Source organism: Miscanthus floridulus, chromosome 5, assembly GCF_019320115.1.
Source record: "Miscanthus floridulus cultivar M001 chromosome 5, ASM1932011v1, whole genome shotgun sequence".
Lineage (NCBI taxonomy): Eukaryota > Viridiplantae > Streptophyta > Magnoliopsida > Poales > Poaceae > Miscanthus > Miscanthus floridulus.
The window spans coordinates 36,070,962-36,138,828 of NC_089584.1; the positions used below are offsets into that span (position 1 = coordinate 36,070,962).

Here is a 67,867-nt window from a genome sequence, read left to right on the forward strand (position 1 = left end):
CTTTACAAGAAATCAAGTATGGGAGTTGGTAGAAAGACCAAAGGGGCACAATGTGATTGGAACCAAATGGGTCTTTAGAAATAAGCAAGATCAAGATGGGATAGTAGTAAGGAACAAAGCAAGATTGGTAGCACAAGGCTATACACAAGTTGAAGGTCTTGACTTTGGAGAAACATATGTCCCGGTTGCTAGATTGGAAACAATAAGAATCTTGCTAGCCTATGCTTGTGCCCACAACATCAAGCTCTATCAAATGGATGTTAAGAGTGCATTTCTCAATGGCTACATCAATGAAGAAGTATATGTTGAGCAACCTCTCGGTTTTGAAGATGATAAGAAGCCCAACCATGTGTATAAGTTGAAGAAGGCATTGTATGGCTTGAAGCAAGCACCTAGAGCATGGTATGAGAGATTAAGAGATTTCCTCCTCTCTAAAGGGTTCACAATGGGCAAGGTTGACACCACTCTTTTCATCAAGAAGATTGGAAAAGATCTATTTGTATTGCAAATCTATGTTGATGACATCATATTTGGATCAACAAATCAAGAATTTTGTGATGAGTTTGGAAAGATGATGGCTAATGAGTTTGAGATATCCATGATTGGAGAATTGAGTTACTTCCTTGGTCTTCAAATCAAATAATTAAAGAATGGTACATTTGTGAGTCAATGTAAGTATATCAAGGACATGATCAAGAAGTTTGGCATGATTGATAGCAAAGTCATTAGCACACCAATGGGAACCAATAGCAACTTGGATAGTGATGCAAGTGGAAACATGGTGGATCAAAAGTTGTATCGGTCTATGATTGGAAGCCTACTCTATGTGACCGCATCAAGGCCGGATGTCATGTTTAGTGTATGCATGTGTGCAAGATTTCAAGCCTCACCAAGAGAAAGTCATTTGAAGGCTACAAAGAGGATATTGAGGTACTTGAAGCATACACCAAATGTTGGTTTGTGGTATCCCAAAGGAGCAAAGTTTGAGCTAGTTGGTTACTCTGACTCGTACTATGCGGGATGCAAGGTTGAAAGGAAGAGCACCTCGGGCACATGTCAATTGTTGGGAAGATCACTTGTTTCATGGTCATCAAAGAAGCAAAATAGTGTTGCATTATCAACCGCCGAAGCCGAATACATATCTGCTGGTAGTTGTTGTGCACAAATACTTTGGATGAAGGCCACTTTGAGTGACTTTGGAATCAAGTTCAAGAAAGTGCCATTGCTATATGACAATGAGAGTGCAATCAAGCTAACCAACAATCCGGTTCAACATGCAAGAACAAAGCACATTGATGTCCGCCACCATTTCATAAGAGATCACCAACAAAAAGGGGACATTTGCATTGAGAGTGTAGGCACCGAAGATCAACTTGCTGACATATTCATCAAGCCATTGGATGAGAAAAGGTTTTGCAAGCTAAGGAATGAGTTGAACATATTGGATTTCTCAAATATATGTTGATGCACTCCCCACTCATATGACATGCCTCTCCTTCGAGTAATCCAAGGTAAAAGATGATTGGCATGGCATACATCCTTGCTAAGGACATGTTTAGTGCATCTAGTCATATTTTCAATCTTATTAGGACCTTTCAAGTGGTTCTATTTTATTAGGCTCATTCATAAAAATCAAATGATTTTGATATCCATATGATATCACTATTGCTTCTATACTTGACTTGATCTAGTGATGACATATGACATGTTTATGGGCTAGTAAACCTAGTGTTTAATCTAGAAAATAAGCTATAAGTGTTTAACTCAACATGGTACAAGATAACCCTTATTTGGAGGTGTGAAGAAGCTTGTCCTTGGATCAAACCGAGTTAAATATCTTTAGTAAATGATCTAGACTAGACCAAATTTGGGAAAATGATCCTCACCCCATTGATTGACATTGAAAATCTCGACCCTACAAATAATACTATCTACATTTAGAACCTTTGTGGTCATTAATGACAAAGAGGGAGAGAAACAAAGATAATAGTGAAAAAGGGAGAGAAATATCATAAAGGGAGAGAAACATAAAGATATCTTGATATATGACATAGAGGGAGACATGAGACAAAGGAAAGAGATCAACTAAAATTTTGAGCACACAAGTAGGGGGAGCAAGCTCATGAACATGTATGGTGCATTTGTATGTGCATTTCATATGGTTGCTTGCATGGCAGATGTGACAAAGGAATGAGATCAACTAAAATTTTGAGCACACAAGTAGGGGGAGCAAGCTCATGAACTTGTATGGTGCATTTGTATGTGCATTTCATATGGTTGCTTGCATGGCACAAGTATTAAAAGTTAAACATCCATGCTTGTGTGATGAATGTTAGTTGTAAGATTGAATGATGAAATGAAATCACTAGATAACTTTCATTTCCAAGTAAGTCTTTACAAGTGGTATCTTTCTAAAGTATGTTTCCAAGTGGTATTGAGCTAACCATGGTGCTAAGGATGGTATATTGGTGCACTCCGATTGGTATCATGCTTCAAAGGTCCATCTCTTATACCTTAGCATCATTTGGTAGACATTGACTCCTATATTTCCTATCTAAGCATATGTGCAAGCTTCAATCTAAACTCTTAGCACATATGTAGGGGGAGCAAATTGCTATCATTTGGGGTTCATGAAACTTGTCCATATCCTTTTACACATGGTAAATATGCTTGGGCAAGCAACATGGATTCAATTGAATTTCAATTCATATCTTTGTATAAGGGTTGTCATCAATTACCAAAAAGGGGGAGATTGAAAGCTCTAGTTTGGTTTTGGTGAATTAATGAAACCCTAAGTGCTAACCTAGTTTATCAAGTGATCATGAGATAGGTAGCACACTTCAAGTGGAGAAGCTAATGAAGATCATAACATGACAATGGTGATGGCATGGCATTGATCAAGGGCTTAAACTTGAAAAGAAGACAGAGAAAAATAAAAGGCTCAAGGCAGAGGTATAATTTGTAGGAGCTATTTTGTTTTGGTGATCAAGACACTTAGAGAGTGTGATCACATTTAGGTTTGATAGCCATACTATTAAGAGGAGTGAAACTCATGTCGGAATGTGGTTATCAAAGTGCCACTAGATGCTCTAACTCATTGCATATGCATTTAGGATCTAGTGGAGTGCTAATATCCTTGAAAATGTTTGTGAAAATATGCTAACACATGTGCACAAGGAGATACACTTGGTGGTTAGCACATTTGAGCAAGGGTGAAGAGAACGGAGGAGATGCCAGCGTCGGTCAAGTGACCAGATGCTAGATCCAATTGCACCGGACGCTGACTGCCTGCGTCCGGTCACGCTGACTTGGTAGTACAGTGGCTAGGGTTTACCACCGGACGCTGGGCTATGTCCGGTCGAGGTGGACCGAACGCGTCCGGTCAAGGAAAACCTGTTTTGGACCCTTACTGTACTCGATCGGACGCTGAGGCTCCAGCGTCTGGTCCGTTTTGCCGGAGCGTCCAGTCAGCTTCGTAGCCGTTGAAATCTGATGAACAACGTTTGAAGCTGGTGACACATGGCGTCCATCGAGCGACCAGACGCTGGGGGCTGGCGTCCGGTCAGTTGGACCGGAGCGTCCGATCAGAGCACAGTGTGCCCAGTGAAGGGGTACAATGGCTCTATTTCATGGGGGCTTCTATTTAAGCCCCATGGCCGGCTATGGCTCACATCTTTGGCTATTTTCATTGACATAGCAACCTTGTGAGCCTAGCCAAAGTCCTCCCACTCATCTCCATCATTGATTCATCATCATAGTGAGATTAGGAGTAAATCTAAGTGCATTGCTTGAGTGATTGTATCTAGAGGCACTTGGTGTTCATGTTTCGCTGCGGATTTCGCTTGTTACTCTTAGTGGTTGCCGCCACCTAGACGGCTTGGAGCAGCGAGGATCGTTGAGCGGAGGGTGGTGATTATCTCCGGCTCCGATCGTGGTGATTGTGAGGGGTTCTTGACCTTTCCCCGGCGGAGCGCCAAAAGGTATTTTAGTGAATTGCTCGTGGCTTGTGTGATCCTCATCTTGTGTTGGTTGTATGGCACCCTATTGAGGGTTTGGCATGTGAAGCCAATTAGCGCGTGAACCCCCAAGTGAGTGAATCGCCACAATGAGTAGCTTACCGGCAAGCAAGTGAACCTCGGTAAAAATCATTGTGTTCATCCTTTGATTCCGAGGTGATTGGTCTTCATTGTTATTCATCCTTGTGATTGATTGGTTCACTCCTCTACATGGCGGTATAACTATCTTGATCACTCTCTTTACATTATCACAAACTAGTTGACAAGCTCTTTAGTGTAACTAGTTGTGAGAGCTTGCTTGCTTGGTTGGTGTGGCTCTTTAGTTAGCCTTTGAGAGCACACTAACATAGGGTAGTGTCATACCTCTTGTATGAATCGACACTATCTAAACTAGAATTGCGGTAGGTGGCTTGCATTTTTTAGTAGGCTAGCGCAACACTTGCTTCGCCTCATAATTGTCTAACTATTTTGTTAAGTGTTGTTGTAGAAATTTTATTAGGCAATTCACCCCCCTCTAGCCATTAGGACCTTTCAACGTTCGGGTCAACCATGGCTTCAAGGACCATACCCTACGCCCCGGCAGGAAAGGTACTGCCAGGGAACGATGGGACGGGTGCTTTAGACCCTTCCGGGCGTAGCAGAGCCTGAAAAGTATTACACGTGCGTGCTCTTTGCCCTATAGAGTTGTAGGCGCCGCCTTCAGCTCTAGGACACAGAACCCGATGAAGATATACGACAACCACTATGCTCTAGAAAAGAATTTGCGATCTCCACAAATGACGGATATGCCGTCACCATGTTATGGTCCCAAGGGAGCAGCGCCCGCTTCTCGCCCCCTCGGGTTCACCGAATCAGAGCACACGCTTCAGCCTTCGGACGCCCTCTCCGATCGAAAGACCTTGCCCACAGCGCTATTCCGGACCCCGACCCCGCGTCCCTCCGACAAAGATTTATAGGAACTAGAAGGCGTGCGGAGCAAGACTAGGCAAGGCTCATAAGTCAAAGCACTGTACTATAGTCCATACCCTACGAGGGGTAGTGCTCTGTAACCATCCTGACATTCTATAGAGGCATCGACAGTATTGTAGGCGCTTATCATCCTTATGCACCCATCAGGATGGGAAACCAGGCTGGGTAGACGTGAGCCACAAGGCAAGGTAGAGTACGCATCCTAGCCCTTACACTTGTAAACTCATCCCCTTCATCTATAAAAGGGGATGCGCTTCCTCCAACAGGGGGACCGACTTTTGACGGCACAACACACAACACACATAGTTAAGCTGCTACCAAGCTCTTGGCCTCCTTCCGACCCTTCCATAAGAGACTTGGGACCAGTCCCTCTCTCGATCGTTTGTACCCCTACTATGAACCATTTTTGGTGCTAATAACACGAGCAGCAACAAACTAGACGTAGGGACATTCAGCCCGAACCAGTATAAATCTTGTGTCCTTTAGCGCACCATCCAAGCCTAACGCGCATCACTATAAATTTACTTGCCGGTGCTTGTACGAAACACCGACAATTGGCGCGCCAGGTAGGGGCCTCTGCGCGTTCCAAATCAGGCCTCGGATGGCCACCCACACAATCAGCTGGGTCTCGAGCGCAAACATGCGTTTCGGTGACCTAGATTTTATCGTTACACTAGAAGGAGAGCTGGCGTTGGCCCACATGGCCATGCAGTCTCTCCCTTCCATCAGCCTCAGACACTAGAGGCTTGAGGGCTAGTCAGGCGACTCCTGTGGACTCCAGTTAGCCAGGGAGGACCCGCGCTGCATCACCCTATCCCCAAAAGACCCCGTACGGAGTGCCCAACAGTGTTTCTGTTCGGTCTCCGCAACGCTGTGGCGACCACTGGCCACCTTCTGGCACTACATATGGTTCAGCTGCCCACGGACATCGAGTTCATGGGGGCGATTGAATAGGATATGGAGACTCTCCATAGGCTCCTCATGGAGGAGCCAGGATCGTTCTCCAGCTTGGACTCCAGCAGGGGGAGCCACCACCCTTCCCGAGAATGCTTCATGGCGCAGACCCTCGAGGGGCATGCCGAAAGTGTCTCCAGGGAAGAGGCCACCTCGACAAGCAACCCTGGTGGCAGGTCCGGGGAGGAGACAGTGGCCCCATCTCGCCTAAGGATGGAGCAGCTGAGGGCCTACAAGCTGGAGATCGATGAGGCCAGGCAAGGGCTCGTCCGAGAGTATGCGGACATCAATCACGAGATTGAACGCCGCATAGACGGGGCACACGCGTGCACCACGGCCCGCACCGTACACCAAAGGATCCTCACTGATGACGGGACCCTTCCTCACTTCGCTCGGGTGAGCCAAAACATCACCGCAGCAACCGCCTTGCTTCACGACCTACCGGAGGCCGCGACATCCGAGGATCACCGCGCCCACCGAGAAATTCGCACATTGCTCGAGCATACGGCGGCGCAGCAGGCAGAAAGTTCGTTGTCCCGACGACACGAGCCCGACGCCGGCCAGCGTACGCCCTCGGTGTGCCCCACCAAGGACGCGTCCATTCACTAGACACCGCCAAGTGGCAGGCAGCCCTCCGCCGTCCCGGTGCATCAACGTCTCGGCCACGACCGCGACGTGTGCAGCACCATCGACGCCCGTAGGCGTGCCCATGGCGATGCAGGAGAGGCAACCCGCCGCGGCTACCATCCCCGACGTGGCGGACGCTACGACAGCGGCGAGGACCAAAGCCTGAGCCCTGGCCTACCAGGCCCTCAGGCCTTCGGCCGACACATCCTCAACGCTGTGTTCCCACTAAGGTACCAACCGCCTACCAACATCCCTAAATATTCTGGGGAAACAAATCCTAGGCTTTGGCTCGAAGACTATCGGCTTGCATGTCAGGCCGGTGGTGCGAGTGATGACGATTTCATTATTCGCAATCTCCCATTTTTCTTGGCCGATTCAGTGCGAGCATGGTTGGAGCACCTACCGTCCAACGCTATTCAAAGTTGGGTGGATCTGACGAAGATCTTCATGGGGAACTTCCAGGGCACATACAAACACCCCAGAAACCCATGAGACCTCAAGAACTACCGCCAGAAGGCCGATGAAACCCTCCATGAGTACATCTAGTGCTTCTCTCAACAGTGCAACGAGCTCCCTAACGTCGTCGATGCTGACGTAATAGGAGCCTTCCTATCCAGGACAACCTGCGAATCCCTAGTCCATAAGCTGGGATGTAGGGGCCCATGAACTACCAAGGAACTCCTGGACATCGCCACCAGTCACACCTCAGAAGATGAGGTGGTCGGAGCCATCTTTGACCGCTTCGATGGCAAGGCGAGGTGGGACGAGGACGCCAACGAGGGCGCCTCCAACCGTCCCGCCAAAAGAAAGAATAAGAAGCAACGACGCGACAACTCGCTCGTGGCCGCTGCCGACTGCAAAGGTGGCCGGAAGCCCGCGGATGGCACTCCGAACCACTTTGAAAAAATTCTCGAGGGGCCATGCCCAAACCATGCCTTCCTGGCCAAGCACCTATACAAGGATTGCGGCCTCATGCGCAAATACTTGTCTGGGGGCCTCAACAAAGGGGAGCAGGGGAAGGAACCTGTCCCCACCACAGACAATGTAGAGGAGAAGGATGACGTCTTCTCGACTCTGAACAGCGCTCTCATGGTCTTCGGAGGATCAGCGGCCTATGATTCCAAACGCCGCCAGAAGGTCGCGCACCGCAAGGTCTATACGGTTAGACCGGCCATGCCTACCTTCCTCCGGTGGTCAGAATCTGCTATAACCTTCGATCGGACCGACCATCCGGATGTCGTCCCACACCTAGGAAGGTACCCGCTTGTTGTCAATCCGATTGTTGGCCCGAAGCGGCTCACGAAAGTACTGATGGACGGGGGCAGCGGCCTCAACATCATGTACACCAAGACACTCAACGAGATGGGCATCGATCGAACGAACCTCTGCCCCATTCGAGTGCCTTTCCATGGCATCGTGCCTAGTAGGCAGGCCGTGCCACTAGGGCAAATCGATCTGCCCATCACTTTTAGGGATCGGTCTAATTACAGGACTGAGACCCTCACCTTCAACGTAGTGGGGTTCCCAAGAACTTTCCACGCCATCTTGGGATGACCATGCTATGCAAAGTTCATGGTCATCCCCAACTATACGTACCTTAAGTTAAAGATGCCATGCCCCTGCAGGGTCATCACCATTGTCGACGAAATATGGTCGGCAGTCTACCTAGGGGTATGCCCAAGGTAGTAGATTATCGGCAGACAGATGCGCAAGCCCCAAACAAGACGATGACGCAAGACAGACACGAGGTTTTATCCAGGTTTGGCCGCCAAGAAGGCGTAATACCTACGTCCTGCGTCTGATTTGTATTGCTGTATGTCAATGAGAGATGTTTTTTAGAGGGGTCCCCTGCCCGCCTTATATAGTCCGGGGGGCAGGGTTACAGATCTGGAAACTAATCCTAGTCAGTTACAATTGCCATATGTGGCCGGATAAGGATTCCTATTCTAACCGACCAGGATCCTGCTTGGTCGCCAAATCCGTCTTGATTCCTTGTGCGGGACTCCGATCAGGTTAACTGGGCCGCATGTCGCCTTTCGGGTGGACTGAACCCATCGATCCGGGCCAGCCCAAGCTTAGCCGTAAGGGTATAGGGGTTAATACCCCCACAGCTAGTCCTCGAGCATCATGTATTATGCTGCGACATGCCATTTTAACCTTCTCTGACAAACGAGGCTTGAATCCTTGATGCCTCCGACCACCGTCATCACCGGAGAAGTAGGTTGTCCGAAGAATGTATGGTGCTCTTTAAGAAAAAAGAAAAAGATTTCTGTCCTGAGAAGTGTGCCCACTTGTATTTCTGATAAGAAATGTAAGTGGTCTTGAAGCATAACGTCCTTGAACATCAGAAGCGTAGGGGTCAAAAAACAAACACATTCACCGCAAGGTGAAGTGTGCCCACTTAGTCCCCGAGCCTGGTAGTAGGTGACTTAGGCACGTGGTGCCAGGGTCTAAAAAGAATTCCCAGTTAAATTGAGAACCCAATCGTCGTACATGCGATACGAGATGCACCGACAAGTGCATCGTACCGATGTAGTCCCCGAGCTTGCTGGAAGGCGAGGTATGAGCCTTGTAGCAAGGTCCAAAGAAATGTCTCTTAACTGTATGTGAGTATAAATCACATGTAGCCAAGGAGAACCATTATTCAAGCAGTGGTCAGGGCAGTCCCCGAGCATATTAATAATCCTTATAATAATTCAAAGCACAGGGGTCGATTTAAACAAACACATTCACCGCAAGGTGAAGTGTGCCCACTTAGTCCCCGAGCTTGCTGGAAGGTGAAGTATAAGCCTTGTAGCAAGGTCTAAATAAATGTCTCTCAACTGTATGTGAGTATAAATCACATGTAGCTGAGGAGAGCAAAACTATAAGAAGTGGTCGGGAGAGTCCCCGAGCACGGCGGTGGTCATAGTAGTTCCCGAGCACGGCCGTGGTCGGAGCAGTCCCCAAGCACAAAAGTGGTCTGGGAAGTATCCAAGCACAGTAGTGGTCTAGGCAAATCCACAATCACTTGCGCTGCTTGTACTATTATTTGGTGTACTTATTTTTCTATTCTTTGCCAAGTCCAGTCTGACACGTCTGGTCAAAAAAGTAAATAGGTATAGTACTTTATTCTGTCTCTTTTTTTTTTGCAAACAGTCGGTTGACACCTGTATTGAGGTGTGTCAGTGTGGGCCCTCTCACACCATCAACGAAGAGGCGCGTACACTGTTAACGAAGGAGCGCGTTTATTGGCGTAGATTTCGAGGTTGTGCGAACAACCGTCTGCGGCGCGTGCGCACGACTCCCAATATTCTCGGGCGGATAAAACGACGGTGCTCTTTGTTTTATATAACGTAGATCTGGCAAGTTACTCACACCGTTCCCCATTGCCATCCGTCGCCACAACCTTCTTCTTCCTCCTGCCGAAACCCTATTCCCCCAAAAATCATCGCCAATCCCCTCGGTCTCCCGCATCCACCCACCTAGTAAGGACGGACTAATGGCGAAGAGAGACGCCCAGAAGAAAGGTGGGATCATGGCGAAGGAATGGTGGAAGTCGCGGAGCAACGAGCAGACCATCGAGGACCTCGTCGCCATGGGAGTGCTCCACAACAAGGCACTTGCGGGATAGCGTGCGCCGGAAGGAGAAAGCTTCCCCGATCCATAACCAGGTGAGATTGTGGTTTGAAGACTTCTTCAAACGGGGTTTTGGGATTCCAGTGCACCCTTTCCTTCAGGGTCTCTGCTTGTACTACGAGATTGGGATTTGCAATCTGCATCCCAACTCGATTCTTCTTGTCTCTACCTTCATCCATCTCTGCGAGGCTTATGGTGGCTTCCAGCCCTATTTCGACCTCTTTCGCCACCTGTTCTGTCTTCAGAAGAAAGGAAGCGGTGGCTCAAAGATCGCTGGAGGCGTCTACCTGAACCTGCGTGACGGCATGAAGGCTCAATACCTGCACTGCCCCTGGAACACCTCATTGGACGAGTGGTACAAGAAATGGTTCTACATCCGTGAAGAGCCGAACACCATCACTCTGTGCGATGTGGGGCTGATTCCAGAGAAGAAAAGTAGCTGGTCGGAGAAGCCCGAAAACTTGGAGCAGATTGCCGAACTGCTCGGGATGATCCCATGGGGAAGGCTTGATGGCCCGAGCATGGTCAACAACTTCATCAGCCGAAGAATTCAACCCTGCCAGAAAAGGATTCATCCTGGCTTCGAGTACCAAGGAGGCGCTGATCCAACGAGGACCAGGAAGGAGCCGCTCGACAAGATGGAGATCAAGGCCAGGATTGGAGAGCTGTTCAACCTGGCCGATCCCAATTATGTTGCACTGAATGCCATCGAGCACGCCTTCAAGCTGGCTCGTCCTCCCCCAAAGGTAAATGACGCCTCCTTTTAACTGTAGAGTCATGTTGTATCAAGAAAATAACTGTCTTTTCCTTCATTTTGTGTCTCAGTGTAATGGCCGCGACCGAGCAGAAGTGTTCGTGTCGCCTCCCCCCGGTGTAGAATGGCCGCAAGCTACCGGCCCAGCCGCCCAGACCAGCGCCAGGACCAACGACGTTCACTGGGTGGTTCTCGAGACCGTAGAGGACGCCTCGACCAGAGCCGCTGGCAAGCGTCCGGCTGCCAGCAAACGACGTCAAGCCATCTTCCCCCTGTCGGATGACGAAGCAGAGGATGCGAACATCTTCGGGCTCGTCCCCCGAAAGAGGAGAAGGCAGGTGGGACCGTCGGAGCAGGGTGGCTCCTCTGGGCCAGCAGTGGTCACAGCACCGACCACTGCGACACAGAGGACAGATGAAGGAAACATGCCACATCATACTCCGACGCCCGTACCGGAGGTTGAACAAGTCCCGGTGGAAACTGCCGAGCAAGCGGAGCAGGGGCGGTCGAGGAGACGTTCCTTCGCCACATCCTTCCGCAAGTCGAAACTATAAGTATCTATATTTTTTATGTAAGCTTTGTATTTTGCATTGGATGCTATTATCTTCTGAATTTGTCTCTGAATTCATCAGATCGGCTTCCACCGAAAGCCCCGCCCAGCTAACTGGGTGCGGAACGTCCTCACCAACAATAGCGGGACAAACTGCTCAGCCACCAGCCGTGGAGGAGCCCATGGCAGGGACTCCGCCTAAGCCTCAGCAGGCTGACGACCAGACACCAGTCCCTGAGCAGCTGGTCGGGAAGACAATCGAGCAGAATACAAGTGCTCCAAGCACGAAACCTGCTGAGGCGGATACCACGGCGCCAAGGAAGCTGGATCTAGCCAAGGGGAAACAGCCAGGAGTTGCCCAGAACATGGTTGCCGACGCGTCGGCCCGTGGGAAAGCCCTGGTGGTCGTGGAGTCTGAGAACTCCAGACCAGTGCCGCCTCCCGAACAGGAGGCTGAAGAGGAAGAAGTGGAAGAAGTCCTGGGCCGTCCCCAAGATAGACGACAACATATATATGTGTCGCGCTATCGGAACGACGAATGGGTCATGCACGAGGAGATCCCAGAGGTCGAAGAGACCTTAAGAGTCGAACGGGTGGCCAAGCGTCTGGTGACGGAAGTCCAGGTATTTTTGGCTTGAGTCCTTTGACCCTATTGTGTAGTCGAACTATCTGACGTAGCTTGTCTGAATGCAGGACTTGATGAAAACTGCCAAATACCGAAAAAGGTGCTTCGACCAGATAGAAGGAATCACGACGGCCAATAAGGAGCTGACGGCTGAAGTGGAACGCCTACGGCACCAACTTGAAGCCGCCGACCAGGAGAGGACAGTCTGAGAAGCACAGAACCAAAACCTGGTCGGCCAGCTCAAAAACAAAGAGCAGGAGAAAACAGGTAAGTGTTCACCGTATCATAACAAGTGCGGGACTTGTGTTATTTTGTTCTTGACAGTAATAGCTGTAATGCAGGTTTAGAAGCTGAAGTGACCCGCCTCCAGGGGGAGAACAGTCGTGCGCTTGCGGAATGTGGTCGCCTGAAGGAGGACAACGAGAAATTGGCACGCCGCCAGTCGAAACTCCAAGACCACACTAACAGAATGAAGGACGACCTGAAAAGTAAGCACTCCAGACCACCTTTCTCATTCAATTGCCCACATTGCCTTATCGTGTCATCATGTTTGATGTCTTGTACTGTTTTCAGTTTTGAAAGTCAATGCCAAGAGGCACCTTGAGGCCGTGATCAAGGAGCGTGACGACTGGAAAGCACAATGCCTTAAGGCCTCCGAGGAGCGGGACACGTGGAGCAAGCGGTGCCAAGAAATGGCAACTGGCATTGTGCTCGTCCTCGACCTTATCGACCCGGCGCTCACAGAGGAAGAGCTAAGGATGCCTCAGCTCGGACTGGTCGAGAGATGCAAGCAAGCATGGGGGTGGTTCCAAGACTTCGTGAAGGAGGCAGGTGAGTACACAGGTGCCCATGTGCTAAGCATGGTGCGTGCTCACTACCCCCTGATCGATCTCAAATGCTTGGAGGCTGGGTACCCGAAGGAGATAGACCCAGACAAGGCCGAAGAGCTTCGGACGGCCCAGTTGGACTTGTCGTCAAAGATAATTGGCGATATTAACCTGTGCGGAGGTGGGACAGCACCTGTGCAGGGTATGCCATCGACAAGCCAGCTGGAAATGCCACCAGCTGCAAGCCAACCAACGAAGCCTGCGGTCTCGACCAGCCAGGCACCGGTGGGGCCATCCCCTTCAGCTTGACTAGCTCTAGAGTCCTCGAGACTCGAGTATCGTATCAGAGGCGGCGAGCAGTAAATGCCATGCGCCCCGACCAGCCAATGTAATAGGCTTAGAGCTGTAGAAGGAGGACATAGTTGTGTTATTGTAAACTTGAGCCTTTTCAGGCAAGCTTGTAATAACGTAACTGTATATCATTATAAGCTTGTTTGTTTTATACAAAACGCACTTTAAGCTTGAAATTTTTTGTTGGTGTAACTAAGTGGGAACGTGTTAACGTTCTGTTTAGTTGTACCGTTTTGCTCGACACGTCATCCTGAAAAGTTTGTGCGGCCCTAGTCTGGCATGTGGTCGGAGTATGAGGTACTATGACCTGTACACACGTGGACACAGACAAGTCAAACCAGGGGGGACCTGCTGATCACCCGCAACGTAGAGAGCGGATCCCGTGCACGTGTTGGGAGGAACCGGAGACAGGGCCTGCTCCGAAAACCGTAGAAGGAGTGGTGGTCGGCTTGTACTGGCTTAAGTTAGAATAACCATAAAATTCGAAGTGACACATTAGAGTGGTCAGAGAAATCATAGTTGCTTTAGTAAAGTAAATCGAAAATACAAGTAGAGTACATATCTCAGTAGTTAAGCATAGAAGCGTCTAAGCTTGTCGATGTGCCATGAGTTCGGTACGTCCGTGCCGTTTAGGTGAGCTAACCTGTAAGACGTTGGACGTGTGACTTCCTTGATCATGAAGGGTCCCTCCCATGGGGTTGCGAGTTTGTGGACACCGGCCTGGTTCGTCTTCCACTTCAGGACTAAGTCCCCGACCACAAAGAAACGCTCTTTAACGTTCTTGTTGTAGTACCTGCGCAAAACAGCAAGGTATTTTGCCGTGCGTACGCAAGAATCAAGCCTTTTCTCTTCTACGCTGTTAACTTCTAGCTCCCGTACTTCGTTGACCTTGCCTTCGTCGAAGTTCTCTACCCGTGCTGATCTGAAAGCTATATCTAGTGGGAGGACTACCTCAGCGCCGTAAACCATAAAGTATGGTGAGACGCCGGTGTTACGACTAGGCTGAGTTCGGAGGCCCCAGACAACGGCTGGTAACTCCTTGAGCCATCTTCCAGGAGCTTTATCGTTTTCTCTGTACATCCTTTTCTTCAATGCGTCCAAGATCATGCCATTTGCCCGCTCGACTTGTCCGTTAGCTCTAGGATGCGCCACCGAGACGTATTTTACAACTATGCTCCTTTCATCGTAGAAGTCCCAAAAAGCGTTCCCAGTGAACTGAGTTCCCAGATCAGTAATGATGCTGTTGGGCACGCCGAAACGGTGGATGACCTGGTCGAGGAATGTGACAGCTTTCTCTGAAGATGCCTATACCAGAGGCATGTATTCTATCCACTTAGAAAACTTATCAATTAACACGAAGACGCATGTAAATTTCCCAGGAGCTGGTTTGAAAGGCCCGATCATGTCCAGTCCCCAGCATGCGAAGGGCCAAGAGGCTGGAATCGTCTGGATCTCATGTGCTGGTACATGGATTCTCTTGGAGAAGAACTGACAACCCTCACAGCAGCGGACTAGCTTCTCTGCGTCAGCCACTGCTGACGGCCAATAGAAACCTGCTCGGAAAGCCTTACCGACCAGTGTTCTTGAGGCCGCGTGGTTACCGCAGGAGCCAGAGTGGATTTGGTCTAGGAGATGCTCGCCCTCCTCCTGGGTTATACACTTCATCAAGATTTCCTCCTTAGCGTTTTTGCACCATAACTTGCCATCGACGAGCAGATACTGCTTACTACGACGCATCAGGCGCTCATTTTCTGTTCGATCGACATAACCGCTACCATCTGTCAAGTACTTGATGAAAGGCGTTCTCCAGTCCGGCTCATGAGTGGTCGGAAGCGGCTCGGTTGTGGTCGGCACCAGAACCATAGCCACTAATTGCTGGTCTGGAACTTTGTCGGTCGTTGAATCTTCATCTTCAATGGAAGGCGTGAGTAGGTCTTGGACGAATACGCCATGTGGGATTTTGGCTCGGGATGATCCTAACTTTGACAATGCATCCGTTGCTTGGTTCTTGTCCCGGACCACATGTATGTACTCGATGCCATAGAACCTGCCTTCCAGCTTTCTTATCGATTTGCAATATGCATCCATCTTTTCACTGGTCGTGTCCCAGTCCTTGTTGAGTTGGTTGATGACCAGAGCCGAATCTCCGTGGACATAGAGACGTTTAACTCCAAGCTCAACCGCAATGCGTAGACCATGCAGGCATGCTTCATACTCGGCGGCATTATTAGATGCTGGGAAATAAATCCTGAGGACGTACCGGAGCTGCTCCTTGGATGGTGATACGAAAAGAACTCCTGCTCCCGCACCGTCAATGTTGAGAGAACCGTCGAAGTACATCGTCCAATATTCGTCGGATCCCGGAGAGGCAGGCGTGCTTAAATCTGTCCACTCGATGATGAAATCGACGAGTGCCTGAGACTTGATTGTAGTACGGCTTGCAAATTCCAAGGAAAAGGGGCACAGCTCCATTACCCATTTGACGATGCGCCCGTTCGCATCCTTATTGCGAATGATGTCCCCCAAAGGATACTCGGTCATGAACACCACACGATATCCGTCGAAGTAATGTCTCAACTTTCGAGATGTTATCAGTATGGCGTAGAGCAGTTTCTGAATCTGTGGGTACCTAGTCTTGGATTCGTTGAGTACCTCACTAATGAAATAAATTGGCCGCTGTACCTTGTAGGCGTGGCCCGGCTCGTCGCGCTCGACCACCATTGTAGTGGAAACCACCCGATCGGTTGCCGCAATGTAAAGTAGGAGAGTCTCGTCTTCTCTGGGAGTAGTAAGTACCGGAGGTGACGTGAGGTATTGTTTCAGCTGCGTGAAGGCAGCGTCTGCTTCCTCCGACCACTCAAACTTCTCGGACGATTTGAGCAGTTTGAAGAACGGTAGTCCTTTTTCTCCTAATCTTGATATAAAACGGCTTAGAGCAGCCATGCAGCCGGTGAGCTTCTGGACATCCTTCACCTTTTTTGGGGGCTTCATGTCTAAGACAGCTTTGACTTTCTCCGGGTTAGGGCGTATGCCGTCGTAACTGACGACGTTGCCGAGCAATATGCCAGAAGGGACACCAAAGATGCACTTCTTTGGGTTTAATTTCCATTGGAACGTATTAAGGGCTGCGAAGGTGCGTTCTAGATTGTCAACAAGGGTATGTGCTTCCTTGGTTTTGACAACTACATCATCGACGTAAGCCTTGACGAGGCCGTCTTTTATCTCGTCGTTGAGGCAGGCCTGTATAGCGCGTTGGTAGGTAGCACCGGCGTTTTTGAGCCTGAACGACATAGTCGTGTAGCAGTAGGCGCCAAAAGGCATGATGAAAGATGTCTTGATCTGGTCGTCCTTTTTGAGAGCAATCTGGTGATAACCAGAGTAGCAATCGAGAAAGGAAAGCAGCTCGCAACCGGCGGTTGAATCTATGACCTCGTCTATGCGAGGTAAGCCAAAGGGGTCCTTAGGGCAGTGTTTGTTGAGATCAGTGTAATCAATGCACATTCTCCATTCATTATTCTTTTTGCGTATAAGAACCGGGTTGGCTAACCATTCCGGATGATACACTTCTTTGATAAATCCGGCTGCCAAAAGCCGTGTAACTTCTACCCTAATCGCCTCCTTTTTGTTGCGAGCGAAACGTCATAGCTTCTGCTTGATTGGTTTGGCTTTGCTATTGACATTTAAGGAGTGCTCAATCAAGTCCCGAGGTACACCGGGCATGTCGGAAGGTTTCCATGCAAACACATCCACGTTGCCCCTCAAGAACCTGACGAGCGCGTCTCCCTATTTGGGATCCAGGTCGGCCCCGATGAGGGCCGTTTTGCTGGGATCGCCCTCGACCAGCTAGATCATCTTGTGCTCCTTGGATCTGATGTTCTTGCGTGGAGCCTCGAGCTCTGGGATCTTCAAGTGGTCGGCCGGGGTCTTCTTAGCGTTGAGCATGGTCTCGACCATGCGAATAGAGAGGTCATGGGCCTCTGCTATTTTGAAGCTGTCGTCCTCATAGGTATAAGCTGCGTATACGTTGCCCCTGAGGGTTAAAACTCCTTTCTCAGTAGGCATCTTGAGCACCAGATACCTGTAATGAGGTATGGCCATGAACTTGGTGAGCGACGGTCGACCAAGAATAGCATGGTAGGTGCCATCGAAATCAGCGACCACGAAGTTGACGTAGTCGGTGCGGAAGTGGTCCGGAGTCCCAAACTGCACAGGTAGCATGATCTGCCCGAGAGGTGTGGAGCTCTGTCCGGGGAGAACGCCCTAGAACTGTGCCTCGTACGGCTTCAGGTTCGCCTGGGCTATTTTCAGAGTGGGCAGGCTGTTCTTGAACAGTATATCAATGGAGCTGCCGCCGTCGATCAGTACCCTATCGAATTGAACCTTGTTGATACAAGGATCGAGGACCAGGGGAAAACGCCCTGGCTCAGGTATGGCGGCCCATTGGTCCTTCCTGCTGAAGCAGATTTCATGGTGAGACCACGGAGGAAGCCGTGGATCGGTGAGAAGGTTGTCGGTCTTTGCCACGTTCAGGCAAGCGCGGGCGAGCAGATTTCACGGTGAGACCACGGAGGAAGCCGTGGATCGGTGAGAAGGTTGATGGTGTGCATGCGATCAGTCGGCTTGACGTATTTATGACAAGGATCTGCATCGTCGTCGTCGTTGTCCTCGTTGCGCTGTTCCCCCGCGTCGTTAGGCTTGTCGGACATATCCGGAGCCTGTTGACGCGTGTAGATAGTCTTGAGGACGCGGCAATTCTCCATGGTGTGGTTCGACTTGGGATGGAGCTGGCAGGGTCCCTTCAATGCTTTGGCGTAGTCATCCTCGTAGTTTCGATGTCCGCTGCCCTTTTTCACGGTATTGACCTCGCCGTCGTCTTCCCGAGCGCGCTTGCTTCTGTAATCGTCATGGTGGTTGCGCCGCTGATTACGTTGATCACGGTGGTCGCGGGAGTCGTTGCGCTGGTTGCGGCGGTCAAAATTGTCGTTCCGACCACGATTGCTGCGGTAATCGTCGCGGTGTGGAGGGTGGTCAGAGCGTGGAACCCTTGCTGCTTCTTCAACGATTATCTTTTTAGCGTCGTCAGCGTCTGCATATTTCTTAGCGGTGGCCAAAAGCGCTGTGACTGATTCGGGTCTCTTCCGGAGGAGCTTGTCTCTTAGAGCGTCGTGGAAGCGGAGGCCGGTGACGAAAGCCTCGATTGCTTCGTTGTCGGAGATTGATGGGACCTTGATGCGCATCTCCGAGAAACACCGAACGTATTCGCGCAGTGGTTCATCCTTCCGATCTTGGATCCGCTGCAGATCGTACTTATTGCCGGGTTGTTCACAAGTAGCGATGAAATTGTCGATGAAGGCCTGCCTGAGCTCCTGCCAAGAGTCAAAATAGTTCGCTGGCAAGCTAACCAGCCATTGGTGACCTGCATGACCAACAGCGACTGGGAAGTAGTTAGACATGACGTGCTCGTCAGCCATGGCTGAGCGGCACGCAGTTTCATAGAGCATGACCCATAATTCGGGGTTTTCCTTGCCGTCGTACTTCTGAAGCTTCTCGAGCTTGAAATTCTTGGGCCATATGACTTGGCGCAGGTGTGGAGTGAACTGCTTCAGACCTGGTGGACCGTGGACGGTGTCATACTCCATACGGCGATAGCTTTCATGGGATGCACGATCGTCGGCTCTCTGGTTGATGCGAGCACGCAGATCACATCCAACGAGGTAATGGCGGAGATCGTTATTGCCATCGCGGCGATCTCGATTGCCATCTGGATTAGCCCTGCGACCGTGGTTATCACGGTGATTGTCGCGGTTATCTCGGCGGTTGTCGCCTCGAACGTCGTGGCGGTTATCCTCCCGGCGGCGGTTGTCGTCCCGACCACCATCATGACCACCATTTCCGCCTTGACGGTTGTCTGATGGGTCGTTATTGCGCGAGCCACGTTGGTTGAGTGGCTGTGAGCGACTCGAGTATTGGCGGCTGTGGCTTGATTCGACAGAGACGGATGGAGCCCGGGCTTGATTCATCTCTGCGGTCTGAGCCATAGCAGCTGTCAGATAAGCTTGTATGTCATCACGGACTGCTTAGGTCTCGGGAGTGTTGGGCAACCACTGCATTGTCGCCATGGCGACGGCTACATTGGCGCTTGGGGTCTTGAAGACTTGTTTGTCCCCCACCCTGTCGAAAGCATTGTTGAGGTCACGAGGTCGGAGCCTTATGCGTCGTGCCTCTTGGTCTGCTTCAGCTTCGATTTGCCGGCGATTAAACCGGTCAATATTGCGTGCTTCGCGTGCAGCCTTTTCTTGTTCTGTTTCGCCAACTGCTGGCGGCTCGTCGTTGCTGACAACATGGATCAAATCCCCTCGTCTTGGCGGGAAAGACGGAAATTGGGGGAAACCCGGGGCGTGGTCTGGTAGATCCAGATCGTATTTGATGCCTTCATCTTCGTGACGCTGAAGCTCGGTGTGGACAGATGCGTTGGATGCGACGCCGGATGAGGAGCTGGAGTCACCCTCTTGAACTGTGTGGATGGATCCTTCTTGATAATCTTCAATCCGGACCATGTTGATGATGTTGCATGGCTTTTGCCGAGATCGGTGGATAGGACATAGGTCCGAGCGGCGTCGTGGGTTGTACGCGTAGCTGGAGGCAGCGTTTCGCAGGCCGTAGGGCTAGACCTGGTGGTTCTCCATCGGGACTTCGTACTCACAGAGTCGGAGACCCGTCGCGAAGGCTGGCTGGCGACGAGCGGAGCGCCCCTCAGGAGTAGATACGACCACAAGATCTGTTCCAAACCGTGCAGGACGACTGGCCCGAGCTGGTCGGATAGATCTGTTGTGGGGAGCTGTTACCTGCTCATTAGGTTGGCTTTGAATTGTACTTACCAGAGCTAGGGTTTCAGCGAGTTTGATGCCGACCCGATCGATGGAGTCGTGCAGGTTGGTGTCATCGATCTGCTTTCCTTTGTAGTGGGGAAGCGGATGACGGGTTGTCGGCGTGGCTGTAGGCGTGGTCGGAGCCAGATACACCGCGGTCGGAGCCAGATCCATCGTGGTCGGAGCCGTGTTCGTCGTGGTCAGAGCCGTGTTCACCGTGGTCGGAGCCGTGTTTACCGTGGTCGGAGCCGTAGCCGATGCAGGTGAAGTAGTCGTCGACGCGGGTTGAATCCACGCCTCCTCCGCGGTCATGGCGATGGAGACGCCAGGGCCGGTGGTCCAAGTGATCTGGCCGACGGTGAACGTGAGGCCGTTGGGCGTAGCCATGGAGCCAGAGATGATGACCATCTTGTTTACTTGGAGAGCAGTACGCACACCCCCTACCTGGCGCGCCACTGTCGACGAAATATGGTCGGCAGTCTACCTAGGGGTATGCCCAAGGTAGTAGATTATCGGCAGACAGATGCGCAAGCCCCAAACAAGACGGTGACGCAAGACAGACACGAGGTTTTATCCAGGTTCGGCCGCTAAGAAGGCGTAATACCTACGTCCTGCATCTGATTTGTATTGCTGTATGTCAATGAGAGATGTTTTTTAGAGGGGTCCCCTGCCCGCCTTATATAGTCCGGGGGGCAGGGTTACAGATCTAGAAACTAATCCTAGTCAGTTACAATTGCCATATGTGGCCGGATAAGGATTCCTATTCTAACCGACCAGGATCCTGCTTGGTCGCCAAATCCGTCTTGATTCCTTGTGCGGGACTCCGATCAGGTTAACTGGGCCGCACGTCGCCTTTCGGGTGGACTGAACCCATCGATCCGGGCTAGCCCAAGCTTAGCCGTAAGGGTATAGGGGTTAATACCCCCACAACCATTGACACCTCCTTCTAGTGTGCTTATGAGTGTGAAGTCGAGTGTTGCGGTCATGCCTCTGTAGTCGTCGCCTCCAAGGAACTCGCCACCCTCAGGGAGGAGGTTGCTGAGAAAACGTCCGACGCCAAGAAATCAACCGAGTCGTTCGAATCGGCAGAAGGCTCCAAGGAGGTCCTCGTGGACCCCAGTGGCTCAGAGGCTAAAAAGGTACGCATTGGTACTGCGCTCTCCTCCGAATAGGAAAGCACGCTCGTTGACTTCCTCTACGATAACAAAGACATCTTTGCATGGAAACCCTTGGATATGCTAGGCATTCCGAGGGAAGTCGCCGTGCATACCTTGAAAATCCACCCAGGCTCTAAGCCGATGAAGCAACGCCTGTGCCGCTTCGACGAGGAAAAGCGCAGGGCCATCGGTGAAGAGATAACAAAGCTATTGGCTACTGGGTTCATTAGGGAAGTATACCACCCAGAGTGGCTAGCAAATCCTGTTCTTGTACGAAAGAAGAGCGGGAAATGGAGGATGTGTGTCGACTACACAGGCCTCAATAAGGTGTGCCCAAAGGACCCGTTTCCTTTGCCATGCATTGACCAAATAGTTGATTCCACCTCAGGATGCGAAACCCTCTGCTTCCTTGACGCATACTTCGGCTACCACCAGATCATGATGAAAAAGTCCGAACAGCTTGCGACGTCTTTTATCACCCCCTTTGGATCATTCTGCTACATTTTAATGTCGTTTGATCTGAAGAACGCTAGGGCAACTTACCAGCGTTGTATGCTCAATTGCTTCGGGGACCTCATCAGACGGACCGTGGAGGCCTACGTCGAGGACATTGTAGTCAAGTCCAAGCGAGCTGACCACCTTGTCGCTGACCTTGAACAAACCTTTGCGAAACTCCGGGCAAACGGCATCAAACTCAATCCCAAAAAATGTGTTTTTGGGGTTCCGAGGGACATGCTACTCGGCTTCATTGTCTCCAAGCGCGGCATCGAAGCCAACCCAGAGAAGATATCAGCCATCACAAAGATGGGCCCAATCCAAAACATAAAGGGGGTTCAGCGGATCATAGGGTGCCTTGCCGCCCTTAGCCAATTCATTTCGCACCTCGGTGAACGAGGACTCCCCCTTTATCGACTCCTCAAGAAGTCTGACCGCTTTGAGTGGACAGCCAAGGCTCAGGAGGCGCTTGACATGGTTACGCAATTTCTAACTAAACCCCTGGTTTTGGTCCCTCCAAGCAACGGAGAATCCCTCCTCCTATATATAGCGGCCACCACGCAAGTGGTTAGCATCGCCTTGGTAGTTGAGTGGGAAGAAGAGGGGCACGCCTTCAAGGTACAGCGCCCTATATATTTCATCAGTGAGGTATTATCCAACTCCAAAACCCGCTACTCCCAAATCCAGAAACTCCTCTACACCATCCTCATCACCAAGAGGAAGCTATGCCACTACTTCGAGTCACACCCTATGATAGTCGTGACGTCATTCCCCCTCTACGAGGTCATCCATAGCCAAGACGCTATAGGAAGAACCGCAAAGTGGGCACTCGAGCTGATGGATTAGGGCATTACTTATGCCCCCCAAACAGCGATCAAATCCTAGGTGCTAGCTGACTTCATCGTGGAGTGGACCGAGGTCCAGATGCCACCAGTAGTCGTCGATCAAGAGTATTGGATGATGTACTTCGATAGATTGCTGATGAAGAAGGGCGCCGGCATGGGACTAGTCTTCATATCTCCCCTCGGGGTCCGCATGAGGTACATGGTTTGGCTCCATTTCCCCTCATCAAACAATATTGTAGAATACGAAGCACTCATCAATGGCCTATGAATCGCCATCGACCTGGGCATCCGACGCCTCGATGTCAGGGGCGACTCCCAACTAGTCATCAATCATGTCATGAAGGAGTCAAACTGCCACAATGCCAAGATAGAGGCATACTACCAAGAAGTTCGATGGCTGGAGGACAGATTCGACGGCCTCGAACTCAATCACATCCCAAGGCGTCTCAACGAAGCAGCCGACATGCTCGCGAAAGCAGCATCTGGTCGAGAGCTAGTCTCGGTAGGTGTCTTCACCAGTGACCAACATAAACCTTCGGTATGCTACATAGGGTTGGAACAGGCCAATGATGGCCCTTCTAGTCTGACCCTAGGGGCCGATCCGATAGCTGCTCCGCCCGACCCTGAGGTCATGGAGCTTCAAGAGGACCCAGCAGCAGAGTCCGACCCTCTCGACGACTAGAGAATGCTTTACCTTGACTACCTCCTCCATGACACACTACTAGTAGATAAGACGGAAGCCCGATGGCTCGCACATCGTGCCAAGTCCTTCATTCTTTTAGAAGGTGAACTCTACAAACGGAGCCATACGGGGATCCTACAGCTCTGTATCCCTGGTGAACAGGGAAAACTTTTGCTAAGCGATATCCACGGTGGGGTCTACAGTTACCATGCCACACCAAGGACCTTGGTTGGGAACGTATTCCGATAGGGCTTCTACTAGCCCACCATAGTAGCCGACGTCGAGCAAATTGTATGCACCTACGAAGGGTGTCAGTACTACGCTCGGTAGATTCACCTTCTAGCCCAGGCGCTCCAGATGATCCCCATCACATGGCCCTTCACAGTCTGGGGGCTCGAACTGGTTGGGCCACTCAAAAAGGCGCCCAGGGGCTTCACCCACCTACTTGTCACCATAGACAAGTTTACAAAATGGATTGAAGCTCGACCGATCTCCACGATCAAATTCGAGCAAGCTGTGCTATTCTTCCTCGATATCATCCATCGCTTCAGAGTACCGAACTCCATCATCATAGACAATGGCACGCAGTTCACCGGTAGGAAATTCATTCGATTCTACGATGAACAACACATCCGGATCGATTGGACAGCCATCGCGCACCCCCGGACAAACAGGCAGGTTGAGCGCGCAAACAGCATGCTCCTTCAAGGCCTTAAGCCTAGAATTTTCAACCGGTTGAACAAGTTCGGCGCGTGCTGGCTCGCTGAGCTTCCGACCATACTCTAGAGCATAAGGACAACTCCTAGCCGGGCCAACGGCTACACACCCTTCTTCATGGTCTACGGCTCCGAGGTTGTTCTCCCAACGGACCTTGACTATGGAGCACCAAGAATCAGAGCGTATGACGAACAGGGGGCCGAGGCATCTCATCAAGATGCCATGGACCAGCTAGATGAAGCCCATGACATTGCCCTCCTCCATTCAGCTAAGTACCAGCAGGCGTTGCGATGGTACCACAGCCAATGGGTGTGGGGTCAAGCCTTCAACGTCGGGGACCTGGTCCTCCGCCTTGTGTAGAGCAACAAGGACCGCCACAAAACTCTCCCCGCCCTAGGAGGGACCCTACGTCGTCACGGAAGTACATCACCCGGGCGCCTATAGGTTGAAAACCATCAATGGTGAGGTCTTCACCAACGCCTGTAACATTGAGCAGCTACGTCATTTTTACCCTTAAATAAATGCATGTTTCTTCTTATCAGTCTTTGTCTTTACAAAACCCCGATCTTTAGTGACATCCGACCCCTGCAAAATTGTGAGGGGCCAGACCTCACTCGGGGGCTGATACAAGTACAAGTACGTTTATCTTGCAAACACTTCCTCTATTATCTTTGAAAACTTTATCTAAGTTTTCCGATCTTCTCGTAAACAAGTCCTAAGGACTAAGATTTTGGGAACAAATTCTGAGTACAACTAGTAGGACAGCGGGAGACCCATGCCCCAGCGGCTACAACCTCTTTGCTCACCAGTGTGATTAGAATTAATTCACCCACACTCCTAGTTTCTTACAACTTGGGCCATGGGAAGGGTTGGAGGGCACCGAAACCTCTTCTACAAGAAGAGAAAACTGAAAAGCTATTTGCCATAACAAAAGATGAAAATTTGTTAATTTTTGCACAAATTAACCACTTACAAAATGATTTCATCACGCAAAAGACTAGTGTACTCCTAAAAATCCAAAGGACTATTCACTCGGGGGCTCCCCCAAACTTATTCAATTACATTCTCTGCTTAGCTTTACTACGAGTACTATTGCGGCCGTCGCGCCGAGCTCTCCATCGGCAATGTCTGGGCATGTACATGGGCTAGTTCATCTACTGTGGCTGCCGCACCATGCCCTCCTTCGGCAACATCCCACTGTGTCATGGGATCTTCAAAGGCACCGTCATCTACAACGTCGAGCACCGCGCCGGCGAATATGGTGCCCCTCCGTCAGGACGTTATCCCACCACGTCGCGGGACCTTCGAAGGCACTGTCATCTGCAACGTCGAGCACCACACTGGTGAATACGGTGCCCCTCCGCTAGGACATTCAGGGACTACGCCATCATCATCAGCCCCAACCCCGACAACGATGTTGGGGCAGAAAGCGCCTCTCGCTGAAGGAAGGTCGCGACCAGCGGTGGTGAAAGGTCCTAGTATGGCTAGAGGGGGGTGAATAGCCTATTTAAAAATCTATAAATCAACTAGAGCAATTTGATTAGTATGACAAATAGTGTAATGCAAACTTGATCTAGCTCTACAAGGGTTGCAAGCCACCTATCCAACAATTCTAGTTGCAAAGATTACTTAGGCACACAAACTTGCTACTCTAAAGAGCTCAACTAGATGAATGTAAATAATCAAGCAAGCTCTCAATTCTAGTTACACTAAAGAGCTTGTATCAACTAGTTTGCAAGAATGTAATCAAGTAAGTAGGGTGATTATACCACCGTGTAGGGGATGAACCAATCACAAGATGAAGATTAAACCAATCACCGGGAGAATGCAAATGACAAGAGACAATCGATTTTCTACTGAGGTTCACGTGCTTGCCAACACACTACGTTCCCGTTGTGTTGACCAACACTTGGTGGTTCGGCGGCTAAGAGGTGTTTCACAAACCTTGTCCACATGATAGGACACTGCAAGAACCGACCCACAAGTGAGGTAACTCAATGACACGAGCAATTTACTAGAGTTACCTTTCGATACTCCGATGGGGAAGGTACAACTCCCCTCACAATCACCGAAGGTGGCCACGAATAATCACCAACTCATGCCGATCCTCCACTACTGCTCCAACCATCTAGGTGGTGGCAACCACCAAGAGAAACAAGCGAAATCCGCAGCGCAACACGAATACCAAGTGCCACTAGATGTAATCACTCAAGCAATGCACTTGGATTCTCTCCCAATCTCACAATGATGATGGATCAATGATGGAGATGAGTGGGAGGGCTTTGGCTAAGCTCACAAGGTTGCTATATCAATAAAAATGTGCAAAAAGTTATCCCTTGAGCCGGCCATGGGGCTATAAATAGAGCCCCCATCAAATAGAGCTGTTATACCCCTTCACTGGGCAAATTGTAGACCGACCAGACGCTGCAGTCCAACTGACCAGACGCAGCACCGGACGCTTCGGTCATGAATACCGGACATGTCCGGTCGGCATACCGGACGTGTTCGGTAGCCCCAGACTGCCACGTGTCTAGTTCAAATCATCATAGCTGTTGCCGCGCATACTGTCGATGACCGGACGCTCACACCGGATGTAGACACTCAATTGACCGGATGCTCCACCGTCGAGTCCGGTCGAGTCCAGTAAGCCACCAGGGCCGACCGGACGCGTCTGGTAGAGACTGACCGGACACTGACCCTCAGCATCCGATCGAGTACAATAAGCACCCATGGATGACCGGACGTGTCCGGTCACACCGGACCGGACGCTGCCAGTGTCCGATCGACTTCACTGCGGAACACTGTTTTTCTGAGTCATACCGGACGTGTCCGATGTGGCGACCGGACGCGTCCGGTCGCTGAGTCTACCGCCGAATACCGGACGTGTCCGGTCATCATACCGGATGCGTTCGGTCACTCTGTAACCAGAGCGACTACCTCCTCTTTGACTCTATCTTCTTCACCCTTGCTCAAATGTGCCAACCACCAAGTGTATCACCATGTGCGCATGTGTTAGCATATTTTCACAAACATTTTCAAGGGTGTTAGCACTCTACTAGATCCTAAATGCATATGCAATGAATTAGAGCCCCTAGTGGCACTTTGATAATCGAATTTCGATACGAGTATTACTCTTAATAGTACAGCTATCTATCCTAAATGTGATCACACTCACTAAGTGTCTTGATCACTAAAACAAAATGGCTCCTACTTTTTATACCTTTGCCTTGAGCCTTTTGTTTTTCTCTTTCTTCTTTTCCAAGTTTAAGCATTTGACCATCACCATGCCATCACCATTGTCATGATCTTCACCATTGCTTCATCACTTGGAGTAGTGCTACCTATCTCATAATCATCTTGATAAACTAGGTTAGCACTTAGGGTTTCATCAATTAACCAAAACCAAACTAGAGCTTTCAATCTCCCCCTTTTTGGTAATTGATGACAACCCTTATACAAAGATATGAATAAAAGTTCATTTGAATCCATGTTGCTTGCCCAAGCATATTTACCATGTGTAAAGAATATGAACAAGTTTCATGAACTCCAAATGGTAGCAATTGCTCCCCCTACATATGTGCTAAGAGTTTGGATTGTAGCTTTGCACATATGATTAGATAGGAAATATAGGAGTCAATTTCTACCAAATGATGCTAAGGTATAAGAGATGGACTTTTGAAGTGTGATACCAATCGGAATGCACCAATATACCATCCTTAGCACCATTAGTAACTAGACATATACAAAAACTAGAATACCTCGTGAGATCAACATTACATGCAAGGGTCTAGTTTCTATAGAAAGAACATAAGTCTAGTTACTTAGCCTATGTATGCTAGTTTTTCATTTCAACATTCAAACTTACAACTAGCATACACCACACAAGCATGGATATTTGAAATTAAAACTTATGCCATGCAAGCAAACATATGTAATGCTCATTCAAATGCACTATACAAGTTTATGAGCTTGCTCCCCCTACTTGTGTGCTCAAAATTTTAATTGATCCCTTTCCTTTAGCATATCTCTCCCCTAATGTCCAATACTCCCCTATCACTCATATCTTTGTTTCTTCCAATACTCCCCTATCACTCATATCTTTGTTTCTCTCTCCCTTTGTCAACAATTAGCACAAAAGGTGAGCTCAAATTTGGATAGGTTGGGATGAAACCATGTGAAATGAGGATCATTTTCCCAATTTGGTTCAATCTAGATTACTTGCACAAGATATGTAACTCGGTTTGATCCAAGGACAAGCTTCTTCACACCTTCAAATAAGGGTTATCTTGTACCATGTTGAGTTAAACACTTATAGCTCATTTTCTAAATCAAACACTAGGTTTACAAGCCTACAAACATGTCATATGCTACCACTAGATCATTTCAAACATACAAGCAATAGTGGTACCATACAAGCATCAAATTCATTTGATTTTCATGAATGAGCCTAGGACATGATGAGAATGACTAGATGCACTAAACACGTCCTTAGTAATGAATGGATGACATGTCAATCAACTTTACCTTGCTTTGCTCGAAGGAGAGGCATGCCATATAGTGGGGGTGCATCAACTCATATTGGAGAAGTCAAGTATGTTCAATTCATTCCTTAGCTTGCAAAACCTCTTCTCATCAAGTGGCTTGGTCAATATGTCGGCAAGTTGATCTTCGGTGCCCACACTCTCTATGCAAATATCCCCTTTTTATTGGTGATCTCTTATGAAGTGATGACGGACATCTATATGCTTTGTTCTTGAGTGTTGAACTGGGTTGTTGGTGAGCTTTATGGCACTTTCATTGTCACATAGCAATGGCACTTGCTTGAACTTGATTCCAAAGTCACTCAAGGTAGCCTTCATCCAAAGTAATTGAGCACAACAACTACCAGCCGAAATGTACTCCGCTTCGGCGGTTGAAAGTGCTACACTATTTTGCTTCTTTGATGACCAAGACACAAGTGATCTTCCCAATAGTTGACATGTGCCCGATGTGCTATTTCTCTCAACTTTGCATCCTGCATAATCAGAGTCCGAATATCCAATCAACTCAAATCTCCTTTGGGATACCATAATCCAACATGTTGTGTATGCTTCAAGTACCTCAATATTCTCTTAGTTGCCTTCAAATGACTTTCTCTTGGTGAGGCTTGAAATCTAGCACACATACATACACTAAACATCACATCCGGCCTTGATGCGGTCACATAGAGTAGACTTCCAATCATGGACTGATACATCTTTTGATCCACCATGTTGCCACTTGCATCACTATCCAAGCTTCCACTTGTCCCCATTGGTGTACTAATAGATTTACTCTCATCCATTTCAAACTTCTTGAGCATGTCCTTGATATACTTGCCTTGACTCACAAATGTGCCATTCTTCGTTTGCTTGATTTGAAGACCAAGGAAGTAACTAAGTTCTCCAATCATAGACATCTCAAACTCACTTGCCATCATCTTGCCAAACTCCTCACAAAATTCTTGATTTGTTGATCCAAAGATAATATCATCAACATAGATTTGCATTACAAACAAGTCATTTCCAAGCTTCTTGGTGAAGAGAGTGGTGTCAACCTTTCCCATCTTGAATCCCTTAGAGAGTAGGAAATCCCTCAATCTCTCATACCATGCTCTAGGTGCTTGTTTCAATCCATACAAAGCCTTTCTCAACTTGTAGACATGGTTTGGTTTCTTCTCATCTTCAAAACTGGGAGGTTGCTCAACATACACAAGCTCATTGATGTACCCATTTAGAAATGCACTTTTCACATCCATTTGGTACAACTTGATGTTGTGGGCACAAGCATAAGCTAGCAAGATCCTAATTGCTTCCAATCTTGCAACCAGGGCATATGTTTCTCTAAAGTCAAGGCCTTCAACTTGAGTGTAACCTTGAGCCACTAATCTTGCTTTGTTCCTTATTACTATCCCATCTTGATCTTGCTTGTTCCAAAAGACCCACTTAGTTCCAATCACATTATGATCCTTAGGCCTCTCAACTAAATCCCATACATGATTTCTTGTGAAGTTGTTTAGCTCTTCATGCATAGCATTGATCCAATTAACATCCCTCAAGGCTTCATCTATCTTCTTAGGTTCAATAGATGACACAAATAAGAAATGCTCACAAAATGAAGCCAATCTTGATCTTATTTGCACACCTCTTGAAATATCACCAATGATAGTGTCCAATGGATGATCTCTTGCAACATTGTTTGGTTGAAGTACTTGCACTTGATTGCTAGCATTTGATTGATCATTTGGTTGAGATGATGAACTAGCCATTTATTGATCTTGCATATTGCTATCACTAGTGCTTGCTTGAATTTGATCATGAGAACCATTAGCTTGCACATTTGAGTTAGAGAGCACTTGATTCTTGTCATCTTCAACATCAATCACCTCTCTAGTCCTTAACTCACCAATGTCCATGTTCTTCATTGTATTGACCAATTGAGTGCCTCTTACATCATCTAGATTCTCATCTTCCTCTTGGGAACCATTTGTTTCATCAAACTCCACATCATGAACCTCCTCAAGAGTGCCACTAGCCAAATTCCAAACTCTATAAGCCTTGCTAGTAGTGGAGTAACCAAGCAAGAACCCTTCATCACATTTCTTTTCAAACTTGCTCAATCTAGTGCCTTTCTTCAATATATAGCATTTACAACAAAAAACCCGAAAGTATGCTATGTTGGGCTTTCTTCCATTCAATAGCTCATAAGGTGTCTTCTCCATCATGGGGTGACAATAGAGTTGGTTGCTATAGTAGCAAGCCATGTTGATTGCTTCGGCCCAAAATGAATGACTCATATTGTACTCACTCAACATTGATCTTGCCATATCAATGAAGGTTCTTTTCTTTCTTTCAACTAGCCCATTTGATTGAGGAGTATACTTGGCCGAGAATTGATGTCTAACTTCAAATTCATCACATAACTCATCAACTCTAGTATTCTTGAATTCACTACCATTGTCACTTCTAACTTTCTTGATTGTTGTTTCAAACTCATTGTGAATGCCTTTGACAAATGATTTGAATGTAGCAAACACATCACTCTTATCAACAAGAAAGAACACCCATGTGTATCTAGTGAGATCATCCACAATCACAGATCCATATTTGTTTCCACCAATGCTAGTGTATGTGGTTGGTCCAAACAAGTCCATGTGCATCAACTCAAATGCCTTAGATGTGCTCATCATGCTCTTTTAGGATGTGTATTACCAACTTGTTTTCCAGCTTGACATGCACTACATAACTTATCCTTCTCAAATGTGACATCTTTCAAGCCTCTAACTAAGTCATGCTTAATCAATTTGTTCAATTATTTCATTCCAATATGACCAAGCCTTCTATGCCATAACCAACCCATGCTAGACTTAGTGATCAAACATGTTGACAATTGAGCTTCTCTAGCATTGAAATCAACTAAGTATAGATTCTCATATCTAAATCCTTTGAATATCAAGTTAGAGCCATCTACACTTATGATCTCTACATCATCCACACCAAATATGCACTTGAAACCAAGATCACACAATTGGGCTACCGATAATAGATTGAAGTTCAAGCTCTCTACTAGTAGCACATTGGAAATGCTCAAGTCATTGGATATTGCAATCTTACCAAGCCCTTTGACCTTGCCTTTGCCATTGTCACCAAATATGATACTATCAATCCCATTGCTCTTGCTTTCATTGATTGAATTGAACATTCTTGGATCACCGGTTATGTGTTGTGTGCACCCACTATCAAGCACTCAATACCTTCCTCCGGCTTTATAATTTACCTACAAAAGAAGATCAATTCTTTTTAGGTACTCAAACTTGCTTGGGTCCTTGTAGGTTAGTCACCAAGGTCTTTGGTACCCAAATGGCCTTCTTCTTTGGGCCCACAATTGGTGTACCAATGAACTTAGCCTTCACACCATTGGCACCCTTATAAAGCATGTAACAAGAATCAAATTTGATTGAGGATACATTAGGTAGTTTGTTCTTGTTAGTCATGCAATTTTGCTCTATATGCCCAACTTGCTTGCATCTATTACAAAACCGACCATTGCCCTTCACAAAGCTAGCTTTGGGAGTGACAAAGGCCGCCTTGTCTTTCTTAGGGGTATAGCCTAATCCCTCTTTGTTGAGAGAAAACCTTTGGCTACCCAAGCACTTTAGCAAGCAGGCATCTCCACCATAGGCATTGCCTAAGGCATGAGTGAGCTCATTTACCTCCTTCTTGAGGTTTTCATTTTCCACCATTAGTGATGTATCATTCATAGGTGGAGTAGAGGTGGTAGTGCTACAAGAAGTGTTAGTAGGAGCAACAAAAATAGATTCATTAATAAGATCGCATGTTAGTCCCACATCACATGTTATGATCATTTGCTCCTTCTTGGCTTCCTCCACTTTGACTTGCTCAATGAGAGAGGAGTGAGCCTTTTCATGCTTAAAGTGAGCTTTGCCAAGCTTCTCATGGGCTTTCATTAGCTTCTCATGAGTGGCATTGAGCTCATCAAAGGATTGCTCAAGAAATTTTACTTTCTTGCGCAATTCTTTGCACTCCTTTCTCTTCATCTCATTGCAAGCATGCACTTGCTCACACATGTCCAAGAGCTCCTCCTTGGAGTACTCCTCATCATCATCATCATCATTATCATTCCTACAAGAGTCACTTTCACATTCATCATCATCACTCTCATCATATTTTACCTTGGTAGGCTTTGCCATGAAGCATGTTGATGGAGTGTCGAAGATGGAGGACTTGTCATTGATGGCGACGCTTGCTAGTGCTCTCTTGATAGACTTCTTGCCATCATCACTAGAGTCATCACTATCCGATGAGCCATCACTATCCCAAGTGACTACATAGCCTCCACCCTTCTTCTTCTTTTGGAAGGTCATTCTCTTTTCCTTCTTCTCCTTTTCTTTCTTATCCTCCTTGTGCTTCTTCTTCTCATCCTCATCATTGTCACTATTGTATGGACAATTTGCTACTACATAATCGAGACTCTTGCAATTGTAGCATCTTCTCACATACTCTTTCTTCTTGGTGTGATCTCTTCTCTTTCTTGCACCATAGCCCTTCTTCTTCATGAACTTGCCCATCTTGCGCACAAAGAGGGCCATAGCCTCATCATCAATATCACTTAGATCTTCATCATCACTTGATTCTTTCTTGGACTTGCCCTTGTTTTTGTATGATGATGAACTAGCCTTGAATGCTATGCTTTTCTTCTTCTTATCCTCTTCTTCCTTCTTGTCCTTCTTGTCATCCCCCTCCCTTTCCACGCGGTATGTCTCTTGTGTCATGACATCACCTAGTACTTGGTTGGGGGTAATGTCCTTCAATCCTCCTCTTATGATGAGCAATCTTAACATCTCAAATCTTGGAGGTAAGCACATCAAGAATCGATGGGAGACATCATCATCCTTGATCTTCTCTCCCAATACCTTCAAGTCGTTGATAATGACTTGCAATCGATGGAACATCTCCGGAATGCTCTCATCTTCCTTCATCTTGAAGCTTGGTCAATTTATCCTTGAGGATATACAACTTGGTACTCTTTACCGCTAGTGTGCCCTCATATGTTTCCTCCAATCTCTTCCACACCTCATTTGCTCTATCACAATCCTTGATTTGCTCAAACACCTTGGAATCAATGGCATTATATATGGTGTTGAGAGCCATTGTATTGCATTGCTTGTTGATCTTATCTTGATTGGTTAGATCATTGGGATCAATGATAGCATAGTCATTCTCAGTCACTTCCCATACTTGATCATTGATTGAACCAAGATACATTCTCATCTTTCTCTTCCAATAACCATAGCATGTGCCATCAAAGAACGGTGGTTTGCCCCCACATGGTTGAACACAACTTGAGCCATAATTTGACACCGAGGTTGTTAAGCCTTTAATCAAACGGTGACCATGGCTCTAATACCACTTGAAAGGTCCTAGTATGGCTAGAGGGGGGGTGAATAGCCTATTTAAAAATCTATAAATCAACTAGAGCAATTTGATTAGTATGACAAATAGCGTAATGCAAACTTGCTCTAGCTCTACAAGGGTTGCAAGCCACCTATCCAACAATTCTAGTTGGAAAGATTACTTAGGCACACAAACTTGCTACTCTAAAGAGCTCAACTAGATAAATGTAAATAATCAAGCAAGCTCTCAATTCTAGTTACACTAAAGAGCTTGTATCAACTAGTTTGCAAGAATGTAATCAAGTAAGTAGGGTGATTATACCACCATGTAGGGGATGAACCAATCACAAGATGAAGATCAAACCAATCACCGGGAGAATGCAAATGACAAGAGACAATCAATTTTCTCCCGAGGTTCACGTGCTTGCCAACACGCTATGTCCTCGTTGTATCGACCAACACTTGGTGGTTCGACGGCTAAGAGGTGTTTTACAAACCTCGTCCACACGATAGGACACCACAAGAACCGACCCACAAGTGAGGTAACTCAATGACATGAGCAATTTACTAGAGTTACCTTTTGGCACTCCGTCGGGGAAGGTACAACTCCCCTCACAATCACCGAAGGTGGCCACGAACAATCACCCACTCGTGCCGATCCTCCACTGCTGCTCCAACCATCTAGGTCGTGGCAACTACCAAGAGAAACAAGCGAAATCCGCAGCGCAACATGAATACCAAGTGCCACTAGATGCAATCACTCAAGCAATACACTTGGATTCTCTCCCAATCTCACAATGATGATGGATCAATGATGGAGATGAGTGGAAGGGCTTTGGCTAAGCTCACAAGGTTGCTATGTCAATGAAAATGTGCAAAAAGTTATCCCTTGAGCCAGCCATAGGGCTATAAATAGAGCCCCCATCAAATAGAGCCGTTATACCCCTTCACTGGGCAAATCACGGACCGATCGGACGCTGCAGTCCAACTGACTGGACGCAGCACCGGACGCTTCAGTCGTGAATACTGAATGCGTCTGGTCGGCATACCGAACATGTCTGGTAGCCCCAGACTGCCACGTGTTCGGTTCAAATCATCATAGTCGTTGCCGCGCATACTACCGATGACCGGACGCTCACACCAGACGTAGACACTCAATTGATCGGACGCTCCACCATCGAGTCTAGTTGAGTCCAGTAAGCCACCAAGGCCAACCAGACGTGTCTGGTAGAGACTGACCAGACGCTGACCCTCAGCGTTCGGTCGAGTACAGTAAGCACCCATGGATGACCGGACGCGTCCGGTCACACCGGACCGGACGCTACCAGCGTCCGATCGACTTCACTGTGGAACATTGTTTTTCTGAGTCATACTAGACGTGTCCGGTGTGGCGACTAGACGTGTCCGGTCGCTGAGTCTACCGCCGAATACCAGACGTGTCCGGTCATCATACCGAACGCGTCCGGTCACTCTGTAACCAACGCGACTACCTCCTCTTCGACTCTATCTTCTTCACCCTTGCTCAAATGTACCAACCACCAAATGTATCACCATGTGCACATGTGTTAGCATATTTTCACAAACATTTTCAAGGGTGTTAGCAGTCCACTAGATCATAAATGCATATGCGATGAATTAAAGCCCCTAGTGGCACTTTGATAACCAAATTTTGATATGAGTATCACTCCTCTTAATAGTACAGCTATCTATCCTAAATGTGATCACACTCACTAAGTGTCTTGATCATGAAAACAAAATGGCTCCTACTTTTTATACCTTTGCCTTGAGCCTTTTGTTTTTCTCTTGCTTCTTTTCCAAGTTTAAGCATTTGACCATCACCATTGTCATGATCTTCACCATTGCTTCATCACTTGGAGTAGTGCTACCTATCTCATAATCATCTTGATAAACTAGGTTAGCACTTAGAGTTTCATCAATTAACCAAAACCAAACTAGAGCTTTCAGGCGGCGAAATCAACAATGCTCATCACCCTCTGGCGCCTCTTCTCCTCCGGCAGCGGCAACCCCTCCTCAGCATAGGCGAACCACACCATCTCATCTACGTTGAATAACCTCTAGCTTGACATCGCGCTCTGGAATCACGGGTGGACCTTTGAGTTTATCTTTCCTTGGCATTACCCTCTCTTACTTAGGAACTGATACATTCAGTGGAAAGGAAGGAGAAGAGGTGGCGGCTCAAAGGCTGGCGAGGAGGTGCGGCGAGAACTCTTCCCCCCTATTTAAAGAGGGGGCTTGGCAGCTAAGGAAAGGCGAAAGGTTCGGACGAAAAACTCTCTGCCTTCCCCTATTCAATACAAATGCGAAATCAATGCTGACAGAAATCTGAGGTGACACATCGGAAATGATGGGACGCGCTCTAATCGATGGGACGCCGCCTGGTAAGCCAGAACATCACACGGACATGGCCCACCACTAATGCACCCCGGACACAAGAACCGGGGCACACTCACCTACAGGCGACTCTCTGCTTCCCCAGGCATGACCAGGGATGACCGAACAATGGAACTTCCTTCCAGGGGGAGCCCAACAGGCCCCGTGGGTCGATCGGTCGGCCCAGTCAAAACAACGAACGAACGACCGACTGAAAGATAAGCACCCCTGTTTATTTACTTTGAGTGTTGAATTCTTTGTCGAGCTTCCAACCCCAGCAACGGTAGGGACACGGACATCGCTCGGGTGCTGCTGAGGGTGCATGTTTGTTTAAACACCCTTTTTTAGCCTGACCCCTCCTTATGTTTGGGAAACCAAAAGTGCGGCGTGTGGGAATACAATGATGAGCACAACTAGAGGAACCACCGGACCATACACTCCGTCGGCTACGGAGTCTTTTTGGTTCACCAGCATAATCGTGTTCATAGTTCCTCACACTGCTAGCCTTAGCTCCACCTTCCCAAAAGGACTTTGGAGGGGTCCACCTGCAGAGCCCCCCCTTCAGGGGGAAGCTAGCAAATTGCTTAAAATCAATCATAAAAACAAAAGTAGCAATACTTATGCAGTTTACGCTGGCCTCGTCGAAAACATCAGACCCAAAACCTGGCTCGAACACAACGGGTGGGAGCTTTCCGTCACTCGTGCTACCAAGGTAATGTTACCAACCCCACCTTCATTTTGATTAAATTATACATTCAAACATTATGTATGCAAAACGTTGCATCCCAACACTTCGTGTCGCGTCACGAAACGGTCGTCGCCTCATTCGATATGGGTGGCAGTAGGCCGAGGTTCGAAGGCCGGCCCACGAAGGGCTCAAGGCCGCCTCGTGCCAAACAGAGCCAGGGAGAAATAACTAAGATGAGCCCCAGCGGCCCTACCCGACCCCGCTCAGAAGTAGATAGGGACATCTCAACCTTTTCTCGTTCGATTCTAACCCCGAGCCAAACCCACAGAATCTCCATTGAGGAGAGGCCATCAGGCCACCTGAGCCTATCGAACGGCTCGAGCATCTACTAGGAGGCGGGTTAAGAAGTTATGGAATGCCACCAGAGGGCTCTTCCGACCCCATCAGCAAATGATGGACCCGGATTCCATACGAACGTACCCGTTAGCAAGCTCATTGAGCACAATACTCAAGCCACCGAGGCAAGTGTTGTCTACTCGGCCCCTCCAATTACGAAAATCAACGACGGGGTAACACGCGAATTACGGCCGACCCCTATCGCTCGGGGGCTCGAGCCGCTTGATACAGGGACAGAGGTTCAAAGGCCCCCCCTTGCCGAGCCCATAGAGTCCCCATTTGGGGAATTCTGTTGGAAGGCAGGATGGGGAATAGTGGAACGCCATTCGAGGACTTTGCCGACCCTATTACAAAAACCACGGAATGGGATTCCATCTGAACGCTTCGGTGTCTAGTAACACCCACCCCAGCGAACGCAAGGGGTCGGATCTCACTCGGGGGCTAGTAAAGGTACGGCTACCTCCCTTCCTTTTTTTGAAACAATCATTACATCAGACTCCCTCCTCGCATCAAGACTAACGGCAAGATTTGGGGGAACAGATTGGTAAGACCGCAAAAAACCAAACGACCAGACGGCTACGGTATGTTTTGCTCATGTAGCACAACCCAAATTTTTCCCCTGAAAGCACCACCAGCCATGCGGCCTTAGACAAAGGGAAGGGTCGGATCAAATAAACACTCTTTTTGATTGCAAAAAGGGAAGAAGGTGAAATCAAACAAAATGAAATTATGAAGCAAAATCATGAAACTGCTTCCAGACTCGAAAGTACCGACACTTGTTCACATATTACATATAAGTGTTGTTCAAATTTATTCGACTAACTACTTCCGTGAAGGGAGAACCATTTCTTTTAGATTATCCGCTAGGTTCTTCGCAAGAGGAGCCACCACCTTCTCAATCGCGTCCAGCTCATCATCCTCATAAGTAGGCAGGAAACCTTCGCTCATCACCTCTAGGTTGATCTCCTTCTCGTAATGAGAATGGGCGATGGTGAAGGCCTGGGTGATCCTGGTGTGAAAAGCACTCTCCTCAAGCTGTCCCACCCGAGCCGTGATACTAGCAGCACAGGCCGCAAGTGAGCTGGTACCCTCCTCTTGTGCCACCTATAGGTTGTCGTAGACCACCAGAACGGTGAGGGATAGGCGATCATACTCATCACCTGCAGCTTGGAGAAGCCCCCGCACCTCGGCGAGATTGGCGCGTAGACCGGCAGAAACTTCCTTGGCATCCAGTTGTCGGGTCACCTCGACTCCAAGATCCACCCGGCATGCCTTGGCCTCCCGACGCGCTTTGTCGCGCTCTCAGATGGTCCGATCGACCACCGCGGCATCCTAGTTTGCCTTCTCCTGCAACGTCGCGGACCTCTCCTCAGCCTTCAGCTTAAGGTCCCGCTTCGTCTATAGCTCCGCCAGGAGCTCACCGGCCCTCTCACTAGCCACGACATTCTTCTACAGTAGCTCGTCTTGCTCCTTTTAGGGCCTGGCGATCTCCTCCTCATCTAGCTTTGTCCTCGCCGACAAGTCCTCAAACATCCCATGGGCCTCCTCCACGTCTTGACGCGCCTAGGCCTCCCATTGCTAGGCGGTAGCAAGCTACGCGCCCACATCTCCTCGTAGCTGGGCCTCCTCGACAAGGCAATCCCATTTCGCTTTCTGTTCATGGAGGAACTGGGATTTGCTCCGACTACGAGCAACAATGATCTAAAAAGAAGACCGGTATCAAAAATACGAAAACACAAAGGTACTTGAAGAAGGAGGAAAACGAGGAAGAACGAGCAGATACCTAGCTAGTAGGAACGACAATTTCACGTAGGGCCCCTCTGACCTGGTCTAGGGCATTCATCATAGTCGAAAGCCCGAAGTCAAGACTCTCCCGCTCCATGCTCTCGGCATGGTCGTCGAGCGTGAAAAAGAGCCGATGTTGGGTCCTGAGCGACCATCCACTGAAGCGACAGCTCGCCCCACGTAGGGGAGCAGCTGTCTCCCGACAAAGGGGCCAGGGGCGACTCCCTCCTGGTCCTCCACACCACCGCCACGATGCCCGAGGACCCTCCGATCGGATCCTCCTCCATCTGGGCTGCTTCGAGCGCCACGGGTAGATCCACCTAGGCCCCCGATGGCACGGGCTACACTGCACCCTCAGACACCATCGTGGCTGCACCTAGCTTCTCCCAGCACAACGCAGTTGCGGCCACCCCTACCGAGGCCCCTGGTGGCACGGACTGCACTATGCCCTCGAGCACCACCGTGGCTGTGCCCGGCAGATCCTGGCTTGGCATGGTCACCACCACCTCCACCGGCGATACATGACCCTCGGTCGGTGGTGCCGTACCCACTATGGAAGATCCTGCCTGCTCGGTGGCCACCAAAGGCGCGGGTGCCGCCACGGCCGCCGTCGAGTCAACCAACGCAGCCACAGCATCGTCGCCACTCCTGCCCGAAACAGGAGCAACATCGAGCGACGCCGCCCATCCCGCCTGACGGGCAAGGCTCTTCTTGGGCATCGTCCCTAGAGGGCGGCCCGTCCACAAAAGTTGACACAAAAGAAAAAGGCATAAAGTCAAAACAAAAAAACAAAATAAAAGAAAGACAGGGGAGTCAGTGGCTTACCCCGACGCCTTCGGCCGACGAGAGCGCTTTGGGGATGAACCCCTAGACCCCTGCCTCAACTCATTAGGATGGGACCACTTCAAACCTGCCCCTTGCTCCTTGGTAGGGGAGCTCATCTCCCTTGTCTCCGAGGGCACGGCTGCAGAGCCACCCCTCTCGGTCAACACCTCAGGCTGGGTGGCAGATCCACTCACCTCCATCCTCTCATGAGACATGGCAACAAGACCCCCCCTCCTCCATCAGCACCTCGGGGGCCTCCTCAGATCCAGCCACCCACTGATCTTCTACCGGCACCCCACACAAAGCGGTGGACTCTTTGGCTCCAACCTCCGCCAACCTTGCGGACTCGCTTCCCTCCACGTGGGATGAGGGGGGTTCCTGCATAGATGGAGGGGCATTGGTCAGCATGCCCTCGTCCTCCAGGATGCCCCAATCCACACCGGCAGCAACCTCATCAACATCATCGTCGTCGTCATCATCGTCGTCATCGCTGCTTACTTCCTCTCCTTGATCCCATGCTTCCTGCTTCCGCCGCTCCTCAGCTTTCTTTTGCTCCCTTGCCCTCTTTTCCCACTCAGCCACGACGTGATTCGCCGTCGCCATGACCCGATCCTTCGGCAGCGGGACCAGGCAGTCCTTGAAGAATAGCCTCCTCGGCTGGTCCTACCATCCCAAGGTTGGTATTAAAGGATCAAAAATTCAATCGAAAAGGAGGGCACGGGGAAGGAAAGCTTACAAATTCAAAGAACCTGGGTTCCGATCGCATTGGGGGATGCCCTAGCACCGGATACACATGTTCGAGGGCGGAGCTGGAGGTGTCCTTCATAGGCTCCATCGCCTCCCTGATACGCTGCACCACTTCAGAAGGAGCAAGCGCCTCATCAACGAGCACCGTTCCTTCGAACGACTCTCTAAGAACCATCCGGTACAAGGGAAGCGCACGCGCCATTAGCGGCGCCACCCTCCTCACATGGTAGGCACCAATGATCCCTGACCCCTTCACGCCCTGGACCTTTAGAGCATGAATGGCGGCGAGAAGGTCAGCAAGGTGTTTCTTCTCTGAAGTCGAACAGCCCCACTGCCACAACTCTGGGGCCTCGTCGATAAGGCGCCTAGAGTACTTCGGCAAAGTGGCACTCAGGTCGTCCCTGACGTAAAACCACTGTGAGTGCCACCCCTTATTTGAGGATGACAGACGCATCAGCGGGTAGTCCCTCGACCAAGTGGGGCGCAGATGAATGCTGGCACATCCCATCAGCACGCTCACATCCTTTCCCCCGATCTTCCTCTTCGACAAACTGACGGTGAAAAAGTGCCGCCACAAATCAAAGTGGGGATCGATCCCTAGGAAACCCTCACAAAGGGCAACAAACGCCATCATATGTTGGACACCATTGGGGGTAAGATGTTGCAACTCCACTTGGTAATAATCCAACAACCCTCGAAGAAATCTATGCATGGGTACGGCAAATCCCCGCTCATGAAAGATGGTAAAAGACACGACGTACCCTTCGGGCGACGCTGGCTCACTCTCATCACCGGGCAGCAGCCACTCCCCGACGGTGGACAGCGGGCGGAGGAGGCCACGGCGGACGAGGCCCTCCAAACACCGAGAAGTAATGCCGGATCTGCCCCACAGCTCCATCGAAACGTCGGGGGAAGGTGGGTGCGAGCTCAATGAGGGCGGCGGCGCGGACGCAAGCTTGATGACGGCGGTAAATGCGGATCCAAACCTATTGGCAGCAGCAGTCTTGGCGTGGGAAGCTAAGGCGATTGGCGGCAAAAGCTGCGGATGCAAAGGCGAGGAAGCGAAGTACGGAACCCTGGGGGCGAACCCCGTGTTTTTATAGTGGTGATGGATGCAAGAAGGGCAACCGTCCGCCTCAATCTCCAGGTCAGCCACGCGCACCATCGTGTCACGTCGCGGGACACGCACCCACGATCCCTATCCTCTCCCACCAAAATCGTGCTGGGTGGTTCACTTTCCCGAAGCGACCAAACTCTTTTCCCACAGAGGGGACGTGGACCAGAAAAATCTCTTCACTAAACTCGTCTGGGCCCATAACGACCGGAGGTCAGCCCCCCTAGGGTCATAGAGCCAAAGGGTCGTCCCAATGAGGGATAGGCCCGCAAACTACCAGGACTCAAGGACGCAAGCATCACCAGGGCCTCGATCCGCAGTCGGGTCCCAGCCGGGCCGACACTGAATTAATTTCCCGCAAATGGAATACCACGATTCCCTTAAAAATATCTAGTTGACGAAAAACCAAGTCTTTCAGCCTTACCCGCGAAGGGTCCGATACTACCCTCGAGCGACTCTACTCGAATCACCCGGGGGCTCGGGGGCTACACCCATCGGGTGCGCTCGCGCGCACCCTCTGGCAAAGTAACTCCAACGAAATCAAAAACACCCTCCAGGCGATTCTATCTGAATCACCCAGAGGCTCGGGGGCTACTGTCGGTGACCTAATACCGGGGTACCCCAGAAGGTGAAACCAATAACCATTGAACGTTAAAAACTTTTGGACGGACAAGGGTGCCGCTACGTTCCTTGCCTGAATGATGGGAGTTTGGTTCCGCCTCGCCCGATGCCTTTGGGCCAACCCCGCCTCGCCCGAGGGCTAAGGGCTAGTCTCCGTCTCGCTCGACGCCTTTGGGACAGCTCCGCCTCACCTGAGGGCTAAAGGCTAGTCTCCGCCTCGACCGACGCCTTTGGGCCAGCCTCGCCTCGCCCGAGGGCTAAGGGCTAGTCTTAGCCTCGCCCGACGCCTTTGGGATAGCTCTGCCTCGCCCGAGGGCTAAGGGCTAGTCTCCACCTTGCCTCATGCCTTTGGACCAGCTCCGCCTCACCCGAGGGCTGAGGGCTAGTCTCCTCCTCGCCCGATGCCTTTGGGCTAGCTCTGCCTCACCCGAGGACTGAGGGATAGACTCCGCCTTGCCCGACCCCCGAGGGGTAGGCTCGGTCTCGCCCAAGGGATAAGGACTGGTCTTCGCCTCGCCCGACGACCGAGGACGAACCTCGCCCCGCTCGATGTCTAAAGACTGGTTTCGTCTTGCCTGATAACTTCTCCTCGTTCCCTCATGATGATGGGTACAGGGCAAGACAAGACGTTCGGGTCAACCACGGCTTCAAGGACCATACCCTGTGCCCCGGCAGGAAAGGTACTGCCAGGGAACGATGGGACGGGTGCTTTAGACCCTTCCGAGCGTAGTAGATCCTGAAAAGTATTGCAGGTGCATGCTCTTTGCCCTGTAGAGTTGTAGGCGCCGCCTTCAGCTCTGGGACATAGAACCCGACAAAGATATACGACAACCACTACGCTCCAGAAAAGGATTTGCGATCTCCACAAATGACGGATATACCATCACCACGTTATGGTCCCAAGGGAGCGGCTCCCGCTTCCCGCTCCCTCGGGTTCACCGGATCGGAGCACACGCTTCATCCTCCGGACGCCCTCTCCGATCGGAAGACCTTGCCCATAGCGCTACTCCAGACCCCGACCCCGTGTCCCTCCGATAAAGATTCATAGGAACCAGAAGGCGTACGGAGCAAGACTGGGCAAGGCTCATAAGTCAAAGCCACTGTACTACAGTCCATACCCTGCGAGGGGCAGTGCTCTGTAACCATCCTGACATTCTACAGAGGCATCGACAGTATTGTAGGCGCTTATCATCCTTACGCACCCATCAGAATGGGAAACCAGGCTGGGTAGACGTGAGCCACAAGACAAGGTAGAGTACGCACCCTAGCCCTCACACTTGTAAAGCCGTCCTCTTCATATATAAAGGGGTTGCGCTTCCTCCAACAGGGGGACCGACTTTTGACGGCACAACACACAACACATATAGTCAAGCTGCTACCAAGCTCTTGGCCTCCTTTCGACCCTTCCATCAGAGACTTGGGACCAGTCCCTCTCTCGATCGTTTGTACCCCTACTATAAACCATTTTCGGTGCTAATAATACAAGCAACAACAAACTGGACGTAGGGACATTCAGCAAGAACCAGTATAAATCTTGTGTCCTTTAGCGCACCATCCGAGCCTAACGCGCATCACTATAAATTTACTTGCCGATGCTTGTACGAAACACCGACAACCACATTATTAAATCATAGACTCATTAGGCTTAAAAAATTGATCTCGCAAATTAGTCTCAATCAGTACATTTAGTTTCGTAATTAGTCTATATTTAATACTCCATGTATGTGTCCAAACATCATATGTGACAGAGGTAACAAGATATCTTTTTTGTTTTGTTAGCTCAAATGCTAAGTGCCAAAACAAGCTAGCCTCTTAACCAAACAGCTATCTTTTTCTATTTTCTATTTTTTATCTTTAAACAAGATGATACTCTCTCCCTCGAAATAAATCACCATCTCTTATTTTGATGAGTCAGCTAATCTCAACTTTTAACTAGATATATACATAAAATAGTATCAAAAATATCTCTCTAAATATGTTATTATAAAAACATATGATATGGTATAACTAATCTAATGATATTTATTCGGTATTACAAATATTAGTATCTTTTTGTATATGTTTAGATTGTTTGTCTTCTCAAAATGCGAGACCAAGAGTTATTTTGGAACGAAACAAGTATATCACAAATCCCACGAATCAACTAACTAGAGGTAATGAGAATCTAGATTCCGGATATGTTTGGTATACTTGTCCAGTTCGCTAGCCGTAGCTCCCTGAGCAAGGTTAGTCTTGCTAACATGTGCAAGCTGGTTATAAACGTATTGTCGTCTTGCTTAGCTTTGATGAGGCAAGCCTGGACAAAGAAACGAATATCCTCTTGTGATCTTGTCCTCGTGGGTGGCTATATCAATAATAAATGTTCACTATATTCTAAATAGTAAGTCGTTTTATCTTTAATTAAGTATATAACTTTTACTATATATATCTAGATATACACTATATATATATATATATATATATATATATATATATATATATATATATATATATATATATATATATATATATATATAATAAAAACTATTGGCCTTTCATTTCATCGTAAACGATCGTGAATTATTTACTGCTGACTGGTTTGGTGTGAGAGAAAAATACTATTCCAGATTATAATCCACGATCATATACGAGCAAGCGAACTGTTTATATAACTCTAGTAAAGTCAAAATAACTTACAATCTAGAATGAAAAGAGTCCATGCGGTAGACTTTGCCAAGGTCCATATGAATATATATATATATATATATATATATATATATATATATATATATATATATATATATATATATATATATACTATATATATATATATATATAGGGAGAGGCTATTCAGTAGCCGGCTACAAAATAAGTTATTCTGTAGCCACCTCCATTTACTATAATTTTATATACTAATTTACCATAATATAAATACATATTTACGATAGTTGGGTTACTATAACACATGGGGATATTTACCATAACGTTATATTAAACCACTTAGTAAGGAGTTACTATAATCTCGTAAAATAACATAGTAATTATCGTAACTCAAAGTGGCTACAGAATAAGTTATTCTGTAGCCAGCTACAGGATAGTATATATATATATATATATATATATATATATATATATATATATATATATATATATATATATATATAAATAACTGGCTACAAAATAACTTATTCTGTAGCCACTTTGAGTTACGATAATTACTATGTTAATTTACGAGATTATAGTAACTCCTTACTAAGTGGTTTACTATAATGTTATGATAAATATCTCAATGTACTACAGTAACCCAACTATATATATCAATATATGTATATGTGTGTATATATATATATATATATATATATATATATATATATATATATATATATATATATATATATATATATGATCATCTGCGGTCGATGCAAGAGCCGAAGAGGTTATCATTGGTTGATTTCTCTATCTATATAAATTCCTCGTCATACACTCAAGTTAGATGTTTGATTCATGTTTCTCAGCTACGGCCGGTATATTTTAATGCTTGATCGTATCTGATCTCATCAAAGTGAAGGCGACCTGACAGTTTTTGAAATTGAAAGAGAAACCTTGTTTCCTTTTTTGTTCTAGAAGAAAGAATTTTGTTTTCAAATAAGGTGCAGAAAGATTCAACCACATGACCCAATGATCCGGCCAAGCAGTACTAGTAGTACTAGTCTTCCAGCCGTTCCACGGCGTCCTTTTGTCTCTGTTCTCGCTTCTCACGTTAACGACGGTGCTGTCGCCTGTCGGGTGCACCCACAGCATCCTCGTCCCTCTCCCTCCATCGGGGTTCGTCACAAAGACGTCCAAGGGCGCGTTTAGTTGTCCGGAATTTGGATATACAAAGTTTGTATAGTGTCAGATTCTTTACTGTAGCATTTCGTTTGTATTCGGTAATAATTGTCTAACCGTTGACTAATTAGGTTTAAAATGTTCGTCTCGCAAAGTACAATCAAACTGTGCAATTAGTTTTTAATTTCATCTACTTTTAGTATTTCATACATATACCGTAAATTTGATGTGACGAAAAATCTTCTTTTTATACCGTGTCAAAGTTGAGAACTGAACAAGGACCAAAAGGAAAAGGTACCTCTGAATCTCCGCTGACGGGCGCTGTATTTGACTTGACCAGACCCGTGTTTCCAGTAGCCGGACTGTCTCAGGTGGCGTTCGGATCTAACGGATTCTGAGAATTCAAATTTAGTCGCTGCGTCATCCGATGTTTAATATATGTATGGAGTATTAAATATAGACTAATTATAAAATTAATTATATAATTTGTGACTAATTTGCGAGATGAATTTTTTTAGCCTAATTAGTCCATGATTTGACAACATTTCGCTACAGTAAACATGTGCTAATAACAGATTAATTATGTTTAAAAAAATCGTCTCGTGGAGTACCGACGAATTATGTAATTTATTTTTTTATTAGTATCCAAATACCTCATGCAACATCCTCTCAACACATCTTCTAAATTTTAAATTTTAGTAGCTGGATCAAACACCCCCTAAAAAGAATCTCAACAGCTTATTGGGTTTCGAGATTCTAAAAATCTATGAGTTAAAATATGAATAAAATCTACTTCCTCCCTCCTGTAATATAGTATATTCTGACATTCAAAATTTATCCTCAAATATAATGCATTCTAGAGGATAAAAACTAATTTTGCATTAAAGAATTTCCATTTATCAGCCAATCATCATTAATCACGTTGATGATATGGTCTGATTAGGAAATAAAATGAGGATATATGCATCTTTTATGTTCTCTTTTAATTTATCTTAAAATTTTTAGAATACACTACATTACGGGACAGAGAAAGTAGACCGTATGAATGAGAATATAGGATTATACAATCTTATATATATCTGGATTTACAAAACCCAAAAGATCCAAATGGAGCCTCAGACTTTCAGTATCTCCGTACTTCAGTATGCTCACTAAAAAGTCCTACATTAGGCTATCTCCAACAGAGTTGACCCAAATTTCACTGTTTGGGTCACGCACAGGAAATGAGTGAGCTACCTAAATTCTTCCGTTTCCAACAGTGAAGACAAAATATCTTCGGCCCTCTCTTCCTTTCTCTCCCACGCGGCTGCCTTTCTCTCTTCCTGTCTCTCCCACGCGGCCGTGCAGGGCATGGCGACGGCGACGACGTGGGGCGACGGCGCGCGCTGGCGCTGGCGCGGCGCTCGGAGCACGGTTGCGCGCTGGCGTGGCACCCGTCGCGGACGCCGCCTACCTTCTTCCCTCCCTCTCCCGGCCGGATCTGGCCGGTGGCGCCCGCGCCTCGGCGGAGCTCGCACCCAGCGCAGGCGGAGCTCGCGCTCGAGCTCTTGCCTCGTCTTGCGGCAGAGATTTGCGTCGTCCGGCTGCCGAAGACACTTATTTGCCTTTCCCTTCGGCTGGTACGCAAAATCGATCGGTTGTTTGGGTCTTCTGTTGGACAGCATTTTTTATCACGCAAACCACTGTTGAAGACGCATTTTGCGAGACAGTCTTACGTAGCCTCAAATCAAATCCAGAGGATCCGAGCCAGACTAAGTGCTTCCGTACTTCAGTACACTCACTAAAAAATCTACATCGTGGAGCCTCAAATCAAAGTTCACAGGATCCAAATGGGGCCTCAGGCTCTCAGTGTCTTCGTACTTCAGTACGCTCACTGAAAAATCCTACATTGCGGAGCCCCAAATTATTTATCTATAGATATTACGGAGCCCTAACTATTAAAAACTTATATTTATGATAAATATTACGGAGCCCCAACTAGTTTGTCTATTAAAGTTAATCAAACTTAACTTTTATATATCAATAAATACAAACTTAAAATTTTCATAAATATAAGTTTTTAATAGTTTTAAATTATCAATAATATAAGTTCAAAATTATCACATATTAAACTTGACATTTATTATTGGCCTAGTTAGAGATAACTTTTAAATGGTTTAAATAAATTATATTAAAATATTTAGTCATAAATATAAATTTTGGATGGGACTTTGTTCTTCATGGATACAGATAATGTCAGATATTTTATATTTTCTAATACGGATGTGGAATCAGATAGGAAATAATCACATAAAACAAATTCTAATACATCCATATTAAAATTGGATACGAATACGAAAATCCATATTGATCCTAAAACAAATAATATCGGATCTTTTGGATATTTAGACATCTGGATCCATCCCTAGGTGCAGGTCATTGGACGATGGTCGGTACATCCAGGTTACTTATGCCCTATTTGGATCTCATGACCTAAAGTTTAGTTGGTTAAAACTTTAAAATCAAGAGCTAAACTTTAGACCATTTTAGCTCAATTGCATGGTTAATAAACTAATAACTTTTTTGTTTTTGATTAGCTACACTTTGGATAACACTTTAGATCACCTGGGTCAAGCCGCAGAGGAAAGCAGAAGCTCTGGACTTGGTTTTGGGGACCAAGGCAAATAAGATACCCCGGTCAGTCACGAGAATAATGAAACAAAATAACAAACAAATAATGAGTGCGCACCTCAAAGGTAAAAGTGATCTAAAATTTAGTGACCATGGATCTAAATGGGACCTAAGAATTCAAAACACCAAGAAATACCATTGAGTTATGGCAGCACCAAGAAATATACCATTGAGTTATGCGAGCGCGCTTGGTGTAGTCTGGTCCCACGTGTCACTAAAACGGTACTTTGAAAATAAGGGTCTACTGAGTATTTGATGCTTTAGATTGGAGTGTCTTTCCGGCAATTTAATTTTGGTTCACTTTTTTTTCAACACCTAATACAAATGCAGACGTTCATGCACGAACATATACTCACATCTATAAACGCATGTAACAATATACACATATCATATTACATTCGAAGAACTAACGGATAGATCTCAAAATTGATGAAAGTTACCATAGATGTCTCGTTGTCGACCGGCATGTCACCTGCCACTAAAAAAATAGCGTCATTAAATTCGGAAAGAGTTAAATCCAGATAAAAAGGAGCAATCGTATTAAGTTAAGGGCATAAATCGAGATGGGAAGGTTCCATGGCAAGGAATCTAATTAACTTAGCTCGGTTAGAATGTTATTCGAACCAAAATTTCTTGTTTGGATGTACCTGGATTTGGTTTCTACGGATCATTTTCTGAAGTTCATTTGGATAGCAGATAACAGATGGAATGGAATTGCAGAGCCAGCCCGTCGCACACGCGGAACAAGTGCAATGCAGCGGCCGCGGTGACGCCGACCCCCAGTGAGCAGTGAGTGCATGTGCATCCAGCTCCCGCACGCTCGCGAGCATCAGCACCGGTGCATCGGGCATGCAGCGCGTGCGGGCTCGTCGCCTTGGGCGTATAGATGGCCAACGGGCCGGCCCGGCCCGGCACAACACGGGCCCGTGAAAGCACGGCCCGATAGGGGTCGGGGCGGCACGGCACGCCGGGCCTCCCGGGCTGTGCCGAGGCGGGCACCGTGCCTGGCTGACGGCCCAGGCACGGCCTGCTGGGCTGTTTTTCATGCCGGGCTGGCCCGGTAAGCACGGCCTGTTAGGGAGGCCGAGCCAGCCCAAGGCTCGCTTCAGCAGGCGATGACGGCGTCGAGTTGGTCGCCGGCCGCATCGGCGGCATCAGAGAGAGGAAAGGGAAGAACAGGAGGGGCAGCACGGGAGCACGGTGGCGGCGACGGTGCATGGAGCCATGGAGGAGGCCTCGAGGCAGATCCGCAGCGTCAATGGCCATGGCAAGCTCAAGCTTGTTCATCTCATTCCAGTAAGAAAAATCGAAAAAAACAACAAAAATCACAGGGCTCTGAGGAGAGGGAGAGGGAGCTCGGAGCCTCGGAGGAGAGGCACGCTGCGCGTGGATCCGTGGGGAGGAGGCCTCTGCGCCGCCCCTGCGCACGGATCCGAGGGGGAGCCGCCCCTGCGCGTGGATCCGTGGGGAGGAGGCCTCTGAGCCGCCCCTGCGCGTGGATCCGTGGGGAGGAGGCCTCTGCGCTGCCCCTGCGCACGGATCCGTGGGGAGGAGGCCTCTACGCCGCCCCTGCGCCTGGATCCGTGGGGAGGAGGCCGCCCTGCGAGGAAGAAGGGAGGACGCCACGGGAAGAGGCCGCGCGCGCTGCGCCACCGTGCGTGCGGTTCTGAGGGGAGGGGCCGTCGCCACGCCCTGAGCTCGGTGAGGGAGAGGGAGAGCGAGAGCGGAGAGGCCGAGAGGGAGAGAGAGAGAGAGCCAGAGAGCGGAGCGGGCAGCGGGGATGGGCGAGGGATGCGTGGGGCGGTGGGGGCGTGGGGCCATATGAGGAGGGGGAGCCGGGGAGGCAGCACCGCGGCAGGCAGGCCGGGCAGCCAGCGGGCCGACTCGACTGTAGCAGGCCGTGCCGTGCCAACCCACGTGCCTGAGCAGCGGCCCAGGCACGGCCTGCTCCCTCGGGGCGGGCCAGCCCGGGCCCGCATGTCACCGGGTCGTGCCGTGCTCGTGTCGGGCTAAAAAAGCGGGCTTCGTGCCGTGCCGTCGTGCCTCGGGCTGCATGGCCAACTATACTTGGGCGCAAGCCGTCGCCATCGCAAAGCGGCTATGCACTTTTTATTTTGCAAATGTTTGCACACGGTCGTTCGTCCCATTTGCACGCTACTTCCATATGCACGCTGCTTTACTGGGCCTGCACAGCGGACCGATCCAACAGCCTAAAGGTGCTCACTTCTACGTTTCTTTTACCTTCGAAATTTTCCCTCACTCGCACTCGTAACGGTGTCACAGCCTCACCGAGCATCCGCCCGCCCCACTCCGCCCCGTCGTGCCCCCTTCCCCCACCGCGGCCCATCCCCCACCACGGCGCGCCTCAACCCGCATGAGCGGATGGCGCCAGGCGACTGCAACCAAGTAGCAGCGGGGCCACGTCGATAGGTGTGAGCCTGGGCCGCGAGCAGGCGTTGGAGAATGGCAGGAGTAGCAATGGGCCATGCCGACGACGCACGAGTGCGCGGAGCGACATCCCTGACCTGAGCTTGCTAGCTACCGTAGTTCCCCACCAGGTGGACCGTAGTCGCCGGCGACGCCGTGTTCAAGTGTTTCAGGCATTTCATGCTTATGTTTCAAGTGTTTCATTTGGATGTTGCAAAAATATATCTGAGATGTTGCATAAGTTGCAATGACAATATACACATGTTGCAAGCGTATGTTTTTAAGTGTTTCAGACTTATGTTTTAAGTGATTCGTCTCAATGTTGCAACAATAGATCTTGATGTTGGCGACGCCATGTTTAAGTGTTTCAGACGTTTCAGGCTTATGTTTTAAGTGTTTTATTTGGATGTTGCAAAAGTATATCTGAGATGTTGCATAAGTTGCAATGACAATATACGCATGTTGCAAGCGTATGTTTTTAGGTGTTTCAGACGTATGTTTTAAGTGTTTTATCTCAATGTTATAAAAGTAGATCCGAATGTTGTATATATATGCATGTTGCAAGAGTGCGTTTTCAAGTATTTGTTTCATATGTATGTTGCAAGTTCGTCTAGATGGTGCATATATGTTTGCCTTTTTGCAATGGTTGCATATATGTTTTTCAAGTGTTTCAGACGTATCTTGTAAGTGTTTCAGTGGTTTTGGACATATGCTGTAAGTGTTTCATATGAGTGTTATAAAAGTAGATTTAGAGGTGTACATATTGCAACTGAACTCACCTACTGTAGCTGTTGGGGCGCCATGCATGCGCGTGGAAAGTGGAGAAGGAAAGAGGCAGGAGGGCGGCGCGGGCGGTCCCAAGCGCGTGAAAAGGGAGTTGGGCACGAAAAGCAGGGAATGGGCGTGCGGCCCCGCGTGCACGCGGACACTGGAAGTAGGTGTCCGAACAAGAGGTGCGGACATTCCCGCGTGTGCACGACGCACTGAAATGGAATATCAGCGCTAGCGTCCAGACAGGCGTGTGGACGGACGTCCGGACTCCGGACGCTAACCACGTGCTTTCCATTTTGGTTTTGGCGAGTAGACGGGAGAATCGGCCTTTAGGCCTTGTTCAGATCCCATCAAAGTTCCAAGTTTTTTCGCTTTCTCTTCATCACATTAATTTTTAGCCGCTTGCATGGAGTATTAAATGTAGGTAAAAAAATAACTAATTACACATTTTAGTTGAAAATCACGAGATGAATCTTTTGAGCCTAGTTGATCCACGATTGGACAATATTTGCCAAATAAGACGAAAGTGGTACTATTTATCAGGTTGAAAAAAGTTTCAATCTAAACGGGGCCTTAGATTTTCCAGACGAGTAGATGGTATTTCACTGGAATGATTTTTAGTTGTTATTTCTAATTCTTGACGGACCCAAAAAGATTGCCCAAAGAATATGATTCTGATTCAACGCAATTCTAGATATCCAAACAAGCACATGAGTTTTGTTTGAGGTGTGCGGGCGATTCACCTTGTTCCAAATGGGAATTCCTTCAGCTCCAAATGACCGTGCTGAACAAAGGAGTTGTATCATGTTTAAACTATGCTGGTTCAGGGTATACTGTTTCTTACTATATATTCCATCAAATGTGCAATGGCTGGCAATGAAGCTGGAGACGCAAGAGTCTAGTGTCTTTCCTTAATTAAATAGAGCAATGTTAAATCACAAAGAAAAGCACCGTTGCAGTCGCCTCCACCAAATAACTCAGGATGAGGCTGGAAAATTGCAACATCCTATCAAATTCAGCTAAAAAAAAGGGTTCTATGCGAGCTAACATTGCCTGGTAGGCTACCTGAACTCTACATTTCCATTTCTCCCGCTTGGCGCTTTTCTGTCCATATACCTCATTGACTTCCACTCTTATGGTTATGGATGTAACTGTCAGAGCTATGCTTCCTAGTGACATTTTCTTTACGTTCACGCCGGAATAATTTAAAGTTCATCATGCCCGGGCTGCTTCGAAGACATGGCATCCAGTTTGTTTTGCAGCTCCTATCAAATTTAAACAATTGTATAAGCCTGAAATCTCTTCAGAAAAGGGAAGATTATGACATTTGTGAAAGAGAGAGAACCTTCAGCTTCTCCTCAACGCAAACTGCAGGAGTCGACAATACAGCCACATACCTGCAATGGCAAATAGGTACATAAGAAGATGGCATACTACGGATTTTTTTTAGGAAAGATGGAAACTGAATCTGTAGCATCCACGTACTCGCATCTGCTAGGCTCATCGACATCATTAAGCTCATTGCTCAGCCCACATCTAAGCCTAACCTGCACGATAGTGTAACAGCAGAAAGAGTTTGAATTTAGAACCCGCAAACAGAAAGGGCATGCAAATAGAGATACCTACCTTTAGGCTTCGGTCAGGACCATTCCAGCATTTGTCTCCATTTGAGAAGTGCATTACTCTGTATGATTCTTCAAATTTGTCCCACCGCCTGATGATAGAAAATTTGTTTTATGGCGTAAGGATGTGTGAAGAAAAAAAAACATACCAACCATTCGAGCAAGTTAGTCTAGCACTAAAATCTAGTTTCTAAATATTCTAGAAACAGACATTTAAGGTTAAGCACCAGTAAACAGGAGGAAATATGCTTGTATATACAGCAAAACGGGTAAGGGCCAACATTCTCTAAAGAATAGTATTTCTTAAACCAGCTGATATTCAAAGTTACGTAAAGATGGAATGAGTCCTGGCTAGTTGATCCCCTGAACTTGTTCCTCAAAAAACATTCCCTAAACAACATTCATAAATTAGACATTTGAATTGACAATCGCATTTGACAGCAACATATGAAGCTGTAATCTGCAAAGTTACCATCAACCATACATAGTAGGAAAACTACATATTGCAAAGTTACCATCACTGGCTAATGTCTATGAACTCACCCATTTTTCTCAGTAAATGAAGGACAGTTCATACCTTTGAGGTCATTTTTGTCCCTCAGGTAAGTGAACTAACAATGAATGAACAAAAGTGCATGCTCTCTGAAACATTACTTGTGGTCTATGTAGTGCATTTTCTTAAAGAGCACTATTACCCTCCACTTGAAAGTACTTAACAGTTCAAAAGAATACCATACTAAGATGCAAATTTATAGCGGTGCAGTGAAGAATAGCGAGAACGTTCACCCATGTAGGTCCATTCATCATTAGAAAAAAACACAGCAGCAGCAACATACAAAAAAAGTATAATTAACTTATAAATAAGAATATTATGAGAATTCAGCAAAGAAAGAAGAACAATAAGCATACCCCAGGTTGGTGGAACTGTGACCTTCAGCCTGTGATGCTTTCTTATATGCACAGACCTTGTAAGTATACCTGTCCATAAGAATGTCAGTTCACAAATTAGAATCAAATGATAAAAAGCAATAAAAGCAGAAAGAGCGGACAATAAAGATTGGATGCTAATATACATACTTTCCTTCCTTGGTCTCAAAGCACTGATCATAAAAGGAATAGAACTCCTTGTCCTTACCTAACAATAATATGTGTTTAAATTAATTCTGATTATAGACATACTCAACAGAGGAAATGTGTAATTTAGACGAGACTAATAAACAAGATGAAGCACATCTAGAACAGCTATTAACTCATAGCACAGGGCAAAATATAAATACAACAACAACAACAACAAAGCCTTTAAGTCCCAAACAAGTTGGGGTAGACTAGAGTTGAAACCCAGCAGAAGCAATCAAGGTTCAGGCACGTGAATAGCTGTCTTCCAAGCACTCCTATCTAAGGCTAAGTCTTTGGGTATATTCCATCCTTTCAAGTCTCCTTTTATTGCCTCTACCCAAGTCAACTTCGGTCTTCCTCTGCCTCTCTTCACGTTACTATCCTGGCTTAGGATTCCACTACGCACCGGTGCCTCTGGAGGTCTCCGTTGGACATGTCCAAACCATCTCAACCGGTGTTGGACAAGCTTTTCTTCAATTGGTGTTACCCCTAATCTATCACGTATATCATCGTTCTGAACTCGATCCCTTCTTGTATGACCGCAAATCCAACGCAACATACGCATTTCCGCGACACTTATCTGTTGAACATGTCGTCTTTTCGTAGGCCAACATTCTGCACCATACAACATAGCAGGTCTAATCGCCGTCCTATAAAACTTGCCTTTTAGCTTCTGTGGTACCCTTTTGTCACATAGGACACCAGATGCTTGCCGCCACTTCATCCACCCTGCTTTAATTCTATGGCTAACATCTTCATCAATATCCCCGTCTCTCTGTAGCATTGATCCTAAATATCGAAAGGTATCCTTCCTAGGCACTACTTGACCTTCCAAACTAATATATTCCTCCTCCCGAATAGTAGTGCCGAAGTCACATCTCATATACTCAGTTTTAGTTCTACTGAGTCTAAAACCTTTGGACTCCAAAGTCTCCCGCCATAACTCCAGTTTCTGATTCACTCATGTTCGGCTTTCATCAACTAGCACTACACCGTCCGCGAAAAGCATACACCAAGGGATGTCCCCTTAATGTCCCTTGTGACCTCATCCATCACTAAGGCAAACAAATAAGGGCTCAAAGCTGACCCTTGATGTAGTCCTATCCTAATCGGAAAGTCATCCGTGTTTCCATCACTTGTTCGAACTCTAGTCACAACATTGTTGTACATGTCCTTAATGAGCCCGACGTACTTGGGACTTTATGTTTGTCCAAAGCCCACCACATAACATTCCTTGGTATTTTATCATAAGCCTTCTCCAAGTCAATAAAAACCATATGTAGGTCCTTCTTCTTCTCCCTATACCGCTCCATAACTTGTCTTATTAAGAAAATGGCTTCCATGGTTGACCTTCCGGGCATGAAACCAAATTGATTCATAGAGACCCGCGTTATTGCTCTCAAGCGATGTTCGATAACTCTCTCCCATAGCTTCATAGTATGACTCATCAACTTAATTCCCTGGTAATATAAATGCAAAGATAAAAAATATTTGTTCTGCTGAACTCACAGTTCAAAGGTAAAGAAGTACAGAAGGTATTTGGAATGCAAAGGTTAATTCTGTGACTCGAGGATTCTCAGCTCATAGACCAACAAATGTAGTCAACAGAAATTAGAAACAGATGTTCTTTATTTTATCTTGGAGGCATTACGTCAAATCTTTTGATGGTTGTTCTTTAGGCGTTTTGGTGGCAGCTTATCCACCAGAATTTCAACAATTGTCAGTCTATGGAAGAACATGACAATGGGGAACTTTTGCAAAGGGAAAATTACATCTGACAATCAGAAACAACTTTAGGTGTAAAGTACAAATTATAGAAATTCAATATAGCACCCAATCACACTGTGAACGGAGTTTCAAATAACACTTACCAAAATCATGTTTGAGCTTCTCAGCTAGACTGGATATCTTAGATTGAATTTTTGAAAGCTTTGAGCTAGCATCATCATACTCCTTACGAACACGAGAAGCCTCTAAAAAGGTAGATATGCAAATGTTATAGCATCCCCTCATGACTCATGAAGGACCAGCTGATTGGAAACCAGCATATACAAATTACCTGACAAATCTACAGGGGTCTTAAAAAAGTTGAATTTTTGGAAAACATTTTGTACAGTCTGCTGAATTTTGTCCAACCACGATGCATGTCCTGGCTCAGTTAAATCTGAAATAGCAAATAAATATTAACAAATCAAAACAACATAAACAGAACAAGAATAGTAGTAGTGTCATATTACGCTACCTGAATAGTGATCACCTTTCTGGTCGTCATCAGATCTATAGGACTCAACATGGTCATCATGGTCATCAACATATTCATCTTCTGACTCATGATCAAACTCTTCATCTTCATATTTATGCCTGTCATCCTCAACTTCTGAATGATAACCACCATAATTTTCTTCAGCAGGTTCTGGGATTTCTAATTCATCTTCAAGTGCTTCTTCTGCAGGTTCTGGTATTTCTTGCTCATCTTCATGCCCCTTCTTATCATCTTTACTAACCTCATTTACACTTTCTCCAGTCCAACGAGAAGCTACCATTCGACCTAACTCTTCCCTTGATAAACCCTCAGGATTGTCAGAGCTAAGATCCTGAAATTCACCAAGACAATGCTTCATATACTGTGGTGCACTCCAAAAACAATAATAAGAATTATCGCTGAAGCAAATCATACCATGTTGCTGTTTGTGTCGTGCCAGTATAAGTAATAGCAATAATACTGTCTCTATTAAGTGTTAACTAATCTTGATCAAGTGTAACTGAAGAATGATGATGTGCAAACACTAAGTGCTGGAACAGATGTATTCTCTGAGATACCAGGATCTAGACAACATAACTAAGCATTTGAAGATACTCAATAGGATTTGCTAACTGAGAGTAAAAGGATTACACCACCCTTAGACATGAAATCAATATATATTGCTAGAAATAAGTTGCTACAAAGAATAGCCATAGCTCATTTTCAAGCTTTGACTGGTTAAAGCAACTTGCGTCTAAGTAGATTAATTATAATGACCACACATAATTAGAAGGATGCATGATTACAGGAATTAGAATTCAGACCACAAAAATCAGCTAGTTTTTATGGTTGCTCTCAGAATCGAAATAATGTCTGAAAGATGAGAGCGTAGCACTAAGACGGTAAACAGTTCAAAATAAAGTAATGTGACAATATTGTTATAAGATAGGAAGTAAAGTGTTCTTTATAGGGGTTTAATTCTTAGATGGGAAAAGACCACCAAACTAATCTCTATGAATTCTATAATAGAACATGACACATTGAATAAAAAAGGGAAATGACGAGCAATCTGAAATGTGGTTAATATATAACCTTCTCTAAGGTAGGTGCTGCAGACTCCTTCTGTGGCAATTCATCTACAGTTCCAGTTTCAGCACTAATACCATCTTTACTTACAGAACCATGCTGTAATATATCAGCCCAAAATATATTATTGGTCAATCTTCACAAGACATGCTAGCAATCAGACTGTTGATTTTGTAATACCAAAGCTCAAATATACCTGCTCAGCAGATGCCCCACTTTCTGTTACATGATTATCATGGTCCGTTGCATGTCCATCATGCTGTTCAGCTACCTATGTTCAACAAATAAAATGAAGTAATATAAAATATCTATATATTGCAGTTGAACTATACAAGCTGCCAAGTAAACATCTATATTCCAGATTACTGCAATACACAATGGTGGTAATCTCTATGTTTCACAGTAATGGAGCATTTCACAAGATACTAAACAAGAATAATGGAAATAACAGTGTCCAGAGCACATGGGGAGCTTCAAAATAAGGTAACAATTTAAGGTGTTATTGTTTTAATGGAATAACGAATGATAAGGGAATCATGAAGCTAAACCAAGTACGGGTTCTTGATTACTAATGTAAATGGGTTGACACTTAAATGCATATAGTTGTTTGATGTATAATAAGCGTAACACTAAATTTGTGTTAGACATGCTCAGCATCCTAACAGCCTATCACCCAACTTAAGGCCATTATTTAATGTCACAGAGAAGGAAGATATAATTTTCAAACTGAGGTAAGAGTAATCAGCAAAATTAAAGGTGGATAGGAAGGCAACTATAAAACAGAATGAAATGCCAACCTTGTTTTCATCTTCTTGCACATGGTCCTGAGTTTCCTTAGAATCTACATCCTGAGAGGCATCAGGTGCTCCCTTTTCAACAGTAGCTTGCTTTTCAGCTTCTTCCTTTATTCTCTTTTCTTCCTTCTCTTTTCTTAAACGCTCTTCTTCCTCTGCCTTCTCTATTAATCTCTTTTGCTCTACATAGATGGAAAGACTTATTTCAACAACAAAAGCTACAAAAACCAAGCATTTGTTCCATATACCACTCTTTGACAGATGGCTCAAGACCAATGAATACAAAGACCTAACCTTTGAGTTTGTCAACAAGTCCTTGGAGTATTTTCTCTTCACCCTTCAATTTTGCTAACTCCGCTTCGTCTTTAGCAAAAGCCTCTTTCGCCCTTTCAACTTCCTGTTTCCAAATAACGACACCATTTTTGTATGTAGCGACTTTCTTCTTCAATTTCTCCCTCGCCACCTTGCCAGCCTCCCAGCAAGTGTTCTTACAGGTGACATTGCTGTCATATTCATCACTCCCATCACAGCAATCTAGAAGGCGGGAAGGAACAAATACAGAGAATTAGAGAAGCCTAGTGGGATGTCACCAAAAGCGCCGCAACACACGAAACAAGAGCTCCAACGACTTTCACAGTCTGTAACTTGTACACGCATCTTTATTTAACAAAAACAAGTAAGCAATGAAACGACCAATGCCAACAATTATGACACTCTTACCACAAATGCCGTCATTCACTCGTGACGAGAAGATCATGACTGGAGTGTGGCCTGAATTCTTGCAGTAGAATTTCGCCTCGGGGCACGCAGATGTCCCTGCATGCAAGAGACATAATTATTCAGCTACATAACTGTTCTGTCACAGTTCCAACACCAACTCAAACAAACACATAGTGGTGTCACGACACACACACACACAAAAAGAAATTTACATGATAGATCCTAAATCTCTCGCAATTTAAAACTAGCAACTAGAGCCTCCACAGTAAACCCATGGATATCAAGCCCAGAATAGAGAAATCCTTTCAGGCAAGGAGAATGAGGCAGTACCAGGCTCGTCGGTGCCGTCGGGGCAGTCGCAGAAGTCGTCGTTGAGCTGGTCCCTGGAGAACCTGCCCGATCCGTCCCTGCATTTGATCACGCCGCTTCTGTAGTACGCCTCATCTGCATCCCCCAGAAACGTCGAATCAAGAACCAGATCAACGGAACGCAACAGAGAAAGATGGGAAGAAGATAGCTGAGCGGGCGTGGACAGATCCGGTTGAACCTTGCGGGGGTATTCCCAGGGTGTCGAGGGGCGGTTTGGACTCCACCGCCGCGGCGGCGCAGAGGAGGAGGGCACCGACGAGGAGGAGCCTCATGCCTGCGCAGCGCACGGAGGAGGGCCAGGAGGAGCAGATTGGCGGTGGCTCGCTTCGGAGCGCTCGAGTCGAGTCCGGGTTCTTCTGTTCTTCAGGCTAGCCGAGTGTGTACTAGAACTTGCATTTTGCAGGCAGGATTAAAAAAAAAACCACGGTTTATTTTGGGCCGAAAATTCATGGTGAGTAGTGTCTACAGTCGCGGGCCTGTTTTTAGGTCGGGTCCAAGACTAAGTGGACCTTTCTATTAAAATATAGGATCATGTTCAGTTTTTTTTTTTTGAGACAAAAGAAGAATTATATTAAATTATAGTTTAGTACATTATCACGTTACAAGCACACGATAACACAAAAATTTATCTCGTGATTTGTTGTCCAGACCCTATCCAGTAAGGACAATGGACCAGGCCTAAAATACTCAGATCCAATGTGTACTTGCCACGTCGATAGAATATACCTATCCACAATTTGGCATTCTTTGGTTGTATAATTTTGGTATTGACTAACTAAGCTAGCTTAGGTTAGTCGTAATTTTGGTACTGAGTACTAACTGAAGTCTGAGATAAGTAGATAAATGGTTTTATTATGTCATATGTGGTTACAAACTTGCAATGGCCTTGTTATGGCAATGGCTCTGTTATGTACCTTACATGAATGTTCTTGTACCTTGTGCTCCGCTTGTAGCTGGTAGTTCATGCTATGCTAGTTTTCCAGGATGTCTTCAGTTACATCTGTTCCTTCCACAAACCCAAGTAGTAGCCTCAAGAGGAACTCAAGTGACACTGGGTGGGAGTATGGAGTTTTGGTGGATCTTAACAACCTGAATGTAATTCAAGGGCAAGTTGTGCCAACTTGTCATGAGAGCGTGGATATATAGGCTGAAGGAGCATATTGCTAGGATTTGTGGTGAGTTTAAAGCTTGCCACCACTCAACGCCTGAGGCAAAGAAAAGTGTAAGAGAGCCATTGATGAATCCAAGAGAGCTAAGAAGGCAAGGGATGAAGAGAAGCAAGATGTGAGAGATGTTGTGATCCTTGATGATGGGCCAGATGTTGAAGATACCACCATCAATGGTGAAGGGCTTGATGATGTTGGAGAATCGACGAAACACAAGTTGGGGCCTATTGATAAGTTTACATTGCCTATGGATCCTAGCTCATTGAGCAACACAAAGCTGGTGAGGCAAAAAAAACAGTGAAGCACTATGAAAGAGAGAACTCATAGCTTGAAGAGATATATGCAAGATGGGGTGTATGTGCATGGTAATAAGCTAGTCCATTACTCCATTAATTAATTAAATATTGTAAATTTCTGGAGTCCTAACATTGCTCAACTATTTGTTTTAATTTTCTAACCTTTAATTGTTGTAAATTTTAGGAATACATTTCCATGCCATCAACAATTAAGAGTTTGACCAATTGCTAGAAGTTGTTGGGCACTTTGGCCCTAGTGGACACAAACCAAATTAGCATGAGCTATGAGAGAAACTATTGCACGGGGAAGTAGAAGACACAAAGAAATCACTGAAGCGACAAGAACAAGATTGGGCCAAAAAATGGGTGCTCCATTATGACTAATGCGTGGATAAATCAAAAGAGGAGAAGCATAATGAATATGTGTGTCAATTGCAGCATTGGTACAAGTTTTTTTAGAATCAAAGGATGCCTCAGCAAAGTCCCATATATCGGAGAATTTATCTTTGAGTATGTGGATAGTTGTATTGAGAAATTAGATGTTGAAAAGGTGGTGCAAGTAGTCACAGATAATGCCGCAAAGGGCCTGTTGTATGTGAAGACTGAAGAGGCCCAATATATATTTTGGAGCTCATGTGCAACACGTACACTCAATTTGATGCTTGAAGACATTGGGAAATTAAAAAGGTTCAAGATCATAATTGATCAAGCAAAGGCATTGACAATCTTTATCTATGCACACCATAAATGGCTTTGGTGAGGAAATTCATGAAAAAGAGACATCATTAGGCCTAGTGTGACCAGATTTGCTTCCTCTTTTCTCACCTTGCAAAGCTTGTATGAGAAAAAATGAGCTAAGGTCAATGTCTCAAAGTGAGGAATAGGAGAGAATCAGCCATGTCAAGAAGAGCCCAAAAGGTGTGCAGGACACAACCACTTTGGTGAAACCTAATTTTTGGGGTGGTGTTTGCTCTTTGTTTGAGAGTATTTGAGCCATTGGTCAAAGTACTTCTCATGGTTGATGGGGATGTGAAGCCATCAATGGATTTTATTTATGAAGAGATTGTGAAGGCCAAGAAGTGATCATTGTGGGCCTAGGGAATATAGACAAGGCTAGGACTCTAAATTTGTATAACAATATCATAGAAGTCATTGATAGCAAGATGAAGGGTGTAGATTGGATAGTCCTTTGCACTTAGATGCATACTTCATGAATCCCTATTATACCTACAATGACTCTTCCATCTTTGGAGATGAGGAAGTCATGGATGGGTTTATTATAGCTGTTGAAACTTTTTATCTTTGTAATTATGATAAGAAAAGTCAAGTCCTCAATGAAGATATGCACAAAGTTCAAATTAAGAATAAATTGGCCACTTTGCAAAACCTGTAGCAATGGTTGACTATAAAGATTATAATTTCTACCCAAGTATGCAAGTTTGTAGTGTATTTCAGATCTAAAATACACTATAAAGACAAGACATAACAAATAATGATTGAGCTTGAGGCCTTGGGCCTTTTCATGAACCATTCTATCATTTAGTCAATTTATATTTACTAAACATGCTTAAGAACTTCATGGAACATAAGTTTCACCCATAAAAAGATGGCTATAAGGATCCTCTCTTTGACTTCAAGTTCCTCGGGCTGTGAAAGAAATTGGAGTTGCTTTGATGGGGTACGTCACTAAGTCTCTAAATCTTAATTAGTTGTGAACTATGATCATTTGTGTTATGTGCAACAGTATAATAATTAAGTGCACTTATGGATCTAAAATTTGTAGATTCATACCTAGAAAAGAAACTAGCTCACTTGTGAGAGAGTTGAGAAATTTATCTTCATTTGATTCAATAACCTTCATCCAAAGACAAAATCTAAGACAAAGAACAACAAAGTAGATCCTCTAGTAGCAACAAATGCAGCTTGTGCCCAAGGGTGGATGGTTTATGGTGGAGATGATAACTCTGATGTTGAGATTGTTATAGAGTCATTAGGCCTAGTGTGACAAGATTTGCTTCCTCTTTTCTCACCTTGCAAAGCTTGTATGAGAAAAAATGAGCTAAGGTCAATGTCTCAAAGTGAGGAATAGGAGAGAATCAGCCATGTCAAGAAGAGCCCAAAAGGTGTGCAGGACACAACCACTTTGGTGAAACCTAATTTTTGGGGCGGCGTTTGCTCTTTGTTTGAGAGTATTTGAGCCATTGGTCAAAGTACTTCTCATGGTTGATGGGGATGTAAAGCCATCAATGGATTTTATTTATGAAGAGATTGTGAAGGCCAAGAAGAGATCATTGTGGGCCTAGAGAATATAGACAAGGCTAGGACTCTAAATTTGTACAACAATATCATAGAAGTCATTGATAGCAAGATGAAGGGTGTAGATTGGATAGTCCTTTACACTTATATGCATACTTCATGAATACCTATTATACCTACAATGATTCTTCCATCTTTGGAGATGAGGAAGTCATGGATGGGTTTATTACAGCTGTTGAAATTTTTTATCTTTGTAATTATGATAAGAAAAGTCAAGTCCTCAATGAAGATCTGCACAAAGTTCAAATTAAGAATAAATTGGCCACTTTGCAAAACCTGTAGCAATGGTTGACTATAAAGATTATAATTTCTACCCAAGTATGCAAGTTTATAGTGTATTTTAGATATGAAATACACTATAAAGACAAGACATAACAAATAATGATTGAGCTTGAGGCCTTGGGCCTTTTCATGAACCATTCTATCATTTAGTCAATTTATATTTCCTAAACATGCTTAAGAACTTCATGGAACATAAGTTTCACCCATAAAAAGATGGCTATAAGGATCCTCTCTTTGACTTCAAGTTCCTCGAGCTGTGAAAGAAATTGGAGTTGCTTTGATGGGGTACGTCACTAAGTCTCTAAATCTTAATTAGTTGTGAACTATGATCATTTGTGTTCTATGCAACAGTATAATAATTAAGTGCACTTATGGATCTGAAATTTGTAGATTCATACCTAGAAAAGAAACTGGCTCACTTGTGAGAGAGTTGAGCAATTTATCTTCATTTGATTCAATAACCTTCATCCAAAGACAAAATCTAAGGCAAAGAACAACAAAGTAGATCCTCTAGTAGCAACAATGCAGCTTGTGCCCAAGGGTGGATGGTTTATGGTGGAGATGATAACTCTGATGTTGAGATTGTTATAGAGTTGTCATGGTAGTAAATTGAAGATACATGTGGGTCTAAGGAGATCACAAAAGTGTGTCGGAGCACAAGATTGCTTAGCTAAGACAGATTGAAGAGGATGTCCAATCTGAACTTGAAGAGCTACAAAATGAGGAGGAATAAATCGAGTTTGAGTCCGATCAAGAAGAAATGGTCACTGGTTATGAGCAGGATCAAGACACAACAAATGATGATTGAGCTTGAGGCCTTGAGACTTTTCATGAACCACTCTATCACTTAGTCAATTTATCTTTAATAAACATGCTTAAGAACTTTTAGATGTTGATATATGATCGTGCGAACTATGTATTTATGTGTGTGTATGACTAGAACTATGTGTCTATGATGATATGCATGTGGAAACTGATATGAGAACTATGTGTCATTTTGTGAGAACTTTGAATTGTGTTGTTAACCTATCATCTTTGTGGGAAGTGAAAATTGAGTGTGTGTGTGTGTGTGTGTGTGTGTGTGTGTGTGCATGTTTGTTGCTTGTTAGAGTTATCCTTTTGTGATAAATTGTGTTGGATGCTTTAATGGGCTATATCAACCATGTATAATTGCTATCTATTTTTGTTTGTTTTTTCACGATCATGCCGTGGCATGATTTTCATTAAGCAGGAGTAAAATAACTAGTTACATCGCTATGCAGTTACAGTAAACTGTTGATGACTGAAACCCATAGCCTACACCTCTTGCATCTATTTTTGTTTGTGTTAGTTTGTTTGCAAGTTGCTAGCTGCAAAATTGAACTAACAGTTGCTATGTAATTTTGTATTCTTTATTATGTTGTAGGAATACATCGATGTATGATTACATATACATGTAATTATAGTTATTTTAACAAATATAGTACAAAAATGTGTAATCCATGTAAAACTATGTACACAGTCAAAACGCTACCCAAGGCCTTGTCGACCATGTACTATTTACCATTTAGAAAAATATTAATTTTGCCTATGTGGCATGTAAAAGGTTCTTGTTTGGCTTTAGTAATTGAGTGACAACCTAGGTGGGCTAATGTGTTTAAATATGAGATACACAGGTGATTAGTCCACAGGTACACTTGTGTGAGCAACTCATGCTATGACGGTGAAGATGGCTTAGATTTGTTGCAATGCTCACACATGTGATGAAGGAGCTCATTACATATGAGACATGACATTGAGTCATGTGACTAAGGTGGAGAAGATTAAGATAAGACTTGGCTTAATGGACCGGTTGCAAGTGTGAAGGGCAAGTTGAGTGATGACTTAGTGCCAATTGACTGAAGCAACGGTGAAGAGCAAGTGAAGTCAAGATCGATGAACCAATATGGTACGTGATGATATAAAGTAGATCATATCATTTGTGATCATGTTGGTGCATGTGTTGCATCGACATTGAAGGAGATAGAATGGAATGAGCAAGGAAAAGGTATAACCATAGGGTATTTCATTTCATTGGTCATAGGTGTGTAGAGAAGTTTATGACCGGATTTAGGATAGATGACATACTATTAAGAGGGGCAAACTTGTTCGCATATCGATCATCTAGTGTCACTTGAGCGATCTAACTTTGCGTTGTTGCTAGGATCGAGTGGTGTGGTGAATTGAGTGATTAATCCTTTGAAAAATATTTATGAAATGCTAACACACATACACATGGTGGTGTACACTTGGTGATGTTGGCACATTTGCAAAGGAGAGGTTGTTGGAGTTGAAGTGGATCAACTTGGTGAAGAGGAGGCGCTGCTTTCAATGACCAGACTCTGGTCCCATAGTGACCGAACTCTAAGGTCGTGCGTCCGGTCACTTTCGGCAGAGAGGCCAGGTCTCGGCCTGATGACCAGACTCTAGCGTAGGCATGCGACTGGACACACAGTGCCTGCATTCGGTCCTATAGACATGGCGGCATTCTGGCACGTTGGTGTTGGGTAGAGAGGACCGGACCCTAGGGTGTGTCCGGTCATCCACGAACGGACACGTCCGATCATAGAATTCCTTCTCTAGACCCTCTCTGGAGTCGATCAGACTCCACGTGGGCGCGAGTTAGGTCATTGTGCGCAGCGTCCGATCGTTGCTGGCGTTGTGCGTAGGCTCGCACGATCTGATGCTAGGAGGCTACGTTCGATCGTCGCTTCGGTGTGTTCGATCTTTGCTAAGGTGCACACGGGAGAAGTAGCCGTTGGGATCGGGTGGCACACGTTCAAAGCTGTGATGCGTGGTGAGGATCCCATGACCGGACGCAGGGCCTGGCGTGTTCAGTCATCACGACCGGCATGTCCGGTTGTCCCGCAGTGAGCCTAGTGAAGGGGTATAACGGCTCTATTCATTTGGGGGCTATAAAACCAAACACTAGCCGTCTTTGGGCTAGTAGCTGAGCACCCTCACGCCTATGTGGCTTGTGTAGAGTGCTTGGATGCCCTCTAACTAACTTGTGCTTACAAGAGTGTGAATCGATTGCAAGTGAGTGATTCTAGTGTGTTGCATTATGAGATTGCATCGAGTGGCACTATATGATCGAGTTGCAAGCCGGTAGTGTTTGTTACTCTTGGAGAATGCCACCTCCTAGATGGCTTGGTGGCGAGTTCTCCATCGTGAAGCACGCAAGAAGATTGTGCGGTGCTTCAGAGAAAGATTTGTGAGGGGTACCGTGCTCATCCCGCGGGAGCCACGAAGAGCAACACTAGTAGAGCGTGTCATTGAGCTACCCTCACTTGTGGGTAGGTTCTTGCGGTGCCTAACATATGGGCTTGGTAGGTGATGCCAATTAGCCGCCGAGCCTCTAAGTGAGCGGTCGACACAACGGGGACTAACTTGGTGGCAACCAAGTGAATCTCGGGATAAAAATCACCGTGTCATCCACTTTCCGTTGGTTTGCAATCCCCTTACACAAGGTTGTAATTACTTTCACATTTATTGTGCTTGTGTAGTTGCTCTTATAATTAGTTAGCTTGTGTAGCTTGCTAGTTACCTTCTTGCTTGTGTAGCATAGAAGTAGCTCCTTTGTATGACTAATTCGGTTTGTGTAACCTTGT

At 46.5% G+C, this 67,867-nt stretch overlaps 1 protein-coding gene across 2 annotated transcripts; it reads right to left on the reverse strand.

Annotated features, from left to right (window-relative positions):
• Positions 1-53,045: 53,045 nt before the first annotated feature.
• On the reverse strand, positions 53,046-60,561 carry LOC136449833 (glucosidase 2 subunit beta-like). Of its 2 annotated transcripts, none has more exons than XM_066450028.1 (16): positions 60,357-60,561; positions 60,140-60,253; positions 59,810-59,905; positions 59,384-59,623; positions 59,093-59,271; positions 58,492-58,566; positions 58,302-58,394; positions 57,225-57,561; positions 57,027-57,131; positions 56,839-56,940; positions 54,929-54,986; positions 54,761-54,829; positions 53,856-53,943; positions 53,715-53,776; positions 53,575-53,626; positions 53,046-53,494 (listed from the first exon to the last, which is right to left on the reverse strand). In XM_066450028.1, the coding sequence occupies exons 1-16, from the start codon at positions 60,448-60,450 to the stop codon at positions 53,435-53,437; spliced, it is 1,824 nt and encodes a 607-aa protein (XP_066306125.1). In that variant the 5' UTR covers positions 60,451-60,561; the 3' UTR covers positions 53,046-53,434. The 2 variants fall into 2 exon arrangements, with proteins under 2 accessions (XP_066306125.1, XP_066306124.1); XM_066450027.1 differs by having other exon boundaries at positions 57,210-57,561.
• Positions 60,562-67,867: the final 7,306 nt, after the last annotated feature.

What these genes read in the sequence shown, in the direction of transcription:
- LOC136449833 (XM_066450027.1), bottom strand. Translation starts at nt 60,450, where the DNA reads ATGAGGCTCCTCCTCGTCGGTGCCCTCCTCCTCTGCGCCGCCGCGGCG. An exon ending in GTGGGGCATCTGCTGAGCAG is followed by an intron (nt 58,395 to 58,491) that starts GTATATTTGAGC and finishes GATATATTACAG; the next exon opens with CATGGTTCTGTAAGTAAAGA. An exon ending in GAAGCTCAAACATGATTTTG is followed by an intron (nt 54,987 to 56,838) that starts GTAAGTGTTATT and finishes TATTATTGTTAG; the next exon opens with GTAAGGACAAGGAGTTCTAT.